The sequence below is a fragment of the Megalobrama amblycephala genome, linkage group LG15, assembly GCF_018812025.1.
Source record: "Megalobrama amblycephala isolate DHTTF-2021 linkage group LG15, ASM1881202v1, whole genome shotgun sequence".
NCBI lineage: Eukaryota > Metazoa > Chordata > Actinopteri > Cypriniformes > Xenocyprididae > Megalobrama > Megalobrama amblycephala.
In genome coordinates, this window is record NC_063058.1 from 2,512,182 (window position 1) to 2,578,402 (window position 66,221).

Below are 66,221 nucleotides of genomic sequence, written 5' to 3' on the forward strand. Positions count from 1 at the left end.
ATTCCATGAAAAGTCTGTGTATATAATGTCTGTGTATGTAAAATAAGAATAAAAGTCCATGTTCAAATGTTAAATCACAGCGCATCTTAATTAATTAACGACAAGCTATGTAGTTTAATACAAAATAAACGCTGACACACCAGTAAGACAGTTAGATAAAATACTGTGTCTGACCCTAGCAATGCATTAACATACATCAATGGGAGGCAATGATGTTAAAAAGTGTACAGTAACACTGACTGTAACTTTACAAGGTTGTGGGGCTAGAGACAAACTTTTGGAATACAAAATTTGGCAACTAAAAAAAAAAATAAAAACAGCTTTGCCTCCTAGTCCTATTAATCTCATTGGAAAACCAATCAATCAACAAGATAACATCCCTATTTGAATTCCAGCAAAACAGTCGAGTTTATTTATTAATTTCTACAAACTGCAACTGTCAGATATTACCCCATGCCACGGTCAGAAATAAAATTTTCCAATATGGGGCCCCTTGCAATTGATTTCCAGGGGCATTTTATTTATTTATAAGTGCAATGTATGATTATTTGCATTGTCGTTTGTCACTTAACTTTAACCAGTTACTTAAGTCGATCAGAACACTACTGTTACCAATAAAATTACCATCAACAAAAGCCATCTTTAAACAGCAAAGGCGTAACAGAAGCTGCACTTGAAATAGCATTAATGTTTATTTACACAGACTTTTTAATGTTACTCAAATTATAAAATTACCAGGAACTCTTTAGAGAGTCAATTAAACTCCTGTTAAAATCACAGAAGCTGATGACACTGCGACATTAATCTCTAACATCCAATCTGCACTTTTGTTTATTATGGAAAAATTTGCAAGTTTCAGTCAGAATTCAGACGGAGCACGTGCACTGAACGAAACTCTTCGTTTCAGCAATGACTAATCTGAACGCTTCTGATTGGCCATCACGCTCGACAGAAACGCGTGTGATTAGTTATATGGATCGAATAAACAAATTATGGTTACGGAGTTTCAAAGTTTGTTTAACCAATATTATCAAGCAAACATATTCTATTACATAAATATTTCTAAACAAATTTCCATGACTTTTCCATAACTTTCTGGTTTATTTATTTTTCCATAACTTTTCCAGGCCTCGCTGTTATAAAATGCCATGACTTTTCCAGGTTTTTCATGACCGTACGAACTCTGTATGTTCAGAAAAATAGCTTGTTTGGAGGGTTTTTGGAACCTTTGGTTAACAATGTTTTAAAATAAATACACTTATAATGCAACCATGGTGCGCTTGCTTCATTTTTCTTTGTGTGTCTGACTTTGACCTTATGATAAGTTTTAAAGATACAATTAATGACAATTAAAGGGTTAGTTCAAAAATGCAATTTCTGTCATTAATTACTCACCCTCATGTCGTTCCACACCCATAAGACCTTTGTTCATCTTAGGAACACAAATTAAGATATTTTTGATGAAGTCTGAGAGGTTTCTGTCTCTTCATAGAGATCCAACACAACTTCCACTCCAAAGTCCAGAAAGGTAGGTAAAATACATCATTAAAATACTCCATGTGACTCAAGTGGCTTAAACTCATTTTTGTAAGTAAAGAGGTAAATTATTTATTTATTTATTTATTTATTTATTTTTTGCGCAAACAAAGCACTCGCATCGCTTCATAAAATTATTGATCTGTAACATGCAACATGTAACGTTGACCGTTGTAGCCATCACAGACATATTTGATGAGTGCCTCAACACAATGGCCAATCAGGTGTTTACAAATCCGCTCAACAGAGCTCAAAGCATCACATTTTTAAAATTTCAGTACCAACAGGTACCGAAGTCGGTACTATTGACAGCTCTATAAAGTGGTAAATTATGTTTTTTTTTTGTTTTTTTTTGTTTTTTAAAGCACTCTCGTCACTTCATAAAAATGAGTTTAAGCCACTGGAGTCACATGGAGTACTTTAATGATGTCATTCTTACCTCTATGGACCTTGGAGTAGTAGTTGTGTTGAATCTCTATGGAGAGACAGAAACCTCTCGGATTTCATCAAAAAATTCAATCTATATATCTATATATGATATCTATATCTGAACGTTTTCTTTCTCATGTTTACTGTCGTTTGATTGTTACATCATACAGAGATCTAATAAGTTGCATTCACACACGGATCTCTTTTGAATTATAATAAATAATGCGGTTTGTCCTGTCCATTTAATCCCTTATGACAAAAATTAATGTTTACATTAATTTTGCGTCATAAAACCACTTACACTGAGTCGCATTCTCGAGCACTCTTCACAAACAAAGTGTCAGCATTTGAAATTGAAAGCAGCCTTCTGTAAGTGAGTTTCATATTTTAAATAAGTCCACTGCATTCCAAACGACGTGCCTCCGTAGAGCATTTGTAAGGGAAATACCGACGGGCGAGACTGCGCACAGCAACATCAAACAAAGCCTTTCTTTGTTATCTTTTGTAGAAGATGGAGAGAACCCATACTATGCAGTTGCCAAAAACACCCACCCATGGCATGCTGCAAGGGAAGGAGTGAAACACACCCGCAACCCTTTCTTTACCCCCATTTCTGTCTTTCCTTCCCTCTCTTTCTCTTTCTTTCCACCTCCTTCATTTTTAAGTACTACTAGCACATAGCACATCCCTTCAACACAGAAATCTCACTCACACACATGGCCATGTACACACTCTTTCTCACACACATGCACACACTCATTCCTGTTACAAAGTGCTCATTTCTGTTACTAAATTTATTGATTTTTCTAAAATAAAGTTAAACCACTGTTTTATCAGTTTTGTTTGGTCCATTATTTATACAATTGTTAAATAAATTAAATTATTAAAAAGTGATATAATTGAGGCTTCTGACTTTTAAATGGAAAAAAAAAAGTTTTTTTTTTTTCTTCTTTTTTTTAAATACACCTTGCCTTAATATAAAGTGTTTTTTTGTTTGTTTCTTTTTTTATGTCGCAAATATAAATTATTTGAACAAATAACAAACCATTTCTTTAAAATAAACACTTTCTTGAGGTGAATACAAAGGAATTAATTGACATTCACATGAGTTTTGGTAATAGGACTGAGAAAGCATGCATCCATCTTCTGCTTTCAAACCTAGTAATAAATTAAATAAAGTTGCCTGAGATTGACCAATAGACATTTTGAATAGTTAAATGTGTAGTATTAGATTCAGTGTTGAAAAAAAAAACATTAAAAATAAAAGTTTAATTTTGAAGAATTTCAACAAGCAAATGTCACCAATTCGGTGGAATGGCCCTTCAACATTTCCGAACTTTGAGTTTTGAGTGGTGTATGTGTGTGGGGAATTGGAACAAAGCAGAATCTGGATATATCTAAAGCACACTCAGTGTCATCGCGCATCTGAAAACTAAGCCCAGAATCAATTCTGAAATTCTCAGAATCATTGGAGAGAGAATTGCGATGCATCGATGGATCGATTTTTTTCTCGCACCCCTAGTGCCCCACCTGCGCAACTGGGATTTAAACCCGGCTTGTGAGTTCTGCTGGTTAGATCAGCATTAAAGAACTCTCTCAACTGTTAAATAACAGATATAAGATTAAAATAATATTGGATTTGTCTGATTTTAAATAAGTTAATTTTGCATCTCTATTTATTTATTTTGTATGTTTAAGTAAGAAATGTACTTTTGCTATGGTTAAATGTTAAGTGATATTCCAAAGATTGTTTATTTATTTTATTTATTTATTTTTTTGGGGGGCACTTTTTTTTTTCTCGATATAGTGTTGATATGGCAACTAGTAAATACACTAAGTTTCGTCATGCTGGCATGTATGGAAAGTTGTAAACCATGTGTGTTACAACTAGGGTTGCAAAATTCCGGGAATTTTCAAAGCTGGAAACTTTCCATGGGAATTAATGGGATTTATATGGGAATTAGCGGGAATATATGGGAATTAACGGGAATTAATGGGAATAAACAGGGAATTTGCAAAATTACAGGTTAGCCTATGACAGGGTACTTAAATGTAGTTGAAAAGAACATCTTGCAGCATAATTTTGGTTAAAACAACCACATTTAATGCAATTTTAGTTGAATTTTTACCCTGACATTCACACAGCACACTACTTACTGCAGGGCTATTGAGGCCACACCCCCTGCATGCACTGTGCATTCCCCCAGTCCATAACATGCACATTTGATCAAAAATACAGAAAAAAAGCAGTAATATTGTGAAACATAACTACAATTTAAAATAACGGCTTTCTATTTTGATATACATAAAAATATAATTTATTTATGTGATGCAAGGCTGAATTTTCAGCATCATTTCTCCAGTCTTCAGTGTCACATGATCCATCAGAAATCATTCTGATATGCTAATTTGATACTCCGTTATCAATGTTGGAAACAGTTGTGCATAAAAATTTAAAGAACAGCATTTATTTAAAATAGAAGTCTTTTGTAACAATATACACTACCTTTCAAAATTTGGGGTCATTATTTTTTTTTCTTTGTTTTTTTTTTTTTGTTTTGTTTTTTAAATTAATACTTTTATTCAGCATGGATGTGTGAAATTGTTAAATAAAAGTGATATTAAAGTGATATTGTTAGAAAAGATTTCCATTTTGAATAAATTCTATTCTTTTTAACTTTTTATTAGTAAGTGAATACTGAAAATAGTATTACAGGTTCCAAAAAAAAATATTCAGCAGCACAACTGTTTCGAACAATGATAATAACTGAGTATCAAATCAGCATATTAGAATGATTTCTGAAGGATCACGAAATTCCAAAATTCCCCAGGTTAAGTTCCAATGGAAAGTTTCCGGAAATTTACCGGAAACTTTCCGGCCCTTTGCAACCCTAGATACAACCAGAGCCATAGAGAGAGAGAGTTGCGACAACGGAAGTTCAAAACACTTGATCGTCACGTGATTCGTGTAGACTTCAGCAATTTTGTTTTTAAAAGATAAAAACCTGCTAATATTTGAGGATTAGTGTTTTCAACCAGCGTTGCCTGCCTTGTTAACATATTTCTGGCTAATATTACCTTGGTTAAAGACTGTGTTGCAGTTGTTTTGAAGTATTTTTATGTTTTTAAACTTGTATGTTAGTTAGGGGCAATCATGTCATGTTCACTATGGTTTCACAGGAGACCTGCAGGTGACAGGTGATTGCCTTAAAAAAAAAAACACTGCAAACAAGTGAAATGTAAAATTTAATTAAGTGAAATTTAATTTATCTTAATGTTAACAATTCGTATGCACCCCATTCACATATTACTATATACATTCATACACAATATATGTAATTCTAAAACAAAACATGATTATACACACACATTGACTTTTGCACTGATTTAGTGCAATGGATTTATAAATTTGTAATAAACTGCATGTCAAGCATTTCGTCTGTCCTTTTCTACATGTTCTTGTAGTCTCCGCTATGGTTTGCAGTGCTGCATGAGGATGATCCAGTCACTCAGAGAAAGCAATATGAATGCATGGTTTCCCCACTGACACAGAAAGGAGAAAGTTATGTTCAAGTCAGCAGGAGCAATTTAAATAGAGCTAAAGATTATGCGCCAAGATGTGTTAATCATATATAGGTGTATCTGCCCTTTTTTAACAAAAAACAACATTGGGAACTTTTATGTTTATTAAAGGTTTATTAAAAATAAGGTGCAAGGAAAATCTTGCAAAATCCAAGGAGCAGAGACTGGCGGTGACAGCATCATTGCATTGAGTCTTCAGGATCTGAATATCCTTTGTGCTTGAAAGCAAGATAAAAGGAGACAAAAGCGGGAGAAATTAAATACAGTAGTAGTATATAATATAATATACTGTTTTGGTAGTTAGTATGGTTTTCCATTTAGCACACACAAATTTTTTTTTGTGCTGCTTTTAAGCGTTGTTTTTTTTATCTCACTTATAAACTTATAAACTTCCCTTTCCCCATCAATCAAAAAATCAGCTGAGCTGACACATAATAGACAGTCAACAGAATCACAATGTAGTAAAAAACTAAAGTATACTACAGTATTTATTACAGTTCACTATACTGCAGTATGCTGTAGCATTCATTACAAAGTGTTGTAAATACAATAATATATACAGTATTCTACAATTTACTATAGTATGGTTCAAAAACACTATACTATTTACTATAGTATTTTTTCACCTGGGTTGTACATTTAATAAGGAATAAGAATATTCTCATTTTACCACTTTCACCCACCACAAGCCCCAAAGTTATATTTAACCCCGTTTAGAAGCATTTTTCTCTAATTACACAACGATGAATAAAGCTGCTTTAAACAATTGTCGAATCTACTATCTGATAACATCCCCTGAAACTATTTTATAGTGAGCAATATAAGCTAGCATGCTTTAATACACAAGTTAATTTGATTCAGATGTACTGATAATATAAAATCTAATAATTTAAACAGCTTACCTTTTAAAAGTACACCACAAACGGTCTGTTCTGCTGTAACTCTACGGCGCGGCTGCTACTTCCGGGAACTATTGAGAGGCTCCACGAGCCGCCATTGCTGTAAAAAACCGTTCCATTGGCGTCTATGGAGTTGTCGCAACTCTCTCTATATGGCTCTGGTTACAACTAGCCCCACGTTACTTTGTGCCCCACACCCCCCTAAGCCAAAATGCAATCACGCGCAAATGAGCTGCTCTACTAGTAATGTGAAATTGATTTCTTTTTATGGGCTATTCGTATTCTCTACACTGCAAAACCCTTGTGTGATGAGTAGGCCTATGTAATATACGGGTGTCCCGTTTTGATTCGAAACATTTTACCTTAAAATAGGAGAAGCAGTCTATACATAAAATAAATATATTTTTGCAGTTTATTTAGTAAATGTTTAAAGCCGTTTCGTGATTTCAATCATCATACAGTAACCAGAATTACCTGTTAAGGAATTTGTTTTCAAACTGGACTGTTTTAAATAATATGCGATTCATCTTTTTTCTTTCAGTGTGTATGTTTAAGAATATTTCGGACGGATGCCTCTAATTTAATTTCTAGGATGTTTAGAACATGCAAATAAATTGAACTGTAGCCTATTACTTGTTTTATTTTTTTGCACAGGATACCTTTTTAATACTACAATTTCTTTCCTCACATAGCTTTTTATTTTCTTAGAATAATATCCCTTTCATGTAAAGAAATGTGCTAAATCTAAGCTAAATTGAAAAACAATATGACACCTATGAAGCAGGCTTTCACAGTAAACAATGGGCTTGCCAAAATTACGTCACTGAAATACTGTGCGTTTTTATTTTAAACCATACAAGACGAGCGTGTAGGCTACATTACGCTGTATAAGAAGACATTTTGAAAAGTTGCCTGCAACTCGGGACAACACATTCCAGTGATAATGTAAACTGGTTGAAGTCAGTCTAGAAGCCCGAAACAGCTATACGAATATGTGGGGGAAAACAACTCACTCGTTGGTGTCCACCACTGGATCAATTCGATCCTCAAAATGCAAGCGCTCATCTTCAAAGTTTTCGTCTTCTTCCGAGGAAATGGTGAACTCTTCATCACTGTCCATGTTCACCTGGACAGCTTGTTTACGTGAGCGTCGCGGCATCTTGATAAATGTTAACAAAGCTGCTGCTGCTTCTTTTCGTTTTTTTTTTTTTTTTTTTGGCGGCTGGCTAACCTCTTCTTCGTTTAGTTTCTTGGTGTTCCAGACCATCGTAAAAGGTGCATGCCGCCACCTCCTGTATTGGAGTGTGTAAAATCATGGCTTCATTGATACCGGGTGGATGCGTTCCAAATGGGATATATCGCCCTCCGAAGGGCACTTCGGAGTGAAAATAATCATGGCCGCCATATTGAAGGGTCGTTCCGAACCGAAGTGCTCAAAATTTGCCACTTCAAAGGGCTCTTCTGAATGAAGGATTTTGAAGGGTGCAACTGATGGACACTTCGGGCCCCTATATGATCCTTTGGGAAGTTGTTTGACGTCACAGAATGAGTAAAGGAGGTTATAGGAGTTTGATTTTACCTATAAATGTATGTATAGTATTTTTCTATACTATTGTAATATTAATATGAGTTAGATCTGGTACATTAATATGGTCAAAACGACATTGTACTTCAACAAAAATAATTTACAGCTCCCTTTATCAGTCCATTCAAATGTTTAAAATACATAGACACAATATACAATATGGTGCAATAAACCTAAATAAATAAACTAACGTTGAACAAAGGCGGCAGCTTGCACAATCTACCCCTCCTTGATTGTCTCGTTAAGATGACGCTGAAGTGAATTCCAAAAAAAGAGTTTTTTTTTACCCCAGTGACTGCTCTCATGATTCCTGGTTTGAATGTATATATTGTAATTATTGTATCATAAAAATATAACTCTTGTTTGTTATGGATATTGTTTTTTTATTTGTTTATTTTACTTTAGAATGTCATGTTGGTCCATGCACGATTGTAAAATGTAAAAAAGTCTGCTTAACTTTTACTGTTATATATGCATCATTTTTTATTTATCAATGGAAATGTTTTTTTTTTTTTTTTTTTTTTTTTTTTTTTTCATTCTTTCTAAACATTTTCAAAACTGATTATTTAGAGGATGGAAAGCTCTACTTTTAATCTTTTGAAATTGTAAATACTTTGTATCTCATCTGTAAGAATGTTTTACATATAATATTTATTAAGCATGTTGTTATATTGTTCTTACATTACCAAATTTTGTTCAGATTTGTAAACACTAAATGTTACATTTTTTTTTCCAATTGCTAACACACTAAAATGACATGCACAGCACAATTATTTAAACTGACACACAGAGAGCAAAACTTCTTCTCAAGTCTCCAAAAGTCTAAACACCTTTTCTGCTTTACACACATTTTGCATTTCAAAATGGCACTTTTTAAATGCACTGAACACAGTTTTCTGCATAAGACACAACAATCTGACATAAAGTCACATGTTTGCCATTTCAAAACACTGCCATTCAAAAGGACACTACATGAGCTAATTGGCCAATTACATGTGACACCTGGCCAAACACATCAATGGTTAATTGTTAACGCTTCAATCAGGATGTAAGCACTATGAAAAGACCACAGGTGAGAACCTTTTTTTTTTTTTACAACAACAATGGAAGACATTGCAGAGAGAGGAAGAGGAAGAGGAAGAGGAAGAGGAAGAGGGAGGTTGAGGTTGAGAATAAGAGGGGGAGGAAGAGTGAGAGGTAGGGGTAGAGCAGGTAGAGGAGTTCATGGCCAAAGAAGACAAACACTTTCAAATGAAATCAGAGCAACCTTAGTAGATCATGTCATCACCCATGGGCTGACAATGCGTGAGGCTGGACAGAGAGTGCAGCCAAACTTGAGCCGTTTTACTATCGCCTCTGTCATCCGGACCTTTAGACTGGAGAACAGGTATGTAACCAAAATTTCATGTAGTACACATGTAGTATACCCCATGTCATAGTGTATCAGTTGGGTGACGCCTGTTTACTTGGTGTATGACATCAGCCATTCATGAACTGTACAAGTTTCCTGTACAATGTACTCTACTGTGGGGGAAAATATTTAGGCTGCATTGTCCAAGCCCTATATATATATTTTTATTTTATTTTTTCTAAAGGACTGAGAGACGACACCATGGTGGAGGAAGGGGCCAAATGTTCACCGGGGTACAGGAAGCTGCCATTGTAAACTTGGTTTTGGAAAATAATGAAATCAGATTACGAGAAATTCAAAGCCACATCATCCAAGACAACACCTTATTCAACAACATTCAATGAGTTAGTCTGTCCACATTAGCTCGCATTCTCAAGCAAAACCAAATCAGAATGAAACAACTTTATAAGGTGCCGTTTGAGAGAAACTCTCAAAGAAACAAAGAGTTCAGACGAGCATATGTGGATGTAAGTACTATATTGACTGCAGTACACTACATGCAACATTGTTTCCCAGCTTACTGGATAACACCATATTGACTGATTTTTGTTCTTTGTTTTCAGGGAGTACTGGAAATGGATGCTCATGCAATCCCACATGAGTTCATCTTTATAGATGAGGCTGGGTTCAACCTAGCAAAGACCAGAAGAAGGGGGAGAAACCTCATTGGCCACAGAGCCATTATAGACGTTTCTGACCAACGTGGTGGGAACATCACAATGTGCGCTGCCATCTCCAGTATGCATGGTGTCCTCCACCGTCATGCCAACCTTGGACCATACAACACAGCCCATATTCTCACATTTCTGGACAGACTTCATAACATTCTCATACCACCAGAGCGTATGAATGATGCAGACCATCAAAGAAACCGGTACGTTGTAGTATGGGACAACGTGAGCTTTCATCGTGCAGCCCCAGTCCAAAACTGGTTTGCTGAACACCCAACATTTCTCGTGCAATATCTCCGACCATACTCCCCATTTCTGAACCCCATAGAAGAATTATTTTCGGCATGGCGGTGGAAGGTATACGACCGGCAGCCCTTTGTGTGCATACCTCTTGTGCAGGCCATGGAAGAGGCATGTGATGAGATTGATGTGGGTGCAATTCAGGGATGGATAAGGCACTCAAGGCGCTTCTTCCCTCGATGTCTGGCAAGGGAAGATATTGCCTGTGATGTTGACGAGGCGTTGTGGCCAGACCCGGCTGTGCGGCAAGATGCTGCCTAATTATTTTTCTTGCCTCCTTTTTTTTTTTTTTTTTTTTTTTTTTTTTTTTTTTTAAACTGTAATATATTTTTTTTCAGATTTTTTTTTTTCAGTTTACTGTTTTTTGTAAGAATATTTTTGTTCAGTCCCATGTAAATATATCTGCTGTGCATATGTTGCACTGACTTGTTTACTGTAGTGAAGGGAAAAAAAATAAAAATGTTGCAACAGCATGTGTGTGTATCTGCAAATATTTCTGTGCATGTGAACAATCTGATACATATTTTGGTATTATGGCAAAGCATACTAAAGATGGGGGTGCTTTTCATTATGCCCAACAGTGTGTAGGTGGTTAGGCAAAAATCTGGTAATATGAATGAAGTGTGTGCCATTTCATGCAAAAGTTTGATTTTGATAATGCTATGTGTAGTTTCGGTTGCAGTGCTTCATTTTGCAGGATATATGAGGTATTTTGCAGTTTGGGTGTGTGGTTTTGTGAATTGTGTTAAGTTTTTTGATAAAACCTAGCCTGACTTCGTCATACTCATATTCTAGGCAGAATGTGAGTCTGATACTGCTCCATTGCACTTGAATTATAGGGCGTGTCTTAACCGAACCAGTAAAAAAAAAAACTCTGCACTCAATTGGATAGACCTACAACCAATCAGAGCAACGCAGTAAGTGACGTATGTTGAACTTGTACTTAAACTTTTGCCGAATCCCGTTGGAAGGACGGCAAACACATCTTTCCCATCGACAAATGCCTTGATTGCGGTTCTTTGTTCGTCTTTTAAAATTAATGCGCTGTCGATTTTCTTTTATTACAGACGTGATAGCGGAATCTAAACATCTTACTTCTCCAGCTGCAGTCATCCTTGGTGAAAACCAATTCAACCCAAGCGCTCTTTGATGACGTGGGTGGTTACGTAACCGCAGATAGCCTGTCCATCATCGATTAAAGCCCGCCCTGGCAATTTGATTGGCTCGGCCTTCTGGGAGCCGAGCATAATTACTCCACAATGGATCGAGTCCAGACCGAACTTCCCGTCCAAAAAATGTTGTGGGCGGGGTTCGGGCTGGCACCCAGGCTAGATAAAACCAGACTAGTTTGAAAAATTGTGTGTTAGCAATTGGAAAAAACTGTAATAACTGTTACTATTAAACTCTGTACATAATTATTTAATTAAAAAAAAAAAAAAAAAAAAAATGTTCTCCAAAATGTTAAATTTTATCATTATTATTGTTGTTAAATCTATAATTATTTATTTCTGTTTGATCATTAAAATACCAGAAGTATTGGCCTTATTTGCATTGTTTTTTTATTTTTATTATATATTTTTTTAATTTTATTGACTTGCATTATTTTATCCTGCTCAGATTTTTAAACACTAAATGTTAAACTGTTATGATTAAACTCTACAACTTGTTCTCCACAACTTTAGATTTTATTGTTATTGTTCTTGTTCTATAATTATGTAATGTTTATTTAATTATATATTTTGGTTACTATTGTACTGTATTTATTACCTTTTTTCAGTTTTATATAATATGTTTATTATTGTACTATAAATGAGAAACATACTATTTTTGGTGTTTATTGGGTTATTTCTATTTGTATTTTCTATAATTGGGTTATAATATTTCATATATGGGTTAAATAAAAAATGGTCTAAAACATAAAAGGTCTAAAACATGATCAAAATGTTCTTTTCAATTATTAAAATATTTTCTATATTAAAGATAACTATATCCTCTAATATAAATGTTTATTAAGTTCATTACACATTTTATACATTCTACACAAGAACAATTCTTACTAGTTTTATTTTATCTTTGTGCACAAAGTTCGTTTATTATATGTTAATCGTACTTAAATTGTTTCTAGATGAAAAACGATTACAAATTCATTTTGTGGTCGAGGCGGGATTCGAACCTCTAATTTTGTGTATTATTTTTGACCCGCCTCCCTGGAATTTCCTCCGTTCCTATTGGCTAGCAGCGCTCTACACCGACGCGTGGCTGGCCCCCTGTTATACACAAATCCGCCGCGAAGTCTATGGGCGCCGCCATCTTGCCTGCCGCCATTACTGCGTGCCTGCGAAGTGTGACGGTGTGACACTTGCCGGTGCCCTCTAATGACATTTCAATTAAAGTTCATCCTGCTCATTAAAGAAAATGTCTGGTGAAAGGGAACATGGGTAGATGATGTCAGGCAGTGGCCAAAACTTACCGATAAAGGTAATTTATTGACAACATAATGTAATAATGTAAAAATGTAATGTAATGTAATTAAGAAGTGTATTAATTGATGACAACAATACAACTGAATGCTGTCATTACTAGCTGTGTTGCTAATATGTTCACAAGCTTAAGTTTCAAATAATTATTAGACCATCCTTAAAAATATTCTTGTTTGCCATAACCTGACCGACCGACCCTGTCAATTTAGGACCGACCCAATTCATTATTTTTTCCCCTTTTAGTCCGACCGACTTGCCGATTGTAATTGCGTTAAGACCCACGGATTTTTTTTACTCTTCAAACAGCTAATACAAATGCAATAAAATGTGAGACACACGCAATTGACGCTTTTCACACGCTCTCACGCCACACATCCATTTTCTCACGCACAGAAAAATCGAAGTAAAGAGGACACAGAGACCGACAGACTAGACAGAGCAGGTTACTTATGATAGAAAAAAATCTCAGCTCTCAGATTCTGTCAATTTTATTACGAAATTCAAACAATAAATACCGTTTTGGTGCTTGTAAATGTGACATGCTAGAAATACAGATTAAAAAATATTACAACATCAAACGACGAATAATGTTATGTTCTTGTAAACATGTTTTTCAAAATGGATTTATGTATTCACACTTACCTTCGTCTGAGGTAAATCTCTCAGAAATGACCGAACGCTGTCAGCTAGCAGCCCCTCACACAGAACCTGTTTTGGCTGATATGTGTACTGTATTACATCTTTATTATATTTTTACTTATATCATTAAATAAAGTTGTTATTATAATAAAAAATGCATTATATTTAAATTGTTATTTTTAAATAATACTGCCAGCTGATAGGGCTCTCTGTATGTTTACAGCATTAAGTTAGGTGAGTTGTTTTTTTCTTGAGAAAAATGAATGCCTACCTTGTGTAGCCTAGCTAATATTTATCCAAATGAGTCAATATTAAATCAAATCACAATAATAATTAAATAATAATAATTGAATAAAAATAATAAAAAAGTGTAGCTTACCAGAAATTGTAGCCTACCATGTAAACATTGTAACATGTCACTAAACCTAATAAAATTCAGCTTAGTTACTTTAATGTTTTGACAATCACAATACACTTAATGTGATGCAATAAAAAAAAAATATTTTTTACATTTTTTACGACCTACCGACCATTTTTTATTTTTTTGGCTGTTACGGCAAACCAAAATATTTTTAAAGATGGCCTTAGCCACGACCAGTTGTAGCAATAAAATACATGTTCTTATAGGTATTCAAGATTATTTTAATAATCATCTGGCATGCGATGAGCCATCTCGGTTATGTGTTTCATCCACTTTTGACGCACATCTTGGTCCTCCGCTCGACCAGGAACTCTGTGCAATCCGTATGGCCGTAAACATGGGCAGTCAATGTGCAACAAAGCTTCGTGGATTACACAAACGGTTTTATTCCAGGCCTGTAGTTTTGTGCTGTTGTTAAAACAACCAACCACACAACACGCTCTGCCCGGCATCACTGGACAGCATAGGTACTAAAAAAACTATATAGCTAACATCTGCCACAGCCTACGGGACCAACACGCTACTTCTGCTACTTCCTTAGCAGCAAGGCACGCAGTAATGGCGGCGCTGCTTTACTTCCGTGTTTCGCCGGATTTGTCCAGTGCCCAAGGAAGTCGACCGGAAGTTGAAGTCGGCCGGGTGCCGCCATCTTGTAGCAGAACTTCACTTGCGTTAGCATCCCCATTGACTCCCATTCATTTTGGCGTCACTTTGACAGTGAATAACTTTACATCTGAGGCGTTTAAAGACTCCATTTGTCCATTATTTATTTCTAAAGATACACGACAATGTATAAAGGGCTCCATTACCTTCTATGTTACATTATGGCCCTGTAGATACAGTTTTTGTAAAAATAGGCTAACGATTGCGTCATAACCACTCGACTCTCTGTCGCACAGTAAAGAAATTACCGTACAGACAGGAGGAGAAGCTCGCAGGCAATAGTATGCATTAACTTAATATGGCGTACTGGCGTTACATTTTAAAATACTATACAAAATAATTAATCAGAATACTTACTCCTGCTCACTCACGCCAAAGAACTCCCCGCTCAAGCTCGCCGTCTCTGCAAGATTAACGATGGCAGTTTGCACGCACGGCTACTAGAAGATTTACATCTGTCAGACAGGTTGCTGACGTCATCAAGCTTAGTTTGAGTCTGCGCGTCAGAAACAGAAGTGCTAAAAATCGCTAAAAATGGGCTTCACTTGTCTCAATTGAGTTCCAATGGGGTCGCTGTGTCCATTTCTTTTACTGTCTATGGATTTGTCTATAAAATATTCGGCGTCTGAGATTTTCGGTGACACTGGGCGGAGCTTACATGAATATTCACGAGTTTCCTGTTTTGAGTTAAAGCGCCACTGAAAGTGTTAGTGCATGCTCTTCGGCTTACATTAAAGGTAATTAGCCTATGTTTTAGCGTTAAACGGAGTCAAGCTTATATTCTAACTGTTATTGATGCACAAGATTTTATATATAAGCTATTTTATGTTATGTCGTGTCATGTGTTAGCTATGTTTGATATGAACACAGCCAATGATTCGCCAGAGGTGTTGTTAGGATTCGCTAAACGAGCCAATAGCGTTTTAAGTAGCCTGTTTTTGTTGTTTCTGTATTACCTTGAGTCTTTTGAGCATATAGTTTTGAAAGTTTGCCAAAATGTATGGTAGCATAATAATATTAATTGTAAACTCCTGTGGTGAAGGCAGCAGTGAACTAGTTTGCAGAAGCACTTCTATCTGGGTAGACTTGAATTTCTATAATATGTTTCAAAAATTGCACACATGCAAGAAAACATGTTAATGTACTTTAAATATAGCCTAGTTTAATGACTATCCAAATAGGCCACGGTGAATTACGCATGTGATAACTAATATAATATCTATAGCCAATATTCTTTCATTCCCAAATATGACTTTTGCCAATACATGTTTGTTGTAATGTCATTTTATTATATATTTCAGATTGAATGTGTCAGTAGCAAAGGCTGGTATCACTGGGATCACAAGAGCAGACCAAACCAAAGACCCTGTGTAAAGTGTGTTTAAATACAAGTGTTTTTGCTAATTAAATATGTCATATGTCGTGACTTCTCATTTGTGAATAAAATTTCAACACAGAATCAGTTGCTCTTTTTTTATTCAAAATGAAACTACTCTCATTATTTACTTTCATCTTTGATATTACAGATATGCAAATTACTACATGGTCTATTATTTTAGCAGCTAATTTAACATAAATAAAATGTTAATTGTTATGGAAAGCTTGTAGAATAGAACTAATACATTTCATTGTGAATATACTGCAGGTTTGATCATTTAGTTCCATATAGTTTCATATCAACACTGTGTTAAACTGAATCCTGATTCACAATGCTTCATGTTGTTTCCACATTATTTTTTTTTTTTATTTATTTTTTTTTTTGTCAATGAAATGCATCATTTTGTGGGAAAAAAAGACTGAGAATGTTTCCTTATAATATGAAAAAAATAACACAACTTTAGGATTTAATAAAGTCTCTTTAAAAATATTTACCAACTGAGCAAGCAATTAAAGAAATGACAGAACAATCACAGTATGTATATATGTCTGATTATCCACATAACAATAATATTCCTCATACTTTTGCCAATTGTCTTCTCCATATAGCCTAAATATTTTTAAATAAAACCTGCATTAGTAACTTTTAGTTTTGTAGCTGATCAATTTAACCACTTAAATTTTAACATTTTAATTGTTGTGGAAAGCGCATTAAAATAAAACCTTGTGAAAGTGCTGCAGGGAAGCTAATATCACTGTCTCATCATGTTTCTATTCATAGAGAGCATTGTGTGTTTTGCAGAAAAGGATAAAGAAGGTTTACAATAATTAATGCATGTCAAAAACATAAACGGAACATAAATATAACTCTCAATGTGTTTTAAAAATAATAATGTATGGTTAAAGTTATGCAGGCTATCTGAGAAAGCAATAGGGAATGACACAATCACAACTGAAACTTTTATTATGCAACCACAGATACATTTATACAAGTTATCTTCTCAAACGAACTAAAATAAAATCAAAACAGTTGTAACCTACTTAAACAAACAAACTCGATGTTGACTCATTTCCTAACGATAGACCACCAGTGGCTGTAATCACTACTAAAGTATATCTCACGACACAATGTAACCTACAAACAATTGAGCATACATAAACAGTTATTAATAAAAAAGAATCATAAATTCATTCGACACAATCAAACACAATCACATTACAGAAAACAGTTCTGTGATCCAAGGACAATCCACTAACACTTTCAGTGGCGCTTTAACTCAAAACAGGAAACTCGTGAATATTCATGTAAACTCCACCCAGTGTCACCGAAAATCTCAGACACCGAATATTTCATAACACCCCGCAAGAGAGGCGTATGCACTACCAATGACGCTAAACACCGCAGTCCCTAGCGGTCATCAGTGTGCAGTAGATTAACTGCAAAACTCTCACATGCAATGCGAGTGGATGTCTGCTTATCACAACTGAAGCGCAACAAATTGCTTCATGGAAAATAAAGTGCAGATGATGAAAGAACGACAAGGAAGCACAAAAAAATGAACGTACAGTATACAAGAGCAAATACGACGTGTTTGTTGTTAGTCGCCAACAGCACAGCAGCTCCAGACAACCAAACCCAGTGTCCAGCACTTGAAAGCTTTTCTAATATAAATGCGGGTCCTAAAGCACTTGCTCAGTCATAAGCCTTCATTCTAATGATATATTTTTAAGCAGTTTTGTATTGTGTCCCATCTCTCGTTCTGCAGTCTTTTTTTTTTTTTTTTTTTTTCCTTTTTTCCTCTTGCTCATTGCTGATAACATCTGATAATGTTACACATTTGTTGTTGGTGTTGCATATTTCTAATTAAAGTGTAATTAAGCATATATTTATTACCAAAGTACTTATAATATATTTTTTTAGAAATACATTAAAATGCAATTCAATATATTTGTAATACATGTCAAATAAGCATGTTGTGAATACAAATGTATTATTAACATACTACTTGCATTTCAAGTATATTTTTTATTACATTTAACCCTCCTATTATCTTTTTGACCCTATGCAATGTTTAACGCCTCTAAACATATGGTTGACATCATTTTTTTTTTCTTTTTTGCTTCATATATAATTACTTTTCATCATTTAATGGGGACAACTGGGTAAGTATAAATTTTTCAAGATGATATTTTTTCTGTGTCCTGTACACATTTTGGTAGCATTGGTGATCTTTGGGGTCAATTTGGGGGATCATAATTCTCACAAGAACTTAGATGAGGAGAACCGTAATTTTGAGACATCCTGCTCAAATGAGAATAAGATTTTTTGTTTTCTTTTCTGTTGTCTCTCAACCACAAGGAGGTACATTACCTTTCAAAAATGTCAATTTATTATGGTCCCGCTCCCCACTTGAATGATAGGGTAAAGCCATGGCCAAAGGTTTTGGCGGTTCTCTGCAGTGGGTTGTATAGTCTCAGAAACCCTCATTAGATGAACTGCTTGTTAAAAGTTTGCTGCTTCAGTTGTGGTGTTGATTCACATTGTTTCTAAATTATTGTGCAGAGTGATCACATACATTTTACATACAGTATTTGCAAAGCGCTTCATTGGCCAAAAAAAAAAAAAAAAGGGACCCGTTTTGGGCCCTGGTAAAAAGTGACTGGCTAGCATCATTTCACTAATCACATCAACACATGGGAAAGTGTGAAGTTTTAGTCAGGAGGAAAAAGTGCTTCCAATCATTGTGTTCTTGCATCATCAATGGTTACCCCAAGGCATGTGCACACATAGACATAAAAGGGGGCTTGAGCCCCTGCCCTTTTTCTTCCTCGAGAGAAAGTGCCCTGGGGTGTTTTTTTTTTTTTTTTTTTTTTTTTTTTAATAAATGCATATATATATTCCTGTTTACGCACAGCTTCACTGTCAAAAACATATTCACTGAATAAAAATAAATAAATAAATACTATATATCAGGTCGGCTTTGTCGAGTTTAGATGCCCTCCCTCCGCGACACCATGTAGCCTATGTATGTTCACAAACGTGAAATTTGTGAAACTATTTATGGGTGAGATTATTTATACGTTTAACACCGCATTAATAGTTTGACCACCAGCAACGCATCTGCCTGATTTGATACTAATGTAATTAATGTCATATAATTTTAATTATTTTAATGTTTGATGCACGATTTATTAAAACTATTTAAAAAACATAATACAGCATTACATAATGCTATTCTTACACAGTATAATAAATGAATAAAAGTTTAAACCCTTGCTCTGTCTTTGCATGTTTGATGTCCATATATTCTTGTTGAAGAAATTACAGTGGCTGTAGCATTTCTATAAAAAAAAAGTGGCCGAATATTATTATTTAACTAATAATATATTTTTAATTATGGTGGTTGGCTTTGATTGTGGATTTGATCGTGCTGTGCTTTGAAACAACAAAAATCAGCAGGCTTTTGGCGCCCTCTGCAGGCATTTGTTAAAATATATAATGTATTTATAACATTTCTGGGAAAAAAAAAAAAAAAAAAAAACTCTTGATGTGTTTAAATATGCAGATTAGCTTGTTTTGGTTAATTTAGAATAAATCTACAGATGCAAACAGATGGATGGTAGGTTTAAAACAAACACCATATAAATGTGTAGGGTTAGGGTTAAGTTTCCTTTCCATTAGAGTAAAAGAAGACATAAAAGCAAAAATAGACCAAAATCTTAACTGACCACTACATGAAAGAAGTATTCCAATAACCAAAAGAATTAAAACGATTTATTTACGATTACGATTTATTTGTGCAAAATAAACAAATTATTAGTGAAACTATGTCCCTCTCCTCGGTGCAGTCATTTATTCTAAATATATAGCTACTTGAAAATAGTAGTGTGGAAAACATGCACATTGTGGCATAGTTTCCTTCACTGTTGCCTGATCTTGTGATAAACCTAGTGAATACTAAAGAAGAACATGGTCTCTGTGTGAACTGATTCTTTTGTAGAAATCTGTGGAGTATGAAACAATTGCGTGAGTGTGAGGGAATTAAAATAAATTGATAAGGAAGTCAGAGTTGTCCTAATATATTTAAGGGTTTATTTATATTATTTTTTTTTAAATAAATAATTATGAGAAGTGCCCTTTTTTCCACTTGAGCCCCTGCCCCCCAAAATGTCTGTGCACGTCCCTGGTAACCCCTAAAGAAAGACATGTACCTATCATCGCTTTGCAGCAATTTCTTTGCATGTGAGGCCATTTTGATGCAAAGCATCTGATAGAACCATTTACTGGATCATCAAGAACTTCAAGTTGAGAAATTCAACTGCAATGAAGAAGCCTTCAGAACATCCCAGAGTGTCCAGGAAGTGGCAGGACGGTCACCTCCTGAAGAGTCAATCCTGAACCATGTGCAGAGCTCAATATTGGCAGCAGGTGTGCATCTGTAGGCACAGTGAGGTCAAGACTTTTGGACAGTGGCTTGGTGAAGAAGGGCAGCAAAGAAGCCACTTTTCTCCAAGAAAAACATCAAGCACAGACTAGAATTCTGAAAGTAAAGCAAGGATTTTTTTCTGATGAAGTACCCTTCCAATTGTTTGAGACATCTGGAAAATGAATAGTCCAGGGAAGAAAAGGTCCTGTGTCATGCCAACAGTAAGCATCCTGAGACCATCCATATATTATATTATATTATATTATATTATATTATATTATATTATATTATATTATATTATATTATATTATATTATATTATATTATATTATATTATATTATATTATATTATATTATATTATAAAATACCGAGGTCATTATAAAATGCAATTTTATAATCTTCAAACAACTTCCATCTGCTTTGGGGCCCTAAACTATCATAACTATACATGTAGTATTATGAGAACTGCATGCCATCAGTGTAGGGGGAGGGGGGAATCATAATATATATATAATATAATATAATATAATATAATATAATATAATATAATATAATATAATATAATATAATATAATATAATATAATATAATATAATATAATATAATTAAGCCATTATCTATTTGTCCATTTTTATGCCAATCATGAAATTTTATGGTGATTTGCACATTTTTCCAGAGACAAGCAATAGGTATTCCACACTTGTTGCTAACATAGTCCATTACATTGTTGGTCTGCTGCTAACTTCCTTGTTTGCTTCTGTTGTACTTGGCCCCTTAATTGCTGCTTGCAGCTATATTTTCCTGTGTTTTTTTCCCTTTTTCAGTTATCATGGTTTCTAGCTTGTTTTCGTTGGTTGTCATGGTCTTATGAACCTCCCAGTTTGTCTAGGGGTTAGGAGGGAGTTACAATTACTATAAATAAAATAAAAATAATTTACACAAGTATTTACACAAATTATTACACAAAATGTTAATAACATAAGAAAGAACAAAAAAACAAAACAAAAAAAACAGCGTTCACACACTCTCTCACAGCAAGTGGTTACGCAACTCATCCAAAAAGTTGAGAGCAGATCAAGACTGCATTTAGTTCTACACCTGAATTCACACAAGAGAAAATACACACTAACAGTTCTAGATCAGGGAAAAGAAGTGCATTCTGTCAGCACTCCAGCATTCTTCTTCTTCTTCTTCTTTCTTTTTATGGCGGGTGGCAACAACGTTAAGGTGCATTATCGCCACTTACTGTATTGGAGTGTGAACAAGAGTTTACCCATTTCATAATAATAATAATAATAATAATAATAATAAAAAAAATTAAAAAAAAAAAAAAAATTCTCTTAATCAGCTCTGTTCTCGAGATAAAAAATAAATTCTCTAATCCATAAATAAATATATTTTTAAGCTTTAGTTCATCACTCCCACCTTTCTAAGTTCATTCTTCATTGTTTCTAGTTCATTAGTATACTTTTGACAGACACAAATAACATGTTCTACTGATTCCTCTATTCCACAGTGCTCACATAATCCTGTTGGATGTTTATTTATTAATTTTAAGGTTTTATTCAGCATGGTATGTCCAAGCCTTAATCTTGTTAGAATAGTTTCCTCTTTAGTATTTCTTCTTGTCTTCCTCACCCCTCCTACTTCCCGTTGTATTTCATAAAGCTGACGTCCTGTATTTCCTGTATCCCATTTTTGTTGCCACTCCTAGGTGGTATATGCTTTAATTACTGCTTTTGCTTCAAATTTACTAAGTGAGATATTCATGATGTCCTCATTTTCCAAAGCCTGCTTTGCTAATCCATCAGCCTTTTCATTGCCCTTTATCCCCCTATGAGCTGGTATCCACATACATATTATCATGATATTCATATTTTTAAATCTATACAAATTTTCATATATCTCATTTACTATATCCTGTCTACTCTGAGATGTGAATGATTGCAATGACTGTAATGCTGAACATGAATCTTTACAAAGTATAATCTTTTTGATTCCAGTGTCTTCTATCCAATGTAGTGCTGTTGCTATTGCCATCATCTCTACAGTGTATACTGATAAATGATCTGATGTTCTCCTATTAATAAAGACGTTTAAGGATGGAATACTAAAAGCAAAACCTGTTCTCCCTGTATTAGGATCTTTTAGATCCATCATATACTGGAGTAAATGCTTGATACACAGTTTGTAGTCTATCTTCAACAATAGCTGCAATTTCTCCAGATTCTTTGAATACCTTCATTAATTCTAACATATAAAAATCCAAGAACACTGCAGGAAACATCCAAGGTAGAGTTATTGATAATGGTACTGTAGGAATGTATCTTTTCTGACTCAAAACAATTTCTCTTGCTTCTTTGCCACAATTCCAAGCAAAACACTTCTGTTTAGATCTTTCCTTTTCCCAGCAAGGAAGAAGTACCTTTATTGTTGGATGGCGGTCTTCTGAATGACCTTGAAGATTTACCCAGTAGTTCATCATTAACTGCTTTTTGATTTGTAACGGCATTTCACCAACCTCAAGAGCAGATACAGGAGTGGTTTTAAAAGCGCCACAACAAAGTCTCAAAGCTTGAGCTTGTATCACATCCAGCTTCTTCAATAAAGTTTTTGCTGCTGAGTCATAAACAATACTTCCATAATCTAAAACTGATCTAACCAATGCTATATAAATATTTTTCAGTGCCGCTCTACTCGCTCCCCATTCTGATCCTCTTAGGCATCTCATCACATTTAAAATCTTTTTACATTTAGTGTCTGTCTTTTGAATATGTTCTTTCCATGATAATTTAGTATCAAACCACACACCCAGAACTTGTTCAATAGTTTGTCCATACATCTTTATCTGTGTGTCAATGGCTCTTTTCCTAGTAAACATGATTGTTTTTTGTTTTATCTACTGAAAACCTGAAACCCCATGAATATGACCATCTTTCTACTACTTCAATTGCCTCTAGTATTTTTCCTGTAATATGATTTATATTCTTTCCCCGTTTCCACAATGCCCCATCATCAGCAAATAATGATCGCCCAATGTCTCCTTGTACTTGAGAAAATACATCATTTATCATGATTGAAAAGAGTACTGGACTAATGATGCTGCCCTGGGGGGTACCGTTTTCCACCATATATCTTCCCATTCTGACTTGAATAAATCTATCAAATTATACCTGTTATTCCTATCGTATCAAGTTTAATCATTAACCCCTCTTTCCAAACCATGTCATATGCTTTTTCGACGTCGAAAAAAAAAACTGCTATGACTGATTCTTTATTAACCTGAGCTTTCTTAAAGGTCCCGTTCTTCGTGATCCCATGTTTCAAACTTTAGTTAGTGTGTAATGTTGTTGTTAGAGTATAAATAAAATCTGTAAAATTTTAAAGCTCAAAGTTCAATGCCAAGCGAGATATTTTATTTAACAGAAGTCGCCTACATCGAACGGCCAGTTTGGACTACATCCCTCTACTTCCTTCTTTAATTACGTCACTAAAACTGTTTTTTGACTAACCTCCGCCCACAGGAATACACAAGAGTTGCGTTTGTAGAGTGTGTTTGTCTCCATGTCGTCGAAACGCTGTTATTTTCATCCCGCAGTCCAATCACCGGGTCTGATTCCGGCTCAAATTGATAGGGTAAAATTAAAGACATGTTTACAATAACACTGAGCGCGTGCATCTCCACGTTATGGTAAGAGGCGTGACCTTTCCGGGCAAGATGCGCTAAACTGCTGTCGAATCACAACACAGGAACCGCTGGCACAATCAGAACTCGTTACGTGTTTCTGAAGGAGGGACTTCATAGAACAAGGAAGTCATCAGCCCGTTTTTATAACAGTGGAAACAGCGGTATACAGATATGTAAATTATGTGAAAAATACTGTGTTTTTTTACACGCGAAACATGAACACGTGTTATATTGCACACTATAAACACAATCAAAGCTTCAAAAAACCACGAAAAACGGGACCTTTAATATCTATTTCTAGGCATATAATGGAATCCATAGTTCCTCTTCCTTTCATGAAACCACTCTGATGAGGTGATAGAATTCCTCTACTTTCCAAATAAAATGATATTCTCTCCGTAATCATTCTTTCCATTATCTTTCCCACATGCGAGGTCAATGCTATTGGTCGATAATTCTTTGGATTTGATGGATCCTTTCCTGGTTTCCTAATAGGAATAATGACTGACTCTTTCCATCTAGTATAACTTTCCTTTTCCCAAACTTTATTATAAAAACCTAACAATTTTATAGAAGCCAAAACACCCAAATGTTTTAACATTATGTAGCAGATTTCATCCTTCTCAGGAGATGTCATTCCAGCTCTTGATATTGCCCTTTTCATTTCTTCCATAGTGAATGGAGCATCCACTGTGCTATTAGTTTCCTTCCGCTTCTCAAAGCCTTCCAGAATAAACTGATTTTGTTAATTCCCTTCCTCTCTTTCCTTCCTCAGTTAGATTATTTGAGCTATGGATTTCAATAAGTGCCTTTGCTATCATTTCTGCTTTTCCCCCCACCTTCATAATAGGATATTTCCCTTCCTCTTCTGATCCCTCTTATACTTTTAATCATGCCCCATATCTCTCCCACAGGTGTTGATCTACCAATTTTATTACAAAACATCTGCCAACTTTGTCTTTTTGCATTCCGTATAATTTTCCAAACCTTTGCTTGCATTTGCTTATATTGAATTAAGTTTTGGTAATTATAAGTTCTTCTTAATACTCTTAAAGCTTTATTTCTTTCTTTAACTACTGCACTACACTCATCTGTCCACCAAGGGACCCTCTTCCTCGTCATTTGTCCTTTACTTTTAGGAATTAATTCATTAGCAGCTTCAAGCAATACTTTTTCCAATTTTTCCCCAATCGCCTCAATATATTCATTCAAATCTATATTGTCTATTTCACTTTCACAAATAAAACTAAACATCTCCCATTTAGCACGATCAAAAATCCACTTCCCCATTCTTTCCCCTTGTTGTGTATTTTCCTGCATTAATATTCTACAAAAAACTGGATAATGATCACTTTCTACTGTTGTTTCATAAGTTACCTCCCACTCACATTTCCCTGCTAAACTATTTGACACCAAAGTTAAATTACTCCATTAAAAAAATCCATTACGGATACAGTATTTCCAAAACAGGATTTTGTAACAAGTCTCTTCAACCTTTGGGGCAACAGTGTTAAACACTTCCATATCACCAAAGGCTACAGCACTAAAAATCACCAACAAATGTGCTAAAAACTGTAAGTCAAATTATTTACAGTTAATGTTGAATCAGTTTGATGGATCCTTCCTGAAGTATCCAATTAAAAAAAAAAAAAAATGTATCTGTGGGAAAAGAAATCTGGAACAAATACAGAAAAAGAACATTCCATTTTTTAATGTTACCATTTTTTTTAAAGTTGCAAATAAATGTAACAAACTTTAAAACGCTGAAGGTTTAATTATATTCTTCAGTTTCATACTTATTACTTTGGAATAGTTTTTCTTCACTGAAACCATTATTTGCAGGAACAAGACAAACTTACATCTGGTAAAACATTGTGCTTCATTGATTAAACATTTCAAGGTTAATAGTAATGAAGTTTATCATGTTACTAGAAATAAACATTTTATAAAAAATATCTCAAAGGCAAAAACAAGTTACAAGAACTAAAGTAGCTTTCATTTTATGGTAGTTTTAAGAAACGCAAATCTAATATATCTTTACACAAAATTAGAGCATCCTTTTTACATTAAACTAGCCTAATTAAGCTCTTGTAGCAAAACATTTTGTGGATTGACTTAACTCCCTAAAATCCAAACTTTCAAAATACTCATGTGAACCCCCAAAAATAAAGACCGGCAAACTTAAGCCAACTAAAATTGCCGAAACAGAAATAGTTTCTTTTAACTGAAAATATGGGTGGCTCTTAAAAGAGCCTTTGGGTTGTTGAGTCTCGGTTGAATCTCTACTTGGAGCTGGTGTACTTGGTGACGGCCTTGGTGCCCTCGGACACGGCGTGTTTGGCCAGCTCTCCGGGCAGCAGCAGACGCACGGCGGTCTGGATCTCTCTAGAAGTGATGGTGGAGCGCTTGTTGTAGTGAGCGAGACGAGACGACTCACCGGCGATGCGCTCGAAGATGTCGTTGACGAAAGAGTTCATGATGCCCATCGCCTTGGAAGAGATGCCGGTGTCAGGATGAACCTGCTTCAGGACTTTGTAGACGTAGATAGCATAACTCTCCTTCCTGGACCTCTTGCGCTTCTTTCCTCCCTTACCGGCGGTCTTCGTGACGGCCTTCTTGGAGCCCTTCTTAGGCGCGGACTTTGCTGGTTCAGGCATAATGCTTTTTGAACACAAACTTCACAAACCAAAGTGGAGTCAGAAGCGACACAGAGGCATTTATTCGCCGCCCTATGCTAATTTTCAAAGAGATACAGGAACTATCTGATTGCTTCTTTTAATAGGCCAAACCCATAAACTCGTATTTCATTGGACAACTCAAAGGAACACGAGCGGAATGAGGGCCAATCACATGCACCGCCGCCAACCGCTCAATGTTTGAACTACACCCTGACTGTTTCCTTTGTTTCTTTTCCCGCTCTTTTTATTGTTAGTTTGAGAAAATAAGCGCTTCTAGACAAATATTGTGAACCATCGTGTAAATTTAACACAATTATAGAGCAATTGAGGGAGTTTGGGAGGAAAGAGACAAATAATGGTCAGACTTTACAACAGCTTTTCCTAAGAACTTATTTTAATTCATGAAACTGGTGTGAAACGGTTTAAACTACAAAAAATAGTAAATAAAAGCCCATTTGACCTTATGTAAAATAAATAACTTTTTTTGTTTGCTGCATTTTCACTTTTTTAACTTAGATATTTTAATGTTAATGCCCATTTGTTCGTTTTGTAAAACAACATCTACTAAAGTAATAAACATTCCCTAAATTAATAAACGTTTCTTAAGACCTAGTCCTAGACTAAAATGCGTGTTTGAACTGTTTTAACTGAAAGCAACTCTTATTGATATATATCTTAAAATATGTCAGCGCCATTGTTTTGTCTTAAGTTGCACACAGTATTTTTCCGCCTAATGTACCTTTTATAAAAGCTAAATGTCATAATTGAAGTAAGGCCTATTCCTAATCTGTGAAATCGAGCCATTGTTTAATACACAAGTGGCGTTTGTGTGCTTTTTAAACAACAATATTTTGAGAATCATTGATCTGTTAAAAAGAAAAAAAAAACACAAATGCCTATAGTCATTACTGTATATTTACCAGTTAAGTAATTCATTCTGGATTCTCACTCACTCACTCACTCACTCACTCACAAGTTATAATTAAATGTGTGGTCGACATGACTAAAACATTGGACTCTTTATGTGATAGAGTGGGTGGCTCTTAAAAGAGCCGTTGGGTTGGTGTAGTTGTTCCTGGTTTCAGAAGTTTATCCTCCGAAGCCGTACAGAGTGCGTCCCTGTCGCTTCAGCGCGTACACAACATCCATGGCGGTCACGGTCTTTCTCTTGGCGTGCTCGGTGTAGGTGACGGCATCGCGGATGACGTTCTCCAGAAACACCTTCAACACTCCGCGGGTCTCCTCGTAGATCAGACCGGAGATGCGCTTGACACCGCCACGGCGAGCGAGACGACGGATGGCGGGTTTGGTGATTCCCTGGATGTTATCGCGCAGAACTTTACGGTGACGCTTGGCGCCTCCTTTTCCGAGTCCTTTACCGCCTTTGCCTCTTCCAGACATGGTTAACACAACTCTATCAAACGATGATAAAGATGAATGGAAAACTAGTGTTACTGGGAGGCCTTTTACATTTTCTTACAGGACCTGATAGAAACCAGCACCGCTTCACAAGGCACACACTCCTCCCCCAAAGTAGCTAGAGCACAAGTGAATCTGCCCTGACGTTTGTTTCATGTTAAATTTCAGGTTTCATAAAATTTATTTCACAAACATAACAATTTATAGAAGTTCAGTTTGATAATGAAAAGTGGTATTCTGAAGAGGAGAGACACTAGGGTAAAGCAAACAAACAAACAAACAAACAAACAAACAAAAAACTAATAGTTATCACCCTACTTCCTAAGTCAGGTTCATAATTCTTGTTTTTTTTTTTTCTTTTTTTTTTTTTTTGACATATTAGAGTCAAGTTTTCACAGAGAGATTTCAAAGAAAGATTTCAAACAAATTTGCAAAGATTTCAAACAAACTTCTTTCACATTGTCATTATGGGGTATTGTTTTTAGAATTTTGAGGAAAAAAATATAGAATTTAATCCCTTGAAATAAGGCTGTAACATAACAAAATGTGGAAAAAGTGAAGTGAATATTTTCCAGATGCACTGTAAATGATCAAAAGGTTATTTTAGTTTTTCTCAATTGCAAATTTGACTTTTGTTTTTCTCTCACAACAAAAGGTTCAGATCTCAGAAAAATTAGTTTCTTGTTCATATCATATTTAAATTTCTTATTGATATAAGCAAATTGCATGTGCTTTGGCACACAACCAATAACTTTGAAGGAACTCCTGCAAGGACTTCAGATGACGTCTGGATCTAAATGCACATTCCCCATATGTAATTCATTTTTCCAGGAGCTCATTGCTTCTACCTTCAATTAAACTGCTAAAAGTGATTGTAAATTAATTGCCTAAATTATTACATTATTAGCCAACTGCATTCTCTTAATTGTAATGTTGACATATGTTCTCTGTAAAGTTGCTTTGAAACGATATGTATCGTGAAAAGTGCTATACAAATAAATGTGAATTGAATTGAAATGAAGAGTTAGTACAATGATCTGCAATTTGCACAATAACTAAATGCACATGGCCTGTTGATCAAAACTATAAGTTGATTCTTAATGAAAACTATCAAACTCTTCATAACTTATACACATTATTTTATTGCAAATCTATCACATGCAAAAAAAATCCATTCAGTTATCAAAAGTTATCAACATATTTTTGAGAATGCTTGTAATGTCTGGGGGAACATCACATCCCTTAACTGTATAAATGCATGTCTTTATACAGTACAGTAATTTTTGTCAAAATGTGTTGTATGTTAACTGAAAATACTCAGTTGCTTGCCATTGAAAAGAAAGACATAAGAGTGTGTAAAATGAAAAAGCAACTGTGAATGTTCAGTTTACATGTAACACATTTCTGCAAAAATAAATGTACTGGGTAGTTTTCCAAAAGCATTGTAAGCCTAAGTTGATCATTACATGACATTATTGTATAGTATAGAAAGCAGTCAATCTAAACAACAACAACAACAACAACAAAAATAGAAAGAAATTAAATAAAATATAATAAAATATTATGTATATGGTTACTACATTTTGCTGACATGCAATAGAGTTCTGATGATCCAGCAAACAATTATGACAATTTAATTTACAGTTTAAACTTTAAAGAATTGAGAAGTGATTGAGAACAAGTGTAGTTATTTATTTATTTATTTTTTTATAAATAAATGCCACTTTACAGTAACACAAAATAAAATCTTATTCAGATTAGACAACAATATTGTTTGTTTGAATTTTTTTATTTGAACACACATTGTAAAGAAATCTTGGAATAATAGTTCTAAATGGTTTTTACCTTTTTCTAGATAGGTAACGAAATGCTTTCAGCACCAGACGATCTGCCATCACCACCTTTCTCCTACAATTTCATCTGGAAACTCAGAAAATTCAAAAGATGTGCATGCTTTAATACACAGGGTGTAGGTTGTAGAAGATCTTCTGGCTGTGTTCATGGATAGCAGCATAATTCAATCTACTCTGAAGATGGAATTTGTAAATGAGAGTGCTGTAGATGATGCTGGAGTGTCCAGAGAAGTTTACACTGCATTCTGGGATCAGTTCCTTGAACAGTGTGAAGGGGAAGATGAGCGTGTTCCTAGACTGAGACCGGACTTCTCTGAAGTTGAATGGGAGGCAGTAGGAAGGATCTGGGTAAAAGGATTACTTGACCTTGGTGTACTGCCAGTGAGGCTTTCCAGTGCTTTCATTGTAGCATGCATACATGGAATTGACTCTGTCAGTGATGATGTCCTGATGTCATCTTTCCAAAACTACCTCTCTTCGACTGAACGATCTGCTGTTGCAAAGGCCCGTCAAGGCACACTGGAGGAATGTGATGAAGAAGATTTGCTTGACCTCTTCACAAGAATGGGTTCTCATTGCATCCCTCCAAAAAACACCATGGAAGTTGCCATCCAAACAATGGCTCATAAAGCAATTCTTCAAGAGCCCAAATATATAATAGATTGCTTCTCCAAAACCATGATATTTGCACTGCTGAAAGTACCAGACCAGGACAGTCTACTGTCTCTCTATGACACAAAGAAGGCCACTGGTAAAAAAGTGGCACAGCTACTTTAAACAACACAAGAGATTCAATCTCAGAAAGAACAGATGGTATTCAATCATCTGCAACGGTATGTCAGAAATGCTGATCAAGGCAAAGCAGAAAGATTTCTATGCTTCTGTACTGGTTCTTCTGTCATATGTGTTGACCAAATCAAGGTAAGCTTCAATGCAGAATCTGGCCTCTGCAGAAGACCACTTGCTCATACTTGTGGAGCAACTCTTGATTTACCATATACCTATAGTTCTTACCCAGACCTCTGCACAGAGTTTGATAACATTCTGTCCAGTGATTAATTTGAAATTGACATCCTGTGAATTTGATGCTGCTCAGAAATAGTTCATAGTCATCATAATCACTCTTTTGGAACTTGACAGTCTGTAGTTATTATAAACTTGTTGGCAACAATCTATGTGAAGATTCTTTTTTGTGTTCCATGGGTTAAAGAACAGCATGCTACATTCGACAGCAGTCTTTAGATAACATTTCATTTAAATGGCCCCTATAACTAATGATTTGTTTTACATTTGATTTTCATAACATGGAATTTACTTTCAAATAGGTTTGGAGTTTTCCAATAAGTGGTCAGGTCATTCAAATCACATCACCAGAGCTGTTAGTACAGTTTAAGTGTTATTTGTTGTATTCGTTTTGTTTACACAATATTTTTGAATATACTCTACAGCTGCAAAGTGTTGAACAGATGGCTGAGCTGATTTTCATCTTATGCAATATCACTTTTGTTGTTAGTACAGAAATTACTCTGAACAATCAACTTTTTTTGTTAATTACATAAACCACAGACAGTGTTATACTGATATGTTGTTATTTGGTTCTTATGTTATTCATGTGTTATGTGTATTGTGTTTACACAGAAAATAATGTCTCAATAACTTCTCAAAGTTAAAACTTTGGTTGTTGGTAAGGAAAGTTCTCAGAATCTTTAACTTTGTTTATTTCATCAAGTTTAAACACAGTTTACATGATGTTACAGGTTCAGATTTGTCAGAAATAAACATATTTCCTCTGTGGCTTTTCTGTGCATTTATAAACAACTTTGTAAACAAACTCTTGCACATGATGGTTTCATTTTTAATGATGTTCATGTATTGTAATTCTTTATAAAAACTTTCTGCAATGTTGTAGGATCCCCCTGATGGACAGTATTCTACAATGTAAGCACAATATAATGCAAGTCCAACAATATAAACACATTTCAGATAAAAAGGACCTTGCAGTTCTTACAGTAATGACCTGATCACATCTCTTAAATGCATGTATAAGTTAACAGCTTGATACGGGTCTTTTGGAAGGCTCAAATGAGACTCAGAAATTATAGTGTTGCACAGTTCATTTACATCTGGATCACATGGTATGGGGCTTCAGAAAGTGCACTCATTCTTGCAAAATTGAATACTTTCAGTGTCAGCTGAGGTGAGGAAGTCTCTGATGAGGTAGAGTTCAGGCAGTCCATACATCACACTGGGCCGACCACTGGGGTTGCTGATGTTCTTTGATGGCATAATGGTGTGTGTATTCCAAACCTGTGCAGTGTCATCCAGCTCATCCTGTAAAACATTACAGTAATAAAAGAAATTAGGCAATACTTGTAACTGAATTAGTTTAGTTAAAAAATAACATTATGCCCTCATTTACCCAGTGTCTCATTGTTTCAAACTTACAGACATATGTGCAAAACAAAAGATGGTGGCCTCTGCACTGAATATAAACAAAAAAAGCAAACAAAAAAGTCATATGCGTTGTATGTGTACTGTTTGGAACAATGTGACCTGAGTAATGACAAATTGTTTTTATTTGGATCTCTCTCTCTCACACAGAGAGAGAGAGAGAGAGAGAGAGAGAGAGAGAGAGAGAGAGAGAGAGAGAGAGAGAAGCATCACAACATAATTTCCATTTAACTCACCTGGATGAGTCCCATGCAGCAGAACTGGAGCAAACTTTTGTCCAAGAATCCTCCATCGAAGTATCCGTTGTCTCTGAGCTCAGCAAACAGGCAAATCCAGAATTCCATACTCCTTGCGCAGAAACCCCCACCAGTACTCGATCCTTTGATTGGCAGCACTTGCACCATCCAAATAGCTGTCAAGAGATTCATCTGCGTGATTGATGTGAAAAAAAAAAAAACGCTGAAAGTCTCTAACATGACCATTTTCAGTTCCAAGATCCCCCCTAACAACTCTTGGGCATCCTCCCAAACGCTCCACCGCTTCAACATTGTAACCGCCTATAAGCTTTGGATCGCTACTAGTTGTGTATGTGTTAAGCCAGATAATCTTCCTCAAAAAGCCGTCAATGCAACCATTGATACAAATGCCATATGGTTTTAACTTATCGTATGAATCCAAAAGCCAAATGAAGTTTGGTCCCTTTGCAAAGTAGTTGCGCCGTCTGAGACGTCTGGTTCTCCTCACTGAAACTCCTGTAGGGTCCAGCTTCTTAAGTGCCACGCGCACATCCTCTTTTCTCACCCGCAGACCCTTCTCCCTGCATTTGGCGTACATCCATCGATACCCATGAAGCTGCCCAGAAGACTGCAGCTGATTACGGATAAAATCAACAAGGTCCACTAAGCTCGAGTAATTTTTGCGTCGAGACAATCCTCTTTCGCGTAAAATCCTTTCCAGGTGTCTTTCACTTACGTCATAACTGTGCCTCGAACTAAGCACTGACCGCATTTCTTTATATTTGAGTCCAAGTTCAAAATAAAACTATGAACCTCTCCATTATTAACGTGAGCTGTCTGAACCACGACCAGCGGGAAACAGGAAGTGTTTCGCCAAACTCATAACAAGGGAACACAAGCAACTTTGTGTGGGAATGCAAAACATCTTTGTGAGGGAATGCAATCTTTGCGAGGGAACGCAAAAGATTTGAAAAAAAAAAAAAAAAAAAAAAAATCCTCCCATCCCAATTTTTTTTCCACCACCACGTAAAATTTCCTTCCTTCCCTTTTTTTTTTTTTTTTTTTTACCACCATGTCCCTTTAGAGGCTCCGTAAATGTCAATGGGTCATTCCACGAAATTGGTGCCTTTTGCATCCCTAAGAAATAACCAGACATAGAAGAACTATAACAGCAAATAAATTTGTGATTTAAAAACATATCAGTACTGTGCATTGTTTTATCAATATTACACCAAAGTAAAGTCAATTAAATATTATTTTAAATAATTAAAATTGCATTTATTCTCATAAGTGTAAGGCTTTTGGCCTGTCCCTTGCTATGATTGTTCTTTTTCAGCAGGACTTTTAATTTGCAAATTGAATGCAAAATGATACAAAAATCACTTTTGCATATTGTAGTATAGTCTTATTGTCAAGCAATGTTTTAGCATAAGTATACATTATTTTTTATAAAATATATATAATTTTATCGGTGTCCCCTATTTCATGTCAGCCCTGTTACCCTCACCAAAGAACCCTGTATAAATAATGGTACATTCCAGTGACATCAGTTCCAGGAAGTTACATCATCTCTAAACCAGGATGCCAACAGTTCAAATAAAAATAAGTTTCTCTCTCTCTTCTATAAATTTCTATTTTTGATGATTTATGAGGTTTGACTGAGGGGGGATATCATGCAATGTCAAACCTGTTACCATTTTTGAAGTATACATTTAAACACTTATTTATTTAAAGTAACAATCATTATCTAAAAGTAATATCCCTTTAAAGTGTACAAAATGTGATTTTGTGATCTGGTCTGTAAGCTAGCAAATAGCAAATTAGCTTGGAATTGTCAAACCTGTTACCGTCAACCCTGTTACTTTTTAGGGTAACAGGGATGACAATCACCTTATCCTCTCTGTATTTAACATTTATCTGTGTCAAATGCAAACATTTTAAAAGGTCATCCCAGGTGTATTATTGTTGTCTATATCATTCAGTGTGGGTGGCATATGAGCATCAGTTACATTTTTAGTCAGTATTTGTAGTATTGGTAGTATTACTATTGTTGGTACAGGAATCTCGTAATTCAAGTATGAACTATTTAAATGTATTATATAAACTTAATATATAATATATTTTAACCCTAACAGAGTGTATTTCATTTCTTAAACAACCATGTTGGAATATGTATCATGGCCATATTCCAGGATGACAATCCCAATATTCATCAGGGTTAAAGAATGGTTCAGAGAGCACAAAGAATCATTTTCACACATGAATGGGCACTTCTGAGTCCTGACTTTAACCTAACCCAAGACTAACCCCTTGATGGAAATAAATGTTCTGATGTCATTTCCATAAGGAGGTTCATACATTTTTGGTTAAGATCTTGTATTGACAATGCAAGAGGTGAGCACTCTGTAAAGTCTCCTTCAGCACATCCCAAAGACTTACACTGAGGTTAAACTCAGGACTCAGAAGTGTCCATTTCCTATGTGAAAATGATTCTTTGTGCTCTCTGAACCATTCTTTCACAGTTTAACCCTGTTGAATATTGGCATTGTCATCCTAGATTATGGCCATGATACATCTTTCAACACATTTGTTTAAGAAAAGAGAAGCTACACACTACATCTATTAGGGTTAAAAGAACCATTGCCAAACATGCTAGAAACATAATAATCACTGTAATAATGATCCATTCATAGGTTCTTAAGTATTTACCTATTAAAATCCAAACAACAACCTTTTTTTTGGCCGGGCACGGGGGGGGCAGTGAATATTTTAAGCTCTGTGAGAGGACACACTGACACAGACAAAATGTATGGATGCATGGGTCTAATTACAGTAGCCTTAAAACATTTAAAGCATGCATATGCACAGATTTGATCTTAGAGTGTTAAATCCATGCCAACGATCATATTTATAAAAACGTGGAAAAGTGCATAGCGCCACATCAGGGTCTGAACAGACGTACAGTACACACTTTCCCTTGTCAGATTACTGCAGTTTTTTTGGAAATCTAAGCTATTCTTACAGCTCACCATTCTAAATTAAATGATTTGGATGATGACTGGTGATCTTTTATATGTAAATGACATTAATTAGGTGTTGTTTACAACACCGAGAACTAAAACCATTCAGCTGTGCACAAGTTCAAGATTATTTGCGATTTAGGCTATATATTTCACATTTGAAAGAGAGACATACGCTCGTTTTCTGTGTTTACGTTCATTCTAAGAATCTCACATACGCACATCTGAGAAATGATCGTAAGATCAAATTTAGGACGGTTTCTGTGCAACATTTTATAAATAAGTCTCTTGATCTCTTAGGTTCACTAATACAGCCATGCAAAGTGAATGCAAAACAATATAATATAAATTAAAAAGTAAGAAACTTTACAGTATTATGTAAAAAATATGTAGATTGTATGCTGAAGAATGTGTGTCCCATCATTCCTGTTACTCTGGTCAGTCCTGTTACCATTATGTCAATCCTGTTACTGTCATTAATTTCATAAATAATGTAAAAATAATATTTGAAATGGCCTTTCAAGTTTTTCAGTTGTAATAATCACATATTTTGTTTTGGACAAAGCCCTTCTTTAATATCGCTCTTGTAAAAAAAAAAAAAAAAAAAAAAAAATATATATATATATATATATATATATATATATATATATATATATATATATATATATATATATATATATATATATATTTCTTAATTGACCGGTGATCAGCCTTCAAAATTAGGATGTTTTTGGTCATCTGAATGACAAATATAAGATTTGTTTAAAAAATACCAAATTTGAAAAGACCCCAGTGAAAAAAGGAACAATACTGTTCATATATGTAAAAACTAGTAGTTCTAATTAAAACTGTAGTATATGATGATTATGTCTGTAACAGGGATGACAAAAATATCAAAACATGAGGAAGTAGTAATAAAATTAAAGAAATTATATAGCCTGAGATGGCCCAATACAATTTCTTGTCATTTTAAGTTGTCTTCATTTCATAGATATATTATTATAAAAAATTCAACTTATTTTATTTTTTAATTTTTCAAAGTTGAAAAGGCACCGATTTCGTGGAATGACCCCAATATTGTGGATTAATTTTTTTTCTTACCCAAATCTGGCAAAATGTGCTAAACAGCAGAATGAACATCATTACTTATTAGTTTTCTGTTTCGGCAACAAAGGCTTTCTTGAATTGTTAACGCGCTTGGGGGAGGGGGAGAAAAATTACGCTTTGTAATCTGCATATAATGACCTCTGACACCGGATTGATACTTCAATAGCGGTTTTATGTTTGTTGCACGATCACCAAACAACAGAGTAGACTGACTAATGCTCCCTTCATCTATTAATAACCAAGTTACTGAAGTCAAATCACACACTGTGTGGGACTGGTTGATTTAGTTGTAGTTTTCAGCATTACATTGGAAACTTCCTCGTTCAGTGTAATTTTGGTGGCTCTTAAAAGAGCCTTTGGGGTTTGATGTGGCTGATGCGGGTTTAGGCGCGCTCTCCGCGGATACGGCGGGCCAGCTGAATGTCTTTGGGCATGATGGTGACCCTCTTGGCGTGGATGGCGCACAGATTGGTGTCCTCAAACAGACCGACCAAATAAGCCTCGCTGGCCTCCTGCAGGGCCATGACAGCGGAGCTCTGGAAGCGCAGATCCGTCTTGAAGTCCTGAGCGATTTCTCGGACCAGCCGCTGGAAGGGCAGTTTGCGGATCAGCAGCTCGGTGGACTTCTGATAACGGCGGATCTCTCGGAGAGCCACGGTCCCGGGCCTGTAACGATGGGGCTTCTTGACGCCGCCGGTGGCCGGAGCGCTCTTACGGGCGGCTTTGGTAGCGAGCTGCTTCCTCGGGGCTTTGCCACCGGTGGATTTACGAGCGGTCTGCTTGGTTCTTGCCATTGCTGCAGTCGATTTCTCTTTCTGTCTTGCTGTAAATGCTGCTCTGTGTTACACGCCTGCTTTTAAGGCATTGAGTGGCCATGAGCTCACAGTGTCGGGAGGGTGCCGTGGCTTGTGATTGGCTGATCTGTGACGTATGCTTATGACTGCTAGCCAATGACTGAGCGCTCCAACTTTTCAAACAAGCAGAGGGTTTCCCGCTCAATGTGCTTTGTCCTGTTTACTCAAACAGTGTAACACACCCAGACTCTTTATACTCACATTGCTTTATGAAATATACACCTTATTCCTAATGGCTGTACATATCTCGGATTTGAACAAAATCACGCCATTTGTATAAAAGCACAAAACACAAGCCCCCCAGAAAAAAAAAAAAAAAAAAAAACAAGTCATGTGACTATCACGCGTTCAAAACACTTGGTCCTGCTACTATTATATTTGTAAATGCCCATACAGAGAAATTATACAAGTAATGTTTTTTTTTATTATTATTATTATTATTATTTGGTAGTCAATCCACTGACTGGGTTTATGGTGTTATTTAACTATAAGAAAACCGCTCTCTATCAGATAAAATGGGTGGCTCTTAAAAGAGCCTTTGGTTTTCAATAAAACAGACTGAATCCGCTTATTTGGATTTGGCGGGTTTCTCGGTCTTCTTGGGCAGCAGCACAGCCTGGATGTTGGGCAGCACACCGCCCTGAGCGATGGTCACTCCGCCCAGAAGTTTGTTCAACTCTTCGTCGTTGCGCACCGCCAGCTGCAGATGACGGGGGATGATGCGGGTCTTCTTGTTGTCCCGAGCAGCATTTCCAGCCAACTCCAGGATCTCAGCGGTAAGATACTCGAGCACAGCCGCCAGATAAACAGGAGCACCAGCACCGACGCGCTCGGCGTAGTTGCCTTTGCGGAGAAGCCTGTGAACACGGCCGACGGGGAACTGCAGTCCTGCCCTGGATGAGCGAGTCTTAGCCTTGGCTCTGGCTTTGCCTCCGGTTTTACCTCTGCCGCTCATTTTTATTTGTAGGTATGATTGTTTCTCAAAACGACCCTGAAAGAATGAAGAACTCAGTCTCGAGGTACTGCCTTTAAGCGAACGTTCTATTCGCTCATTGGTTGACAGTCTGTGAAGATTTCAAGTCAATCACTGAACTTCCCTCCAAAGACCAACCCCCTTTCTGGCGGGAATAATATTGCACAAGTATTTGTGACAGAGGAGATGAAACCATTAAAATATTTGTTATAGAAAACATGCAAGTACAAAAATGGATATGGTTCGCTGTTCCTACTAAAAGTGCTACACCTTTTACACACAATATTCTAAGCATGTTGATCTGATACTGTACATTATTATGATCCTGTTGTATTATTGGAATGTTTCACTTTTGTTTTTGTTTCAATTTTCCAGTGTTGTTTGTAAATATTCTATCTGTAATTTGTTCTACAACATCCCATTTGGACTGCGATCACTGTCTGAACACATATAAGCTTTTAATCAATTTCTTATGTATAAAAGCAGTTTATTAAAAAGTTCTAATTGTCTAAAGTCACATCTTAGCTATCTACTTTCAACACTATATTAATATACACGAGTTTTGCTCTTTATTCAGAGGTAGTGGGTGGCTCTTAAAAGAGCCGTTGAGGAGAAACAGTGAAGACTTTATTTCTTTTTGGGCGCTGCCTTTTTAGGCTTGGCGGCTTTAGGCTTTGCCGCCTTAGGTTTAGCTGCCTTGGCCTTTTTGGGGCTCTTGGCTGCTTTCTTAGCGGCTGCTGGTTTCTTTGCCTTCTTGGGGCTCTTCGTCTCCTTCTTAGCGGCTGTGGCGGCGGGTTTCTTGGCCTTTTTGGGCGATTTCTTGGCGGCGGGCTTCTTTGCCGCTGCGCTCTTGGGCTTCTTGGCAGCAGCGGGTTTCTTGGCCGCGGGCTTCTTCGCTTTAGGAGCCGCTTTCTTGGCCGGCTTCTTCTTGGTCTCGGGTTTCTGCTTGTTGAGCTTGAATGAGCCCGAAGCGCCGGTCCCTTTGACCTGCACCAGGGTGCCTTTAGTCACCAAGCTCTTGATGGCGATCTTGACGCGAGAGTTGTTCTTCTCCACGTCGTAGCCGCTGGCGGCGATAGCTTTCTTCAGGGCGGCGAGGGACACGCCGCTCCTCTCCTTGGATGCGGACACAGCTTTGACGATAAGCTCACCGACGCCTGGACCTGCTTTCTTGGCTTTTCGCAGCTGACTTCTTCTTGGGCGCTTTGGTCGGAGCGGCAGCAGCCGGGGCTGGAGCGGTTTCTGCCATTCTCTCTCTCTCTCTCGAATCGGATCTGCAGTCTTTAAAACGCTGTCTGGTTTCAGCAATGATCAGCGCTCGAGCGCCGCTGCGCTCTTAAATAACACATGAGAACCTTATAGACTCAACCACCCTGCTCGGTGTCTCTGCGCCTCCACGTGCCCTTCACGATTGTGTTTTCTTCTCTTACATTTGGGGTAAAACTGGAGCGGTAAAATAGTTTGTCGCAGTAAAATCAAAGTGAGCACCGAGCAGAGGATCTGAGCTTTCACTGGAGACTAAAATACGCGAAGAAGAAATGTTTATTTTGCCTCTGTCAGACTAAATCCAAGTCGAGCATCAGCCACGGGGAAAATCCGCGTGTACATTTGATGCCTCGTTTTAATGGAAAAGTTGATAAAAGCCTGAACGCTTCCGCTGTATGTTCAGAAAACAGTCTGAATGCAACTTTAATGAAATCAGCAGGGGCATAAAGAGGCTTTCATACAGTTGTTGTTTTGGGCAGCTTGAAGCACACGAACATCATCCGAGTCTGTTTGTGACTCTCCTGTCTGGCCCTCATCTTCGCTTAGCAGATCTGTCCTTATAATAATAATAAATATAGGCTACGACACAACACGCAAATAATGGTTTAAATTTACGTTTTCATAAGCTGATCTACATCATATCACGTAAATAAAAATGTAAATCGGCATATTTGTTTCTCCTTATTTGTCATTCATCTCAGTTTTCGCCATATGAATTACTGAGGTGTTGAAGTCGAATGATTTGCTCATGTAAAGTAAGGCATAGCAACTTATTAAAAATAATAATAAAATAATATAATAATAAAATTATTATATTGTGTGTCTGTGTGTGTATTGCTGCATTTCTCGTGCCATTGCCTCCTTAAAACGGTGTTCCTTCAAAAGTCTCTTTGGATAAAATCATCTGCTAAATGAATACATGTAAACAATAAAGCACAGGTCACTGATTGTAATTGTGTTGTATTCTGATTTTAAATCACTATTAAATGTTAATTCATAAAATAGTCGTATTATTTACACTATATGTTTGATATTTGCACAGATGTTGGGGTTTTGGTCAGGCTATAGTAGTTTGGCTCTAACCCTAAACAAACACTCTGGATCAAGATAACGAAGGTGTTCAGAATTACACAGGTCGGTTAAACTGGGATTGGTACTAAAGTCTGAAGGACACTGAAGCTGAAGAGCTGATATGATGTTAAAGGATTAGTCCACTTTCAAATAAAATTTTCCTGATAATTTAGTCACCCCCATGCCATCCAAGATGTTCATGTCTTTTTTTCTTCAGTCAAAAAGAAATTAAGGTTTTTGATGAAAACATTCCAGGATTATTCTCCTTAGTGGACTTAAATGGCATCCAAACAGTTGAAGGCAGTTTCACGACAATGGACGGCGAACTCGACGAGCGTTTGTGCGAAGAGATCAGAAAGTACCCACATTTGTACAATTCATGTTTGAAGGAGTACAAAGACGTGTTTAGGGCGGCAAATTCATGCACTCTTAAAACAAATGTGTTGAAAACAACACAACGTGTTATTTTTAACACATGCTCTGAGTGTGCTCAGGGACAACACATGTTGAGTTAAATTCAACACACAAAATGTGTTATAAAATGTAACACATAAATGTGCAGCTCAAGTTAACACATTGATGTGTTCTTTTTGTATGTACTTAACACAACTGTGTGTTACTAAGAAATTGTTTAATATATGTTAATATAAAATTTATTACAAATGTTAGATCAAATGTGAAATCTCACAGGAACCAATTACACTGCTCACATACTGTTTATTTGTTCTTTTTAACATGGAATTAATGCATTCAAATGTTTTTACTACAATATGCTGATTTTAAACTTGTGAAATAAGAATTTCAACACATTCAACATACATTTTAAAAACGATTCATCAAATATTACAAAACTCATCTTTTAAGCAGTCAAATAAAATATCAAATATGTATGAAACAGTTTAACATACAAAGTACCACATATTCTGAACTTATTCTCAAGTGTACCAACATTTCATTTTCATATAGAAAAAATACTTTTAATTAACTGTATTCAAAGGAAATAACCATTACACACTTACTGTTTGTTTTTCTTTTTAACATGGAATTAATGCATTCAAATGTTTTTACTACAGTATACTGACTATAAACTTGTGAAATAAGCATTAACACATCATACATTTTAAAAACCATTCATCAAATATTATAAAACTCATCTGTTAAGCAGTCAAATAAAATGTCAAATATGTATGAAATAGTTTAACATAAAGTACCATATTTTCTGAACTTTTTCTCAAGTGTACCAACATTTCATTTTCATACAGAAAAAAATATTTTAATTAACCTAAAAACTGTATTCAAAGAAATAACCATTACACACTGTGTATGCATTCACCTATAGATGATCATGTTAAAAAAAAAACAATTCATTGTCTAATCTGGTCAAAACACAATGTGTTCAACAGTTTCAACCGCCAACATGTTTAAAACAAAATTTTGTATTTAGGAGTTACATATTGCTGATCACAAAATGATACAATATTTAAAGGTCTGTAATCTATTAAGTCACCAGGCAGCTTTGCCATGTCAAAATCTTTGGTTCTGATGACATTGAAGGAAAAAAGATGTTCATCAAAATATTTAACTCTTAAAACTCTCAGAAACATAAGTGCACATTCTCTTTCACTTTGGGGAATAATGTGTATAACTTCACCAAATAATGGTTCTCCCCTCTCATCTGCTTTTAAAGTCAGAATGCATCCTGTCCTGTATGTTGTCCCCAAAAAACTGATAGTGTTAGCCACATGAACTGAACTGGTATAAGTGAGAGTCTCAAAATGAGAGTCTGTCTTAAGTTTGTCAAGCAATTTGTCACCTTTATACAAAGATGCAATCACAACTGGGAAAGCATTTGGCACATTCATTTCAAAATTGAGCGGTGAGCTCAATTTCCAGTGGTACATTTGCTGAATCTGATGTTTATGAGCCAGCGTTTTTGAAATATTTCGAAAGTTGCATACTACTTGGGCATGTCGCTTAAGAGGGTGATGTTTGGCTTCAAACCTCATACACCACAACTTGGAAAGAGGTCCAAATAAAGTCATAATACTCGAATAATTATGTGTATAATGATGTTTAGGAATAAGATTCCTACCAGGATAAAGCAGCTTGAATTGTGTATGGTGATCTATTATTAGTTGTTTAAGATAAGCTGCAAGCCCTTTTGACACAACAGGTGCAAAAATTATGTCACATATTTCACGCAACAACAGGAAAAGATGCCAATGTGGGCTCTTTGGATCAATTAAATCACCCAACAGAAAAGGCAAGACTAGTAGTAAACACCACATCTGTGATGCAGTCTGCTTAATAGCATTTTCAGATGTCCTAAGATTGATAATTGCACTAGGTTTATTTTTTTGATTTTCATAGCCATAGTCAAATGCTGCTATTCTTTCATTTAATAGTTCCAGAGAAAAACATTTCTCCTCATAAATGAAATGCCGCAGCATCAATTTCACCTCAAGAGGTGCGACTCCTTCAAGCACATCATGCATGATGTCCACACCAATATTTTCAGTGACATGAAAATACTGTAGGCTATTTAGGCATGAGTTATGCTTGACACCGGTTGCACTTGCATCATTGAGTTGGACGTGGCATGCATAGTTTTCCCTTGTACGTCTCTCTGTGTTATTCTCATCAAAAATATATTGAGAACTTGATTTGTCAATTAAACAAAATTGACAAAATCTGTTTGCGGAGAAACTTTCCACATAGCCACAGAGTGAGTGACAGGCAAGATTGTCTGCTGTAAACAAACAAAGCGTTCCATAAAGTAATTGATATTTATCATGTATTTTGACCTCAATACCATTTTTCTCAATCTCTTTTAAGTCTGTTAAAAGCGGTTCCAGAATTCTGTCAAAACCATAAATGTTTTAATCAACAGAATTAAATAAAAGACATAAATGAATATTGGAAAGTACAGAATTGTACTCTGAAGGCACATTTCTTAATGCAAAGTAAACGGCCCCCATTTTATGAATCTTTGTTTTTGATCCTAGAGGATTTGTTGTTTCCAAATCATCTAGGTATAACTGAATTTGTAATGCATTGGGATGGTTTCGGTAAAGAGGATGTTTAGAATAATGAACACCATCACAATAATCATGCATTTTTTCCTGTCCACAACAAGACTGCATATACATATTTTGCATTTTGTAACACCTGGCTTTTTTTTCCATTCTTTTTAACACAATCTAATCTGTGACCAAGAAACACGTCTGTTGGTTTCTCAAAGGAAAAATTGTCAGAAAAGTACTTAGTTAGTTTAAATGGTGTATCTATGTCACTAAACATGTTTCTAGTACTCTCAAAATCTTTCATAAGTGTTTGAACTTCAGTACTATCTAGCGGAACTGCAAAGTTCTTTAGTAAAGTATTAGTCTTTTCTTGCAAATGACCTAAGGCACGATCAATGACTTCTTTTGTGCAGGTTATACTTTTTTGAACATCAGTATAAGTTACATTAGCAGAGGCATACATGCGGGCAGCAAAAACAGCAGCACAATCTGTTAGGCTTAAACTGCTCTGGGGAACTGGTTCTGTTTCAGACATTTGGACATCATCTTCAAAATTACATATTCTGCTTTCATCAATTTGATTTGCTATATCTATGTTTTCAGTGCATCCTGACTCCACTGAAGGGCATGAATTCATCTTACAAATGATCTCTGCTAAGATGTTTTAAAAATGAATTGAAATTATGATACGTTCTGGGGCAACCATTTTGACTACAAATTAAAGTTAGGTTGTGACTGTCGGAGAGTGCATGTACCTCCCTTAAATGCCAAATCAACTGCTTTGTTTCAACAGAAACTTTTTCAAGACACTTTGGACAGGTATACATGCTTGTTTCAATTAGGGACGAGACTGCAATTTTGCAATCAATTCCATGACCTTTGAACGTTTGCAAGATGACTGGGTCAAAGGTAGGTCATATATACTCAAAAAATGAAAAAACAGAGGACAGTTGGCATGGATACTGAAGATTGCACAGCCAGAAGAATTTGAAAAGTCTGTCTACAGCACAGGTCAGGCTTTCAACATCAAGTGGAAGGGCAAAAGAATCATTCTTTGCCACAATTATGTACTGGGCTCCATGTTGTAGAGAACCGATGGAAACCAACTGCGGCTGAGCTGATTTCAGGGACCCACTCATGGATTCACTGAGCAAGGAGGTCACGTTGGTACCGGTCTACAGAAATGAAACAATGAAAAGCATCAGAAAATGTTGCTGCATGAGAAACAATGTTGTTTATCACAAGCTAACAGTAAAAAAAGCATACCGGCACTTGCTCCAACAGGTATGAGACTGCAGAGTTCACACAGCATTTACTGCCAGCAACACTTCTCCCAGACGCCGTGGGTGGAAGAAGATGAATGAGGATCTTCAATATAGTGTAGCACAGCTCATCTTGATGAAGTGAAGATGCAGGTCACATGCAAAAGAAGAATTTTAAACAAAATTTATTTTATTATTAATTTATTTCATGAATTGAACATTAAAATTCATATTTAATGTTATATTTTTTCTCATTTAAACTAGGTTTAAAAATGTGTGCACATGCAACAAACATTGAGGCAGAAAAGCATACCATCTTGCTGATTGTTGGCTTTCTCCAGCAAGTGTTGTATGTCATTTTTCTTCTCCAAGGATGCTATTTGCTTCAGCTTTGGAATTATGCACCCTTCCCATTTCCAGATAAAAAAAGGCTTCTTTGCCATCCGTGAGTTTGGAAAATTCAATGTCCATCTTCAATGAAAAAAAAAAGAAAAAGAAAGAAAGAAATATTAATATTACAATTATGAAATATAAGTTTGTGTAAAGTTCTCTCTTAGTTGAGCATGTCTATTACCAAGGCAGGCATGTCAAGAAATCTGGGATATTCTTTGAAGATTTCAGCAACAGTTGGGGATTTGCTCGTTATCCATTTCCTTCGGTAACTGAAGGTTTGTTCAATTGCAGCCTTTATTGATGATGAATTCTCTGGTGACGGTCGCATCCTTTTTATCAGGGTCAACCACTCACTTGGCACAGTTTCATCTTGACTCGGCAAAGAAGGTTGCAGTGTACAATGACGATGTTTCAAACTGTACATCCGCTGGTTCTGTTGAAGCTTCTGTCTGATGTTCCGCAGTCTCATCTCTATAAAGCCACTGTGTGATGGCCCATCAAAAAAATGCTCCTGACATGAGTAATGCAAAAATAGAATTAAGTTGGAGTCAAATATACTTGAGCAGTTTATATTCACATTGCTAAATAATTTATTTTATAATGTAAAAACATCCTTACATGTCCCTCATTTTCACCAAAGGGCACTTGAATCCTTAACGAGGGGAACAATGACACAATCTCCTTTGCTAGTGCCAGCTTTTCTGTACCAGATGGATAGCTGGGAAAAAAAAAAAATTCAACAAAAGTCACAGAAATGGCTCTAACACAAACATCGACAAACATAAAAAAGACACACACACACACACATATATATATATATATATATATATATATATATATATATATATATATATATATATATAACACTGGTACTTTCTGTTAAAGTTATTTATTGAATTAACCTTATTTACTGTTCTATTTTTAACTGTTTTATGAAATGTTTAATTTATTTAAATACAATGTAATTTAAATTAAACTTATTTTAAACAAATACACCTTACATCTTATAAACAACCACATATACTCACAATCCATGTTTCTCAACGAGGTCACTGACAGCAACTTTAACAAGAAACTTTCTTGAGGAAATAGAAAGTGTCTTTGTCTCTTCGTGTTCTCTCAGGATTGTAGGGGCTTTTTCTTCAAGCAGTGTTAGCAATCCAGTTGGGGTGCCAGTCCGAGTTACATCTGATGAATGACACTAAGAAATGAAAATGAAAAACATTTTAATTATTTAAATGTTTACTTTGACCACTAGTAATATAAATGTGAAATACATTAATGGTTTACCTGTAATGGTTGAACACTTCCTTCTAATATATCCTGGGTGTTGCTTGCAATATAATGTATTTGAAATTTGTCAAGCTCCCGCACTCCAGCATTCACATCAGTGTCAATGAATTCTTGAAAATCTGTGTCAAATCTCAGTATTCGATCAAGAGATACTTGTTGAGACAGCTCAGTTTTGGCTGAGGCTATCAGTTCTCCGATACTTCCAACTGTGAATAGTTTTCTCCATATTTCCTTTCCGTCTATGAAGACAGTTGCAAGCACTCTGTGTAAAATTGTTAGAGTAACTGTAATTTGTTCCTCGACATCCATCATCTAAATAAAAGGGGAAAAAAATATCCATATATATACACCGCACAATGAGAAAACAAATAACAGTGCATAAAAATAAAAGTTACATTTTAAATAGTCAGTGACTCGTCAGGTAACGTAGCACAAAAATGGCGCGCAAGGTCGATTACGTTATGTTTGCGTTGTTGAATATGAAACATTCCATAGTAATTGTAAAAGGACCATAAGGTTAATGAGTTCATACTCGACGTTCAATACAAATATGTATTTCGCTTAATACGTATAATTAACAATTCTGCCAACACGGCTTTACAAAAACCGTAAATGCGCCAGCTAACGTTAGTTGGCCTATAGACGAGATTTAGTTAACAGGCCAGCCGTGTATTTTAATTGGGGTGCGAATCATGGAGACAACATAATAAAAAAATACAACAACAACTTCTTGGACAACTAACACAAAATAATCTTAGGCAAGGTTGGGGAAAAAGTTACTATTATAGAGGTATTTTAATTATTTTCACTCACCTGAGGCAGAAAGCTGAATCACCCGACATCTTCTTCTTCTTCTTTTGATTTTTATTGGCGGATGGCAAACCAACTTAAGGTGCATTTACCGCCACCTACTGGACTGGAGTGTGGGCAACAGCTTGACAAAAAGGAAGGACTTAAAACTAATAAAAAAAAAAAAAAAAAAAAAAAAAAAAAAAACTAAATATTCATATCAAATTCTTTTACTTAACCCAGTACTTTCCAAATAACACATTAGAGGACTGAAAATTTTCCCAGACATTGTTTTCCCTAGAAGATTTTCTAATGTCATGTTTTGTTTTCCAACTTGTATTTCTAATTCCCTTCTATCATCCGACATGGCTGACGGGGCGACAGTTGAAAAGGAACGTCACTACGCAGGCGCGCCATGCGCGCACAGCATGCCGAAATCCAGTATTCTCACCCCGCGCGCTAAAATGCTTATTTTATATTGGCAACATGATAAACTACATAAATACAGTAGATATCAATATAAGTAAAAAAAAAAAAAAAAAAAAAAAACATTTTATTTATATGTACCTATGACATGTACTGCTTAAATGTGTTTAACACAGGGGCGTAAATCGCGGGGGGACGGGGGGGTCAGATCTGAGTGCAGTCCCCCCAAAAAATATAATTACAAAAACACTGTAAGTATTGTAAATAAATGATATATAGTTATACTAATTGTGTAAGTATTAAAGAAATACAAACGCAAACAGGCGTTTTAAGTTTAGAAACATTTTGAGTCACCCCTCCCTTGCCTCACAGTGGTTTGGTCCACCGCGCACGTCACACTTGTGTGTGTAGTCCGGCGGCGCCGGCGGGAGAAGACAGTTCTGCAGACAGTAGTTGAGAGGAGCTCCAGTAAGCAGGCTGTCAAGGCTGTTTTATTCAAAAACATCGGATGAAGTGGTTATTTTTGCTTTAATACTGACGACGCTGAGTAATTAATCATAACAAAAAAAAAAAAAAAAAAAAGAAAGAAAGAAAAAAAAGATGATAACACGATTTTTTTTTCCCGTGAGTCCGCTATTTTAGCGATTATAATGTTACCTAAAGTTACCTAAGTTACCTAAAGCTTGTTTATAATAGCTTGTTGGATACTAAGTCACCCCCACCAACAACAATTAACACTGTGATAAGAATATGAGAACTGCAATAAGGCTAATTGATTTACTGTTGTGTGTTTGGTTTAGCTCAATGTGTATTCATCATATTTTGGTGACTTGGTTGTAAACAACTTAAAAAATATTCAAATAAATAAATTGTTTTGAATATTTTGGTCAATTTAGTCAGTTTTTTCATTGAACCAAAGAGAAATAATGAGCATAATGGCACAGTCTACATGCCACAATAATAATAGTAGTAAGATTTTCTTCTGTGTAACATTACATATATCCTTTCTAAGTAAAATTTTGGCTGTATTATTTGTGTCCCCTTCAAAAATTGCTCTTGAGAAATTTTATGCTTACTGTCCGATGAAATTTACACCCCTGGTTTAACAATCAGTTAAGCACAATATTTACACACAATGTGTCTGTAGTAACACAAAATGTGTTACGAATTGTTTAACACATATTTTGTGTACATTTTTAACACATCATTGTGTGGAGGGAGATAAGCAAAAATATTGGAAAGGATGAAGCGTTTTGCCGACAGCAATGGAAGAATCTTCAGGACAGATACGTTAAAGCAGCAAGAAAACTGAAAGGAAGGAGCGGTGATCCAGGTGGAATCAAGCCCTTCCCGCAGATTGTTGTGATGCTTGGCTAACTGTCTTTTTTTGTTAAACACAGAGAAACGGACACAAACTTCACCGAAGAGGTAAGGAAACTTTACATTGGCATACGTTTGTAGCATCAAAGTGGCAGATGGAGGACTTTGTCTTGAAGTGGCAGATGGAGGACTGTGACCCTGATAAAAATACACTGTACCTGTTTGTTTGTTTTGTTTTGTTGTTTGTTTGTGTTTTTTTTTACTTGTGTACTAAGGTTTCTACTATGCACAACATATGCACATATCATACCTTAAGCAAAGACTGTATGTTTACATAGTTTTATGTAACCAATTTGCTTAAAGGTGACATGACTGTTTACATGGATATACATGTATATCTGTTCTGAATCGCCATGTTTGCACGTAACATTTGCACTACAGAAAGCTCTGGTTTATGTACGTAGTTTTATAAAAACTTTATAGTGTACAGGGAGTGCAGAATTATTAGGCAAGTTGATTTTCTGATCATATTTTTTTTCCAAGTACATTTTACCAATTCCAATCCACATCAATCTTAATAACTACCATTAATATTGTTTTTAATCATTTATAAGTGATACATAATAGTTCATGAAGGCTGGAAATGAAAAACGCCTATTATTCAGGTGTGCAGAATTATTAGGCAGGTTTTCTTTTACAGGCCAAATGAGCCAAAAAAGAGATTTAACTCAGACTGAAAAGTCAAAAATGATTAAATACTCATGAGAAGGACGCAATACTAATGCAATACTAGAAATTGCAAAGTTAAAGCATGACCAATGGACAGCAAAATGCTCATTGGGTCAGCGGGGTCATACAAAAACAGGTGGAAAAGAAAAGACGCATGTTAACTGCAAAAGAATTAAGAATTAAGGTGAAGAATTAAGTGTGAAACCATCAGGAACCCTTTAGTCTCCAGCGCCACCATTTTCCAGAACTGCAACCTACCTGGAGTCTCCAGAAGTGTGAGGTGTCAGGATCTCAGAGACTTAGGCTAGCTAAAGAATCCTAAAAAATGACCTGCTCTTAATAAAAATCACAAGCTGAAGTGTTAGAAAATACATTAAGACTGGGTTTTTATAGGCCTTATAGACAGACAGATTGAGAGTGACTCTTGAAGGACCAGCACCACATCCTCTTGTACCACCGTTTGAAGAATTCATCTTCCAAAATCTGACAGTAAGTTTTAGAAGATCATTTTTAGTCCATATCTGCAAGACGGACATTTCAGGATAAGAGATGGACTAAAAGTGAACTCCCACATCTTACTGCCAGATTCTGGAAGATAAATTCTTCAAACGGTGGTACAAGAGGATGTGGTGCTGGTCCTTCAAGAGTCACTCTCAATCTGTCTGTCTATAAGGCCTATAAAAACCCAGTCTTAATGTATTTTCTAACACTTCAGCTTGTGATTTTTATTAAGAGCAGGTCATTTTTTAGGATTCTTTAGCTAGCCTAAGTCTCTGAGATCCTGATACCTCACACTTCTGGAGACTCCAGGTAGGTTGCAGTTCTGGAAAATGGTGGCGCTGGAGACTAAAGGGTTCCTGATGGTTTCACACTTAATTCTTCACCTTAATTCTTAATTCTTTTGCAGTTAACATGCGTCTTTTCTTTTCCACCTGTTTTTGTATGACCCCGCTGACCCAATGAGCATTTTGCTGTCCATTGGTCATGCTTTAACTTTGCAATTTCTAGTATTGCATTAGTATTGCGTCCTTCTCATGAGTATTTAATCATTTTTGACTTTTCAGTCTGAGTTAAATCTCTTTTTTGGCTCATTTGGCCTGTAAAAGAAAACCTGCCTAATAATTCTGCACACCTGAATATAAGGCATTTTTCATTTCCAGCCTTCATGAACAATTATGTATCACTTATAAATGATTAAAAACAATATTAATAGTAGTTATTATGATTGATGTGGATTGGAATTGGTAAAATGTACTTGGAAAAAAAATATGATCAAAAAATCAACTTGCCTAATAATTCTGCACTCCCTGTATAATTATTTGCATACTTTAAATTATTTGTAAAATATTTTGCAGATTTAATATTTATACAATAATACAAGCACACTTACACAAAAGAACTGCTTTTGTCTCATTTGTTACAGGGTGTTCATATGTACAGAATGATGGCAATTGTATATGTATATAAAAGAAAACATTTAAGCTAGTAAATATAGAGTCTGGGAACGTGACGTCAGAAGTGCATTGCATTCTGGGACATTAGGTCACGGACAGAACAGTAGAGACTGGGAAATAGTGGAGGAAGATGTTAAAATTTATATTATACAGTTAAAAACATATTAGAATGGTGAACGCTGGCTGTGGTATGAACTATATGCATATACTGACCAGCGTGGAAAACGAATGTGAAATGGAGCGCCATTTTGTCCCATTTTCGGGACATTCTAAAAAGCTTAACGTGGCGTAATGTAAGTAAACATCATACTAATAGCCCAGAATTTAAACGCAACGCGTTTAATTTCACGTTTTCCTCCCATAGAAACTGTAAGTAACAGTTACAGCAAAGCAGATATGAGCCTAGAATATGAACAGAACCCGTCGTATTACACGTTAAGTCACTGTCCATTAAGTGTTTTCTTTATGGGAGGAAAATGGTTGTGTTAAATGTGCGTTCATATTCTGGACTCATCTGCTTTTCTGTAGTAAACACCAAACTAATAAAGCATTAGTAAATTAAGCCACGTTAAGCTTTTTCACGTTAAGCATGTTATAATGTCCCTCATTTTCTGCCTTCCGGCTTAGAAACACAATTGTGAAAGTGAAACTCAAAATAATTTTGACCAAAATTTGGCTTTGTCATTTGTATTTATTACAGATTAATAACTTCTGATCCGTTTGAATATGTACGAGCTCACGCCATGAATAATATACGAAAACGCGTTTAGAAATGTCATTTGTGATTTAGGCCTAGTTGCGATCACTCTCCGTGTTGATAAAGCAACACCTCTGATTCATTGTTCAGCTTGTCTCGGTAAGAAATCCTGTATTTATTCCATTTAGGTCCAGTAAAACTTACTTGATGTAGCGATTCCACAATATAATTAATTTCAGAGCTGCATTACAGTAGGATCATGCTGTTGTTATCCCTTAATGCTTTAACATGAAGAAATCAGGGCGATATGATGATATGCTGGCTGAGATCAAGCTATATTGTGTTTATTATTTTATCTGGCAGATATATCGGTGCCACTTAGTTATTAAAAACTGAAATAGAGAAATCTCTTTTGTCCTGTGTGTGGTCCGATAGAAGGCGTCAGTATGATTTCTATGCGTGTGTATATCGTGTCCTGGCCACACGACTGAGCGATCGAATGAACACAAGAGATTCAAATATTAGTCCATTTATTTTCAGTAAGTACAAGCAGCTCTTTAAAAAATTAACGTAAATAAAGTCGTTTTTTCATCTGGTGATTTGTTGTCTTTGTACGCTCCTGAGCGTGACATAAAACATGGCGGCGACTACCCAGAATGCAACGCGCAGTGACGTAGCTTGCCAAGCTCTATTAAAGCAAAAATAATACAAAGATAGTAAAGAGAATATTTTAGGCACTGAGCAGTCAACATCTAGCTAATTTACTACTGGTCTCATGTTGTAATGAGCTTTGAATATGTTGTTGACTACTGTATAAATATATGCATACTTTAAATTTCTACGATACTGTGCTGATTTTATCTTTATACAATAATAAAAGCACACTTCCACAAAGAACTGTTTTTGTCTCAGATTTATTGCAGGGTTTTCATATATACAAAATGATTGCAACTGTTTATGCATATAAACAAATAAAAATAGTAAATAACAAGCAAAAACAATACAAAGGTAGTGAAAAGACAATATTTTAGCCACTGAGCAGTCCGCATTGTGCTATTTATTTCTTGTTGCATTTTCTAATGGCTGGGAGAGTCATTGCATGAGGGAGCAGACAGCGCTCCCAAGTGGCTGCAAGAGGAGTCTTACACCAATATGCAAAAAAGCCAGTTGGCTCTGAAATCAGGAGACATCGTCATGCCATACATTTCCTTTCTGATAAACAGGACTACTCCATATTTTGCAGCCAAAATGGCTGTCAAATGGCTGTTAACATTTTATTTGTTTCATTTGTTAGTTTGACACTGCTAGGGAGTGCCTTGACAATATAAATAACCTATATAAAATGGCTAAATTCTTTGAAACTGAGTATCATCTAAGCCAACAGACATCTTCTTAGGTCACAGAGCTAACACCATAAGAAAAAAAATGGTATTGCACAACAAACACTTGTAGCTGGTACATTTCAGTATATTTCCATCATTGAAACCATAAGATTTCTCTTTGGTAATGAAAAAATTCAGACCCTCTATTTGCAGTCTCATAAAAGTACAGATGGTAAGATGTATGACTATTGTGATGGTGATCATTTTGCAAAGCATGAGCTGTACAAAATATATCCTAATGGTCTACAGATTCAGCTATACTTTGATGATCTAGAGACTGCATGTAAATCCCCTTGGGTCAAAAACAAAAATCCATAAAATGGGAGCAGTGTATTTTTCATTGAGAAACTTAACCCCTGAATATTAATTATAATTCAAGCTTGGCTAACATTCATCTTTGCCTTCTTTTCAATTCTATTGACAGAGAAAAATATGGCTTTGGAAAAATCTTTGAGCCTCTTACAGACGACATAAAAGTCTTAGAGAAGCGAGGCATTGGCGTGACAAGAGGACAAACATGGAACAGTCTGCCTTGTGACCACTGACAGTCTGGCTTGTCATTCACTGTGTGGATATGCAGAAACTTTTGCTGCAAATAGGTTCTGCCATATTTGCCTTGTTAATAAAACAACTGCACAAAGTACATTTAATGAAGATGATCTTGAGAAGCAGGATAGACACAATTACCAGCAGCATGTTGTGTTAAATTATGTAACCATCACAGGAATCAAAGAAGACTCGTGCTTGAATGCCTTGGAATACTTTCATGTTACTGAAAATGTAGGTGTTGACATAAAGCATGATGTGCTCAAAGGTGTTGGGCCCTCGGAGGTTAAACTTTTACTTCAGCGCTACATTTTTGAAGAAAAACTGTTGTGCTTGGAACAGTTGAAAGAAAGAATAGCCAGCTACAACTATGTGTATTCAAACAAAAAAACAAAAACAAAACAAATATCATCCTTAACCTGAAATCTGAGACAGCATCACAGATGTGGTGTCTCATACAAAACTAGCCTTTTCTTTTGGGGGACCTTGTCAATCCTGAAAATTTGCATTGGCAATTGTTAATTTTGTTATGAGATATACAGCATTATATTTGCACCTGTTGTTACCAGAGGTCTTGCAGTATTTCTGAAACAGCTTATCACAGATCACAAGTTGTTCAAAGAGCTAAATCTCACACCAAACATGATGATTAAGTTTAGACCTTTGTCTAAACTTTGGTGTATGAGATTTGAATCCAAACAAAATCCCCTGAAACGACAGGTAAATGCTGTTTTTTTTTTTTTTTTTTTTTTTTTTTTTTTTTTTTGAGGACTGTTAATGTAAAATATTTTGATGATCACTTTTATGCCTATGTTGTTGAAAAGGTGGAAGAGTACAGACTTTTAAACATTCCTTCTGGTCTGTAAGAATTCCGGCCCCTTGATGTTCAGACAAGTTTTGTATCAGATCAGATCTACATCAATCCCAGATACAAAGTTTTGAAATGAATTAAATGAATGTTATCTGCCTAATGCCTTTTTTACTGCTTGCAATCATATTGTGCAGTTTGTTCTATGACTTAATATAATTCATGACAATAAATGTTTTGAAGTATAAAATGTATTGTTTTATTCAAATGATTTTATGCCACATACCACATTTTCTGTGTGGTTTTAGGTAGGTTTTCTAGCACAATCTGGGTAACCTAAAACAGCACATAATGCATTAATATTAACACATCTTTATGTTAACATCCCTGACACATTCAAAGGTGGATGGTGAGGACCAGCTGGCCGCTGCACAGATGTCCGCAATAGAGACTCTGCTGGACCATTCCCAAGAAGAGACCATACCTCTGGTAGAGTGGGCCCTCATTCCTAAGGGGCACAACAAGTCCAGTGCTATCGCATCCACAATCTGGAAAGTCTCTGCTTTGAAACTGGTAGCCCTTTAGTGTGGCCCCTGAAGCAGACAACAGCTTCTCTGATTGCTTCTCTATTGGCCAAGAGTGCTCAATATACACTCTAAGGGCTATAGTGGGTGAGGTGCCTGCTTGCTCTCCATGAATGGAAAAGCTGACAGCGTTATCACCTGCATTCTAAATGGGGTGGAAAGCACTTTTGGCATGTAGCCTTTTCTTGGCCTAAGGACCACCTACTGTTGTTAGGACGGAACTCAAGCCAGAAAGGATCCACAGACAGAGCCTGTAAATGTCCAACTTGCTTGACTGACGCTAAAGCCAGCAAAAGGGCAGTCTCAAGTGGGAGCGACCGGAGGTCGTTGACTTGAGCGGCTCAAAGGGAGGGCCCCAAAGTGCCCTAAGGACTGAGGAAAGGTCCCAAGCCAGGACCCAGCATGGGCATGGAGGGTTTAGCCTCTTAGCCCCGCCGAGGAACTTAACAACAGAGTCATGCTTTCCAATTGATTGGCCACCACATAAACTTTGAGTGTCAAGGGGACACGCCCACTGTCCAGCATCTCCTGCAGGAATGTGAGAACTGACACAGTATCGCATTGAGCAGGGTCTATTTTCCAAGCTATGCGCTAGCTTGAGAAAACGGACCAGTTCTGGGAGTAAAGGCACATTTTGGAAGGGGCCCTTGCCTCTGAGATTGTTCTCATGACCTCCCAGGAAAGGCCCGAAGGCTCCCGTCGAGGGGCCAAACATGCAGGTCCCACAACTCTGGTTCGGAGTGCAAGGTTGTCCCTCCTTTTTAGGAGAAGAGATCCAGTGGTATGGGCCATGGAGCTGCTGACATGGCATTTTAACCAGAGCTTGAGTGGTCTCATGTGGAGCACACCCAGCAAAACTACTAAGGAGGCTGTTGCCATATAGCCCAGTAGTTTCTCCTGGTTTTCAAGGCATGCTCTTAAGAGAGCCATGCCTGCATTTGAGCTGAGTGGAAAAGTGACTCTTTCTTGGGGACAAGGAAGTAGCTGACTCGATGCGTTCCATGGGAACTCTCTCCACAGTGTAAGGGGCATGGCGTGACATTTTAAAAACAAACATCAGTAGAAACATGTTCTTGCACAGTGAAATATGCTGTATGAGTCTTGCCTGATAATCACAGGGGAGAAGCATCATATTGAGCTGCCAGTGCTGTTCTCAGCTGAGTGCTGTCATGCAGTTGTCCCTCTTGCAGTGCGAGCAGCACTGGGGAATCCTCTTGCTGCAGGGAGAGTGAGACACACACGGGATGTAGACCAGCATGAGCTCATTTAGTCCCATTCGCTCAGCCCTGCGGCTCCATTGTTTCTCCATATCAGGCTTCAGAGAAGGAGAGAAAGTTGGAGAACGAGGGCAGGAGCCGTTTTCTTTACAGAAAGTGGTCTGCGAATGCAGAGAGGCAGTGAGAGTGTCCGTCTTTGATGAATGCGGCTTGGCATAGCCTGGCAAGCAATGCACTCAGAAGTGCCACATTTTGAAACAAACATGCTCTTTTAGAGAGAAATATAATGATTTAGTCTCACCTGAAAGTTGCAGGGGAAAAGCATCATTCTCAGCTGCAGAGTTGCCAGTGCTGTTCTCTGCTGCAGAGCTGTCAGCACCAGCAGCTGGTCTTAGTGAGTGCAACCTCGGCATGGGTGCAGCCAGGCAGAAGACGAACTTACTGATGAGTGCAGGGGTGCCCGTCGCAACAACATCGCAGAAAACATGCTTTAAATTTGCTCTTTTAGTGGTCGCCGGATGGCTGCAGGGGAAAAATGCTCAATCAGCCTGCTTGCTGAAGCATCGCTGTTCCACTGCAAAGCTTGTTTCCATGGTGAGAAGAGCGGCTTCAGTCTTCTTCAGAGAAGTGAGGCGATCTTTGCGTTGAATAAGATCTGAAATAGCTGAGTTTCTGCATGACTTTATAGGCAGTCAACCCAGCCCCTTCTGGCGGGCTGAGACGCCTTTCAGGCTTCAAAATTCAGAGAAATAAGGAGTTTTCCCCATGATCATCAGCTAAAAATCAGATGCAATGTGAGTGAACCATATCAAAAGGGAATGAAGCATTCTACTTTGCAGTAATGTATCTGTTATTTTTCTAAAAGCTCATTTGGTGAATTAAATCACTTTCAACAGCAAATTGTTTTCTGAAAGACTGCAGAAAAACAATCTGCACATTCCTAAAGATGAACTGTTCTTGAAACTCCCATTGTACAAGATACCTTTAACAAAAGAGATTTCTAGATGAGTAATAAAACTAGTGAAGGGCTCAGGCAAATATTATATGGTGATTATTTGGGAACACCAGGGAACAGTTATGTTCAGTTTGTAGTTAGTTTTCGGTCATTGCTGTTTTTCTGCCTGTCTGTGATCAAATGAGTAACAAATGACATAGTTACTAATGTTAAGTTATGTTATGTTACTACTCATTTGATTAATCATTCTGTTCAGCTGTTATCTAATTAGTTCCCTTTGTTCCTTCTCAGTATAAGCTTCCTTGTTTCCTAGATATCAGTTCTTTTTAATGTTAGTTTTGAGTTGTATTAATGAATTGATCTTCCTTGTCATGCCTTCTGTCTGCACCATTTTTAGGTGACAGGATCTTCAGGTCTTCAGCTTTATAAAGTTGTGCACATGTCCATCCACACAAAACTTTCATTCAGATTTGTTGTTGTTGTTGCTTTGTAGGGGATTTTAGAGTTAAAGACCCAATGACCAGATATGATGATTGAAGACCTGGATGACTGCAATATATCAAACAATACAAAAAGTAAATCTAAATTATATTTTCCATAAAGAAATGCCTATTAAAGTTGTGTCCTCACTTTGTGACATCTCCTTGTCTTTTTTTCTTTTTTTTTCTTTTATAATTCTAAACGAATCAGGCAATGTCAATGTCATAGTAAAAAGGGAGCTACAACTAGAGATGTGCAGATGTCTTTCAGCTAGGGTCCGAGTCAAGCCTGAAGTCTTTATTGCTGGATTCTGAGCCAAGTCTGGAGTCTTTTTTCACAAGTCTGAGTTGGGTCTGAAATCATTTCATGCTTTATTGAAAAAAAAGTATCATATTCAAAAATCTAATTTACAAAGTTGTTTTATAGGCAAAAAAATATAATCTTTGGAAAATCAGGGATACTGTTGGCTTTATTTTAGACTCTGAGCTTAAATTTAATTGTCAAATAAATGATGTTGTTAAAAATAGTTTATTTTATCTTAGAATTATAGCCAAGTTGAAGTCTATCCTCTCTTTTAATTATTTGGAGAAGGTCGTTAATGCCTTTGTGTCTTCTCGTTTGGATTAAATGTATCTGGGTGTGAGTCAGGCCTCCCTCTCTCGCCTGCAGCTGGTTCACAACTCAGCTGCTAGGCTTTTAACTGCATGGTACCAAAAAAAGAGACCACATTACTCCTTATTGATTTCAATACATTGGTTACCGATTCGATACAGAATACAGTATAAAGTGCTGTTGTATGTTTTCAAATCTCTCCATGGCTTGGCACCAGAGTATTTCTGATTTAAATAGTTTACATCAACCTTTGAGATCTCTTCGCTTCAATGATCAGCTGTGTCTGACGGTTCCTCGATCGTGATTGGAATGTATAGAGGTGATAGAGCTTTTTCAGTGGCAGCCCCTAGACTATGGAATGAGCTCCCACTGTCCTTACCAACATCTACTCTAGGATCATTTCAGAGGGGGTTAAAACATATTTATTTTCCTTTGCTTTTAATAATGTGTTGTAAACTGTATTTTTTGGTTGTATTTGTTTATTTTTGCTATTCTCATGTACAGCACTTTGTTACCCATTGTGGTTTTTGAAAGTGCTCTAGAAATAAAGTTGAGTTGAGAGTTGAGTCAAAGATTCTAGCTGAACTTGTCTGCCTTTATCGGTCTATATATCAAGTAAGATACAAAAATACATGTAAAAGCACATTCATATTCAAAGTTCAAACTTTATTTGAAGATGAAAACTTAATTTACACTAGATAGAACCATAATGTAAAACTTTGCACAAGCAAACAAAACCTCAGAGGGTTTAGACAATGAGTAAAGTCCTCCTGAATAGGGAATACTTGAAAATAGCATAGCAAATATCAAATTTGACAGGGTGTTTGCAGTGAGTCTACTGCGATTTGGCCTCCATGGCTGAACACCCTCTCAACTGGTGCACTGGTTGCAGGTGCTGCCAAGACCTTTATGCCCAAATAGTACAGCTTCCTTCAAATGCCTAGTCCAGAATTTCAAGCAGTCAGTTTCATCCTACTCAGATGCTGCCTTGATATATGCATTGAGTTCTGTTGTACTGCTGTTGGTCACATGCTTCTTTTTGCTTTCGCTTGTGATAGCCCAAAAAAAGTTGTTCTGTCTTTGCTGGAGGTTCCTCGATCCTCATCTCCACTGCTGCTAGCCTCAGGGATAGAGACCTTTTCCATCTCAGATATAGCCATGTCTGGGGAAAAAAAAAAAAAAAAAAAAAAAAAAAAAATATATATATATATATATATATATATATATATATATATATATATATATATAAAGGAGTATAAATACACATAGTAAATGAGGGAAATAAACAGGAACAGTTGGACAAAAAATAACTAATCATGATCAACTAACGAGAACTCATACAGACATGACAGAAAGAAATAATCAGAACATAATTGTGACAATTTCTTTGTTCATTACATGTTGACCCAAAAACACATTAATATGCAAATTAAATACAAAGTATAGATACATTGTATATAATGGGAAAACCCGTTTATGGCCATTTTACACACATATTTCATAAAGCAAAATGGTATATCAAATCGTTATGTTATATCTTTCAGAATCATCCTTATATTAGTTTGGTATTAAAAGAAAATACTGAAACCTAAAAAAATGGTTAGTGATTATCCCAATATTTTTTTGCCTTTTCGGGCTATTTGTCTTTTATTTATTTATTTAAAACTGAGTCCTGGAATCTGACTTCCCATCACTGCACAATATGCTTACAAACCCTTTAACAAATTTTGTAATAATATTTAATAAAAGGTTGAAGATGTCAATTTTCTTTTTCCAGACATCAGTTTTGGCCACTGCTGCAATTTTTGGCTAGGCTGTCATACTAAGAAATTCTGAACACTTGCAAAAACAAAGGAGTACCAACGCCTCAGTGCAGATTCGCACAAGTGCCCATCGAGGGCGCATATTGGCCACAAAGGCTCCTTTAAAGACAGCCCTACTGTGAGCTATGAGGTTGTTAATCGATAGTATTTGCTTCAGCCCATCAACTCACATCATTTCATCTTAGTTTTATAATTATAATGTTTAACAGCAGAATTAGTAACACTATAATTCCCCATTTAGCTTGGCTTGGTTCATGGCTTATAAAGCTTTAACAAATTAAAACAAATAAAAAATACCCTATGTGACTAATGTATGGAAAAATACTAAAACCAATGCCACTGAAAAAGTGGGAGGGGATTGTTTCAGTGTATAATGAGAGTTTGTGGCGTGGCTACTGTAGCAGGTGGAGCAAGCGGGTGTTTAGTTGGTGTGGGACCATGGCTGATGCATTACATTGGAAAAGAAAGCTTTGGTTTGTAACCTCTGTCAGAGGGTTTGCAGTCTTGCCCAGGTGAAAATAAAAGATGGGAGGCGAAAAGGAAAACCCGAGGTACAGAACGGGAATTCCCTCAAGTCTAAAAGTAAAGTTGTCTTATATTCTAGAATATGTATATTTTTGTATGTTTATTTCTTTCACTTCCTTATTTTATTACATTTACCAGTTTATTTTATTTTTTATTTTTTTTCATTGTGGCAAGTGTGTTCTTTGACTGCATTATTGTAAATATGAGTTGTCCTTCACCTCATAGGCTGCAGGGATTGGGTCTCCTGTGTTTGTTGCAGTCAGGAAGACATGGAAGTCCATTTGAATGCTTGATTTTTTTTTTTTTTTTTAATTTTTTTTGAAGTAGTGTAGTGTAGTGTAGTGTAGTGTAGTTATGCTCTCCCCATTGTCTGCATGAGTTTCCTCCAAGTGCTCCAATTCACCCCACAATCCAAAGACATGCAGCATTGGTTAATTTTTACATTGGAGACACTAAATTGTCTTTAGGTGTGAATGTGTGCATATCTGTGTGTTTGCCCTGTGATGGACTGACCATCAGTCCAGGGTGTTTGTCTTCTGCTGTGTGAGACACTAGCTGCAATTTGGAGAACGTCCATATGGAATTTCTAGAGTCATTTATGGTGTAGGCCCTTCTCTGTCCAACTGTCAGCCTATTAAAAACTGCCAGCAATCAGCCTCTATTACATTAACTCCTAATGGATGCAAAGCTACCATATTTACGATGATCCAAAAGGAAAGTCTCTGGTTACAAAGCAGACCAATCAGTACTGTGCTGAACAAAAACAAGAAACAAATAGTTGTTCCACTCAAGAAACCTTAATGAAGCTTTTCCTGTACTGAATTTCTCATAATTCATGGAGGTCTAAAATCTCCCATCACATATTTAAAACTACACAAACATCTCACTACAATGTATTCAGCCTAGATTGTACAACTGATCTTCTTGTTATAGAAAAACAGAATGCAAAATAGTGCTGGTCATTCAACACCCGCATCCATTCCCTAATGAGTTTATTAATATGAACATTAAATGAGAATGAGAAATGAGAATGTGAGACTTTTTTCATAGTTTATTTACAAACATAGTGCACAATATCCTCAAAATCAAAAAAAAAAAAAAAAAAAAAGAGGGGTGTGTGAATAAAGGCACATTTTCACATACATACTCACACACCTTTGTGCCATTCCTGGAAACAATTCCTGTTCAACTGAAGACACAAGTGAACGTCACATGCCTGACATTTCCAAGGTGTCTGTTGCTTCTTGCCAAACACTGCTTTGCAATGCGCACATATGCGGCGACCAGTAGTGGCAATTTTTCTGACATCCGAGGTCAGCTCAGCTCCTGGAACCGGCACGTGGTCAATACTGGTCTGTTTCAGTGCTTCTTTCTGAGACACACCACAGAGCTCTGCAGTAAGCTGCTCCATAAACTCCTTGTGCGTCATGTTGCCGTGTAGCTCCTTGTGCAATAAGAAAGCGTTGGTGGCAGCAATGTCCAAGAAGTGTAGAAAGACTTTTCTGTACCATTTCATGGTTTTGTGCTGTGCAGTGAAATACTCCAACAGCTGATCGGACAGGTCAGCACCCACCATGTGCTGGTTGTACGCAATCACAGGTGAGGGACACGGAAAAGTCTTTGTCCTCCATGTATCTCGTGCTTTCACTTTTCTTTGCACACGGTCTCCTGTATAGGCAGCATGGAATGGTGGAACAAACAGACACCTCTTTTTTGTCCATCCACTTCACACACACAAGAGGCCCATCCCGAATCCACCTGATGGATCCCCTGGTGGACTTTTTGGTCAGCGAATTAGATGCGCTCTGTGGGAAGCCCCTCCTGTAGTCTCTGTAAGTCCCACAAGCACCAAACTTCATAGCAAGCAGGTCTGTTAAGAGCTTTGGACTTGTAAAGAAATCATCCATGTAAACATGGTACCCAGAGCCCAAAGCTTTCTTGTCCAGAAGAGACATCACAGCATCGTATGAAATCCCATGGCCTGTAGGAAAGCTGTTCTTGCCCGTGTACACAGAGAAGTCCACAGTATATTCATTTGATGTGTCAGAAAGGACATAAAACTTGAAGCCCAGCTTTGTTGGCTTTGGCTTTCGTGAACCGTGTCATTCTGCAAAATTTGATTTGCATGCCACCAGTCTTTCATTGACAGCTAAATTTCTTTTAGGATGATAGAAGGCTTTGCACGCAAGACGGATGGTGTCCATGAGAGGTTTGATCCTGAAAAGTCGGTCATGTTCAGCTGTGCCCCTCTTTTTGTCATTTTCCTTGTCTGCATCTGGGTGACTCATGTGCAAATTCCATGAAATGGTGCGGTATCTGTCCCTTGACATAACTGTGGCAGGAAGTGGCAAAGAGAAAAGACTGTCCTGCCGCCAATAGTCGGCGATGGAGCTCATCTTCACCGCGGCCATGTAGAAAACGAGTCCAATGTAGCGGTACATCTCGCCAATACTGACATCTGTCCAACTGTATTTGCGACCCTTTGCAAGTGCCCTGGCAGCCTGAGCGTTTGTGTTGTGGCACAGATTTGACACGGCGCTCTCTGAGAAAAACAGTTCTGAAAAGACTCATAGGGGAGTGAGAGTCAGCGAGACTCAACTGCGGCCCAGGTTTTCGCGCAGGCAGGAAATCTCCAGAGGTCTTCTGGATTAATGTCAACAATCAGTTTCTGCTTTCCATGATGAATCATCCTGGCTCTTCTTTGCAACAGGTTATCTGGTCACTGTCATTCTCACATCTGAGGAGGGAGAAAACACAAGTGAGCATGCTGACAACAGGATCACAACAACATTAACAATTACTAATATTGACATATTGTCCACTCATTACAAATGCACATATAGGTTGTGTGTATTATTTCACAGTAAGTAATCAAAATTAAACTGTCAGTTGTAAAATGAGGTGTGATTGCACACTTACTCGTTAAGATTCTCAACCGTGTTGAAAACTGAACGACGCTTGTGTGCCACTTCTCTACGAGGTGCACGTGAAGGAATCACATTCCTAAGAAAAAAAAAAAAAAAAAAAAAAAAAAAAAAAAAAAAAATGTACAAGCACAAATATTAGTAAACAGTTATCAGCTTAAGTTGTCCAAGCCAAGGTGGCATTCCAGTGCATGCATAAGTGATTGGCAATTAATGGATATGGTCACACGCTTTATATGTGTTGATGGGGCATCAACAACCTTATGTCATGCACGTTCAAAACATTTACACCCAAGCAGATAATGGAGAACACAGTTAAGCTCCGTTGATGAGGCTGTATTTAACAGCAAATGCCGGTCCTGAGCAAACCCAAACTAGAATATTAGTGTAGTCTAAACGTTTTTCTTCTCCACATTATAGAGCATAACATGTATGTGCTCGTTTTGTAAGACATCTAGATGTAATGAAAAGTCCACAGGTCAACATTGGTAGATTTCCCTCTGGCTAAATCTGAAACAGCTATATGCGACTGTAATAAATAAAATAAGAATAAATGGCTTACTCATCAGAAAATGTGTCCTGCGCTGGATCAAAGCCCTCTTCAAAGTGCAGGCCTTCATCATCAACGTCTTCGTCGTCTTCTGATGAAAAACTGAATTCTTCCTCGCTGTCTACGATCATCCGGAGAGCTCGCTCGCGTGCGTGACGTGCCATCGTGATGAAAGGTCAATAAAGCCAAACAAAACTTTGCAGCCAATTTTATCTTATTGATAGGGGGCGTTTACCACATCCCTCTGGCTTATTTCAGGTCGTTATCATATGAATGATGCGTTCTGCGAGAGGGTGTGGCCACCCAGATAGCACACATACGTCTGCAAGACGTCTGTTAAAGATCACTTCATCTGGAAAGCATCTGCTGTTTACAAACATCTAATAGACGTCTTTAAGATGTCAGTTTTACATACATTCTAAATCATAAACATCTTAAAGATATCTTCTAAACGTCTATTTGACATCTGACAGGATACGTCCTATAGACGTATTCCAGATGAGCAAACACTCTAAATAATACGTCTTCCAGACGTAATCACACACATCAAATAGACGTCTCCGAGATGTACGTGTGCTATCAGGGCAGACCGGCGCTAAAAACAAAAACAAAACATGAGAACAGGAAAACCCCTTGAACTTTGTATTTTTGTGTAACTCTCTCGCTCTTTCTTTTATTTTTGTTGGATTTCATACGTTTCTTCTCTCTCTTTCATCGGCTGTCTTGGTGAGCGCGCCTTCTTTGAATACAGATTTTCCTGGATCTGGAATGTTCTTCCCCGGCATAAACATCACAGTCCAGGGGTACAGTACTGGATATTTATTTGAAGCTCATGGTAATTTCGCATGGCTGCATTTTCTCCCTCTGATTGGCTGTATTCACGCAACGAATGGTTGGAAGGCATTTCATTGGGTAGAAAAGGCGGGCTGCATTGACACGTCTGCATTGTCCCCTCCTATAGCACCACCCCTGAATCTCCTCCCACACAAGTTTCTGAAATTTCCCGCTCACATAAACGATTATTTATTCGGCAAAAAGTAACAACTATGAATGTCAACTCTTTGAAATAATGCAATCTCTGAATGCGTGTTTATGTATAACAAAACAAGAAAGCTCTTGCAAGTGCGCACTACAAAATATTGGTCCGTCAAGAGTGCTGAACTGGATATTTATCGAAAGCTCATGCTAATTTCAGAGGGCTGGATTGGTCAGAAACGGGCTGCTAGAGAAACACATCTGCCAATTGAAAGCTTCTAAATGTGAATCCTTCCTTGGCCAGACCCGCCAGTGACGTCACTTCCCCCACACATCTCTTTGTCTGACTTTCCCGCTCATGAGGTGTCCAGGCAGATCACAACAAAGCACTTTAAATTGACAGTTGTAATTCCGCAATG

General features: G+C 36.6%; 7 protein-coding genes and 1 long non-coding RNA gene across 9 annotated transcripts; 1 reads left to right on the top strand and 7 right to left on the bottom strand.

Moving 5' to 3' along the window:
* Positions 1-5,195: 5,195 nt before the first annotated feature.
* Positions 5,196-8,154, bottom strand: LOC125247784. Its single transcript, XR_007180175.1, has 2 exons — positions 7,460-8,154; positions 5,196-5,508 (listed from the first exon to the last, which is right to left on the bottom strand). It is a non-coding gene; the product is annotated as an uncharacterized LOC125247784 (long non-coding RNA).
* Positions 8,155-8,560: 406 nt separating this feature from the next.
* Positions 8,561-10,720, top strand: LOC125247590. Its single transcript, XM_048158968.1, has 2 exons — positions 8,561-9,909; positions 10,006-10,720. The coding sequence occupies exons 1-2, from the start codon at positions 9,835-9,837 to the stop codon at positions 10,672-10,674; spliced, it is 744 nt and encodes a 247-aa protein (XP_048014925.1). The 5' UTR covers positions 8,561-9,834; the 3' UTR covers positions 10,675-10,720.
* Positions 10,721-25,802: 15,082 nt separating this feature from the next.
* On the bottom strand, positions 25,803-26,789 carry LOC125247953 (histone H2B). The gene has a single exon (XM_048159501.1). The coding sequence runs from the start codon at positions 26,762-26,764 to the stop codon at positions 26,390-26,392; it is 375 nt and encodes a 124-aa protein (XP_048015458.1). The 5' UTR covers positions 26,765-26,789; the 3' UTR covers positions 25,803-26,389.
* A 1,035-nt stretch (positions 26,790-27,824) lies between these two features.
* Positions 27,825-28,206, bottom strand: LOC125247356 (histone H4). Its single transcript, XM_048158609.1, has one exon. It carries the CDS (start codon positions 28,184-28,186, stop codon positions 27,875-27,877), a length of 312 nt encoding a protein of 103 aa, XP_048014566.1. The 5' UTR covers positions 28,187-28,206; the 3' UTR covers positions 27,825-27,874.
* Positions 28,207-37,074: 8,868 nt separating this feature from the next.
* Positions 37,075-37,704, bottom strand: LOC125247350 (histone H3). The gene has a single exon (XM_048158602.1). It carries the CDS (start codon positions 37,663-37,665, stop codon positions 37,255-37,257), a length of 411 nt encoding a protein of 136 aa, XP_048014559.1. The 5' UTR covers positions 37,666-37,704; the 3' UTR covers positions 37,075-37,254.
* A 540-nt stretch (positions 37,705-38,244) lies between these two features.
* On the bottom strand, positions 38,245-39,148 carry LOC125247980 (histone H2A-like). Its single transcript, XM_048159533.1, has 2 exons — positions 39,111-39,148; positions 38,245-38,789 (listed from the first exon to the last, which is right to left on the bottom strand). The coding sequence occupies exons 1-2, from the start codon at positions 39,146-39,148 to the stop codon at positions 38,294-38,296; spliced, it is 534 nt and encodes a 177-aa protein (XP_048015490.1). The 3' UTR covers positions 38,245-38,293.
* A 105-nt stretch (positions 39,149-39,253) lies between these two features.
* Positions 39,254-40,009, bottom strand: LOC125247358 (histone H1-like; the record flags this gene model as incomplete). Its single annotated transcript, XM_048158612.1, has 1 exon — positions 39,254-40,009. A coding segment is annotated over one exon (684 nt), but the record flags the coding sequence as incomplete, so codon positions are not given.
* Positions 40,010-41,716: 1,707 nt separating this feature from the next.
* On the bottom strand, positions 41,717-47,859 carry LOC125247347. 2 transcript variants are annotated; one of them, XM_048158599.1, is made up of 8 exons: positions 47,820-47,859; positions 47,004-47,318; positions 46,742-46,914; positions 46,332-46,431; positions 45,895-46,224; positions 45,634-45,791; positions 45,325-45,452; positions 41,717-45,233 (listed from the first exon to the last, which is right to left on the bottom strand). In XM_048158599.1, the coding sequence occupies exon 8, from the start codon at positions 43,528-43,530 to the stop codon at positions 42,457-42,459; it is 1,074 nt and encodes a 357-aa protein (XP_048014556.1). In that variant the 5' UTR covers positions 43,531-45,233; positions 45,325-45,452; positions 45,634-45,791; positions 45,895-46,224; positions 46,332-46,431; positions 46,742-46,914; positions 47,004-47,318; positions 47,820-47,859; the 3' UTR covers positions 41,717-42,456. Both variants share the same exon structure in this region, with proteins under 2 accessions (XP_048014556.1, XP_048014557.1).
* Positions 47,860-66,221: the final 18,362 nt, after the last annotated feature.

Bases quoted from the DNA above. Each gene is read 5' to 3' on its own strand.
- LOC125247980 (XM_048159533.1), bottom strand. From the start codon at position 39,148: ATGTGTTCAGACAGTGATCGCAGTCCAAATGGGATGTT. The intron at 38,790-39,110 runs GTAGAACAAATT...AAATCTTCACAG, and splicing joins CGCAGTCCAAATGGGATGTT to ACTGTCAACCAATGAGCGAA.
- LOC125247356 (XM_048158609.1), bottom strand. From the start codon at position 28,186: ATGTCTGGAAGAGGCAAAGGCGGTAAAGGACTCGGAAAAGGAGGCGCC.
- LOC125247953 (XM_048159501.1), bottom strand. From the start codon at position 26,764: ATGCCTGAACCAGCAAAGTCCGCGCCTAAGAAGGGCTCCAAGAAGGCC.
- LOC125247347 (XM_048158599.1), bottom strand. From the start codon at position 43,530: ATGCATGATGTGCTTGAAGGAGTCGCACCTCTTGAGGTGAAATTGATG.
- LOC125247590 (XM_048158968.1), top strand. From the start codon at position 9,835: ATGAAACAACTTTATAAGGTGCCGTTTGAGAGAAACTCTCAAAGAAAC. The intron at 9,910-10,005 runs GTAAGTACTATA...CTTTGTTTTCAG, and splicing joins TCAGACGAGCATATGTGGAT to GGAGTACTGGAAATGGATGC.
- LOC125247350 (XM_048158602.1), bottom strand. From the start codon at position 37,665: ATGGCAAGAACCAAGCAGACCGCTCGTAAATCCACCGGTGGCAAAGCC.